General features: G+C 35.6%; 1 protein-coding gene across 2 annotated transcripts; it reads left to right on the top strand.

Annotated features, from left to right (window-relative positions):
* Nucleotides 1-12,353: 12,353 nt before the first annotated feature.
* VSTM2A (V-set and transmembrane domain containing 2A) lies at nt 12,354-35,411 on the top strand. 2 transcript variants are annotated; one of them, XM_062500042.1, is made up of 5 exons: nt 12,354-12,432; nt 14,775-14,941; nt 15,871-15,921; nt 19,296-19,632; nt 35,323-35,411. In XM_062500042.1, exons 1-5 carry the CDS (start codon nt 12,354-12,356, stop codon nt 35,409-35,411), a joined length of 723 nt encoding a protein of 240 aa, XP_062356026.1. The 2 variants fall into 2 exon arrangements, with proteins under 2 accessions (XP_062356026.1, XP_062356035.1); XM_062500051.1 differs by lacking the exon at nt 35,323-35,411 and adding an exon at nt 35,201-35,277.
* The last annotated feature ends 36,678 nt before the right edge of the window (nt 35,412-72,089 follow it).

Raw genomic sequence — 72,089 nt, forward strand, 5'->3', positions numbered from 1 at the left:
AAGATATGGAATTGTACAGGCAATGTAAATTAAGCATTCTTGGCAGATAGCGTCTTCCTAATGTTTATGGGTCAGGTTGTCAGACACGAACAGCAGGGTCAGCCAACTTCTTTCCTACAATAAGTGACACATATTTTTACTTGTAGAAATCTAAGTGATTTTGTGCTCTGATCACCTTATCCCAGTTTTTGTTTACCAAGCAAAATTTTAAATTAATTAAAATTCTATTTTAAATTATCTTCAATCAGATGAGTGCCTAGATGCAAAAAGTACTTTTTTCCTGCCTCAGGTATTGTGCCAATTATTAAGATTTTCTTAGCATTACTTTGTAATAATACAAACCAGCCACTGCCAAACATATTTACTACTTGTTTATATAATTGGAAGCAATTAAAACAATTAAAACAATTGAGTAGATGGGAGTTTCTGAAGAAGCCTGTACAGAGCTGTTAAATAAAAATTCATTTTTTTCTCCAACTTGAAATTGTTTCTTCAGTTTCTTCTGAAATTATAGAATCAGACTATTAGGAGCACAAGACACCCCTTGAATTCATAGTGAAACACGAATGATATGACATTTCTCCTGGCACCAGAAGGCAAAGCTTTTTAAATTTTAAAAAAATTCTTCCAAAACCCTACCAAAATCTTCCTGAGGAAAATAATAATTTTTTTTTTTTTTAATCTAAGAGACACATCAGGGAAAATCACTTGACCTCAGTAACAGAAGAATCATTTTCCCAAAGCTTTCCCCTGTTACCAAAGCTTAATATCATGCATTTGTGGAGAGAACCAACATCATTCTCAGAAAATATAATTTCCAAAAGGATTTTGTTTGATTTTTCATAGATTTCTGTATCTATATTCCATCTTATGTTTTTGACATCCCTATAAGTGATTATATTAGTATAGATAAAAGTTAATGCCTTTCTCTTGGACATTTATTTTATGGAAGAATGGACAGAACCATGGAAATCTCATGAGTTCATTTATTACCTAAGCATATGTGCCTTGTGTCTAAATGGCACTTTAGGATATCCTAACTCATGTTAGCTAGCTGCACTCTCAAACAGATTTAGGATCACCTGCTCTGTCGTGAAACTGCCAACCTTATGCCAACACCTGGAAACCCATTAATACCAGTCCACACCTCTAGGATATGCGGCTGGGTTGCTCTCCTTTTCCAGAGGAGTGTTAAAGACCCCAGTACTGCCAGTAAAACATTACTTAAGAGTTGCTACTTTCATAACCCTTCTACCTAGAGTACAATGGAAGAAACAAGGATGAAGTTCAAAATGCCTTTTGGTTCTCTTTTTAAAATACATCTCACGTAGTCAGAGGAAAGCCCACTGCAACACAAGCTAGGTCCCAGAATTAGAGAATTATCTTGGACAGACATCTTTTCACTCTTCCAAATGCTGTATTAATTAAATTCTCTTGTAATCTTCCGGAGTGGCAGCAAAAAGCTGCTGTTGTGGCAATTCTAGAACTGTCCCTCATAAGCAGGCTCATGCTGAAAAATTCAGTTTACAATAGCTTCTTCTAAATAGCTCAGATACTTGGCTTTAACTGGTATTGCAGTTTTCAGGGTAATTGTGACATTTTATTTGTATAACTACCGAGAAAAATATAAATACTTCAACAGAGGGACAGAGACAGTTTCCATTCAGATAAATTAATATTTTCAGGTTTTTCTTCTGAAATTATATCAAGCCTTTAATAAATAAAATTTTATTTTACCTAAATGGAATATGGAATGATAGTATTCTACACGAGGTAAGAATGGTCTTTTTTTGTTAAAATGCCTGCATCTGCAGTTTTCTTACATTTTCAACAGATGCATTAGGTTCACATTTCTATTTTGTACTTAATGTCATAATATGATATTAAAACCCCAACCCTGGTTTCTCATTATGTTGAGCTTTACTAGCATAATTATTCTTCAGGCTTTGCTTAATTATATGCCCTACCATGTGTTACATTTCAACATCCTAAGTGGTGCCACCTTACAGCTAGGAATATTAAACAAGGAAAGGCAACACTCTTTTGTTTGGTTACACAGCATGCTGTGTCTGAATTCAGTCTCCTCTCATAGATCCCTCCTCCCATTTTCTGAATTATATCCTTTACAAGGTTTCAAAGATGGGCACTTACAGTCACACTTGCTCTAAAATGTTAGGGTTTGTGAGTGTGTGTGTTTTTTTTTTTTTTTAATTTCCCATATCCCAGACATTCCCATTATTCCAAAAGAAATTCAGGAAAGAAAAAAAAATACAAAAAAAGAATAGGAATAAAAGAAAAAAAAAGAGAAAAAATGAAAGAAAACAAAGTACAGATACTCAGAAGTTTTATTTAAGGTCTTTTTTTTTTCTTACCCTGTCAAAATGACAAGCTAGTAATCAAGGTGAAAAATAAAGCACTGGAAAAACTACTTATCTGCAAATGGTATTTCTTAGATACCTAACATTGTGTTTACCTTAAAGAATGGCAACTCTTAAGAATAAATAAAAAAAAAATAGAGAGTGATTAAAAAGATATGAAGTTTTAGATCCAGTTAAATTAAATAATAAAATTACAGAATCAATTAGGTTTGAAAAGAACTCTACAATCTTTGAATCCAATCTAAGACCTAACACCTTCAAGTCAACTAAACCGCAGTAATAAGTGACATGTCCAGTCTTTCCTTAAACACCTCCAGTCCAACCAATGTTGGATGAGAGTTCTAAGGAAGCCTTTTAAACCCCCAAAGTTTTTTCATTATTTTACAAAACCACAGAACCTTCTGACCACACAAGTGTTAAACATTGACAGTTTTACTAACAAAACCAGAAATGGTATTTTTAAAAAGTAGTGCATTTTTTCTGCAAATAATTTTTAAAAGTTTGATTTTAAGAAACATATTGACAATGTCCAAGTAAGTAAGACAAATGGAATTTTTATATAGTCAAGCCTTCTACATCATCCAGAGAAATTGTGAGCACTAGGCCACTGAAGTAAAAAAGATGTTTCCTATTAGTTAAATCAGCTTTTTCATCAAACTGAAAATGAGGAGATATTAGGAATCTTGCATAGAAAGAAAGCTATTTTAATAGATTAGCCCAAATGAAGTTCATTTTGCTTTATTTGGTGGCTTATTTTCTTACACAATATTGCAAGTCATAATTCTAAATCATAACGTCTCAAAAAACAAACAAAAAAAGGAAACCAACCAACCAACCAACCAACTAAAAAACAAAAGCTCAAGTTAATATTACAGATAAATCATCCTGAAAAACAAAGTAACCTGTCAATCATTTCCAATCAACAAATCCTAACATTTAATCACAAGCATATTCACACTTCAACATAGATCCACTTCTGTCTTTAAGCTTCTAATTAATAATTGTGTTGTCAAAATGCAGAATCATGAATAGTCCTTAAGGCTTTTCCTGTACAGAAGATGATGAATACTTGTACTTAGCCAATCAGAAGTTCATTCAGTTGTTAAAGAATATTTGTCTTTAAAGTAGAATCATTTAATTATAAAATTATTACGGTTGGAAAAAGCCTTTAAGACCATCAAGTCCAACCATTAATCCAGTCCTGCTAAATCCACTAAACTATGTCCCCAAATAGGTTTAAACATTCAAACTTACAGGCTTTTTGCCATTTTAAATAGAATTCTGAATGTTAAAGAAAGTGAATATCTAATTAATGATAATTGAAAGAGGCACTTCTCTCTAGGCTGCGGACTACTGTTCCATGGATCCTACTTAGTACAATGGACTTTTTGTACCACGTTGGATACTACGGGGCAAATTATGCCACTCATACTGCTGATACTTCACATCAAGGATGTAATTTTCTTTACAGAGTGTAGATGCATGAAAAAACAGTGGAATGAATTCTTACTGATTCATTGGATAATGAAGACTATGCAAATACATACATATATATATATATATATACACATATATACACGTAAACAGGTAAAAACTAGATTTTTTTTCTAAGGTGAGTATGTCAAATACCGGACAGTTTCTTTCTGTTAAAGCTCAGATGCAAATTAGTCATTGATAAGTTTCTGTTTACCAGCTACCTTTGGAAGAAAAACTTTCCCATTTTGCAATGATCTCTGGAGCTTCCAGTTCCCTCTTGGCTTCTTGGTCCTGCATCACGAAGGACGTCACAGTTATAAAATTTACTTGAAAACTATTGTCTCATAGGCAGGCAAATGCAGAAAAATAATGCCTGGAGACAAATGCTGACACTTTTCCTTTTTGCCTCTCAAGAAAACTCCCTTCAAAGGCTGAAACTGCTACGGTAGATGTTTATTGATTTATATAAAACTTAAACCAAAGGAAATACCTGTACTTGAAATGATAAAAGTGAATTTATTTACTGAAAAAAAGAATAATTTTGTATGCAAACAGCTGAAGCTTTGCCAGTGTGTTTCATCATCTCCTCTCAGAAGTTTTCCAATGTGTTGAAAAGGCATTATAGTAAGCATTTTGCATTGTCATTGGCTTACCTCAAAGGGATATGAAATACCCACTGTCAACACAAACAGACTATTTTGTTTTGAAATTCTTATATTTCCTTTCATCAGCAGCATAATGAAATATTTCAGTTTTATGAAATCAGAGCTCTCTCCCTTTTCAAACTAAAGGTACTTCACTACATTGGTTTATGAAGCATGCTTTTGTTTCTTCGTTGTTTTTTAAATTTTTTAAAAAATGCATAAAGGTATTTGGAAAATAGCTAAAAGGAATTGCATTCTTTTGCTGAAAAGATTTGTACATGCTTCATGTTTTCCTGGATAAATAATCAGGAATAACAATCTTGTCCTAGCTGATCACAGACAGATAATGATCAAATGGTTCTTTTCACAGACTGTCTTGTTTAGGAGTTGCAATGACTGTCTCAGTTTCCAGTTTCCCAGCTTGCTGGGAAAAGTTGCAGTAATCTGTTCCTATCCTCAGCTTTCTTCTTCCTTAAAGAACTGTCCACAAGAGGGCTAGGCGCAGCATAGATTAAAAACACAAAACAAAATTCCTTAAAAATTTAATGAAGACAGCAATGTCATAATTTAGTCTTTATATGGACTGACTGGGATTTTTTTGAAATGCAACAGTTACTGTAGATAGAAATTCATAGGACTGTAATATGGTTAAATTTGTACAACTTGTGGATGTTCATAAAGCTAAAATGACAGCTGAAAACTACAGCATAGCAAAAATTACCACAGAGCAGCATTGTTCATAAAGACTCATTTGACTAAGATTTTGTTCCAAAACCAAACAACCAGATTACAGATACTATGAAACAAGAGAAAAAGTATTTTCAGGTGCTAAATAAGGAACTTGTCTTGCAAGAAAACAGTTTTTTCCCTAAGGATGCTCACTACTTTCATGATTTATTGTAATCCTTCAAAATTGGAATTAAAAAAAAAACAGCAAAAAAAACCACCACCACTACCAAAACAACCCCAAAAAAAGCAAAACAAAAAACAAACAAGCAAACAACCCCCCAAAATAAACCAAATACTAAACAACCAACCCAAAAAAAAAAAAAAACTAACAAACAAAAAAAACCAAACAATGTAACATGTATTCTGCATTCATTGCTGCTTTTTCAGTGTGCACTTATAACCAACATGCCTGTGTCAGTGAAGACAGGAGAAAAAGGAGAAATTAAAAATGTGAAAAACATAAATTTACCAGGATTTATCCTGGTAAATTGTTTCTCCTTTAAGAAAATTAGTTACTGTCATTTGCGACTCCTTTAAGAAAATTAAATATGTTATTTGAGCCTTATGAGAACACTTTTTACTTCGTCAAACTGACAGGTTGTCCTAGAGTGACTTTATGATGGTTGTAAACTTGTATTTTTTTTTACAAATTTAAAAATTTTTAAATTTGTAAATTTCCTCACAAATTTGACCTAAACCAAGACACAGGTCTTAAGGAATCAGGGTAATTTTGGAGCCAACTCTGTACTCAAAAGAATATATAATTCTTTCATGGACATAATGTTTACTTTAGTACTGTTCAAAGAAGGGAATGAAGTTTTCTATCTGGTCAGCCTGATAGTTGTCTCCAGCCCTCCCCAGTTTTTTGGACATGGTGAGCACACCCCTCACCAACCGTGCTCTAAATACTATGGATAAAATAGCTCAGTTACTGTCCTGCTTTCCAATGTGCCTTCCAGCCAAGAAACAGCCCCAATTTCTATTTTGTTTGGGACCAACATCCTCAGGGATACCAAGAGCTTAAAAATGGGAAAATCAAAGTGAAATCTCAGTGAAGATTAAATTGCAGTCAATATGCATAATTCAGGCAGTATAAAATCCTACCATAGCATTTCTGAATGTAAGGATTTTTTTTTTGTTTGGTTTGTTAAAAAGTTCTGATCATATGATTCTAAGCAACTTAGAAACTCCAGGTTTCAAAAACATTTTTAAGTCAAAATTGGTGTATCATACCGCAAACCTACTTCTACATTATTCTGGGTATGAACCAACCAGGCCAAAAAAAAAAAAAACAAAAAAAAACAGTTGAAAAAAAGGAGGTGGTTCATAAGAAGAGCAATACAGTATCAAGATTTTCTACACAACACGGTCAGTTTCACATTATTTCCATAAACCCAGGGTACAGACTATGCTTAAAACAGGTTTTTTTTTCTTTTCTCTTATAAAAGCTAAGAAAAAACAGGAAAAAGCATTTGGATTGATGCCCAAAGTCTCATTTTAAGGTTCTGTGAGCTTTTCTCCCAGCTGCCTAATGGTAGAGAGAGAAAATGGTAGAGAGAGAGCTATAAAATGTTCTACTATACATAAAAAGCTGTACTGAAACACCATTTTTAAAGTTTCAAATCAAGTACTCAAGAGACAGTAAAGCAAGAATTAACTCCCTCCCTTCATATTCGAAATCATGTGGTCTTTAAATGTACCGTGACACAAGGATTTTTTTCTAGATCCTCCCCCATCTCATTATGGCTATATGAAAAATGGAATTAAATTAATCAGCAAGCCTTCACCATTTTACTTATTTTTATTTTTCAGTGTGTGTCCCTAGGCCTAACCCATGCACACCACTCAAACACTGAGCTGAAGAGAGAATTGTTCATTCCCTTCTGGGCTTCCCTATGGTGCTCATCATGCAAAGCTCTGAGAGCTTCCTGAAGGTTAATTTATCTTAACAAAACCTCTCTGAAGTGACAAGGTAATATATTCCACTTTAAAAACAGGCAGCAGAGACACATAGACAACAGTCAGTGCTGAGATACTCGAGAGTCCAGACTGTGGGATTTTGTCACATTTTATAATAATCTGCATCTTCAATCACAGCATCCATTCACTTTAACTACAACTGCCGAGGGCTTCTACATCTGAACCAGCAGTGTCCTGAGGTGGGCATTCAGAAATGAGCAGCACACTGTTATTGACCCTGTGTGAAACATCTGATGTGAGGGACTGTGGAGAGTTCCTCAGGAACTCTGATGGTCTGAGACAGACCCTACTTCTAGGCAGAACTTAGCTGCCCTGAGAGGAAGGCATTCATTCTCTTCCAATGCATGTAAAACATAAGTACCACACATGACAGCATCCTTTACTTTCCAGGCCTAGGCAAGAATCCATCTGCAGACTAGCAGAACTTTGTATAATGAGTGAAATATGAAACCAGGTAAAAAAAACGGGGGGGGGGGGGGGGGGGTCACTTGAAGTAGATCATAATTTCCTGGAATGAAAGGAATGGATTAAGGTAATGGACAAACTTCATTATTATATTCTTTAACTGTCAATCCTTTCATTGATGCCTCATTTTGTTGTAGAATCTTTCTTTTCTCTTATCTTTCTCCTGTTTCTCCAGACACTAATTGCAACTGGTCCCTTTGCATGCCTGTTCACTCTCTGAAAATGACATATATGCACTAAGTCAGCATTCAGGTCTCTGAGGAATTTAGGCACCATGAATGAACACAGACTTCTAAGGGCTGTAAGCAGCTATTGAGCATATGCAATCCATATTTATTCACATTTTTTATAATAGCCAAATGTGCAGGAATTTTCACAAGAGTGAAATGCTCAAACACAAATTATACCTCTGTAAAGTATCGTGTTTCTGATCTGAAGAGGAAGAGTGCAAGAATATTTAAAATAAAAGATCTTAAAAGTAAAGCAGAACTAATTTCTAACATTTTATAATCCTTTCATTTTCCACTGCTGGTTTCACATAGGTGATATACCTTTGATTAAGTGGAGAAGACCCAAAGGTAAAAACCACCACTTGAAACCCTGAAAGGCAGAGACACATTACAATCCAAATGTATATTTTCACAAACATTTGGCAGCTGTTCTTAAAACTGACAATTATCTCAAAAGCTATTAGTTTTGAAGGAATCTACATTTATTCTCTGAGCAACCATGAGTAAGGTTATGATATTGCTTTCACCATGAAGTAGCAGTTAATTGTATTAAAATTTCGGGGACCCCACAGTGACATCATACAAAAATGTAAGAAATTCTTGTCCCCAAGGAACTTAAGACATAAAAAGTTGTTTAGATTTTCTCTCTTTAAAGATCACAAATTCTCTGAGCATAGGCAAGGGTCTCATTGTTTTGGGTACTAATAATTATATGTGTGTGTTATCTCCTTTAAATTAATAAATATGTAATTATGTAAGAAGTCTCTGATACTCTCAGGTTTGATAGTTAACAAGTTCCTTTCCAATTTATTACCAAAATAATTACTACTTAGTTATGGTTTTATTTCTTATATATAATTACATACTGTTGAAAAGAGACAACAGTGACATGCTGGGAAAGGCTCATATGAGCACTTGGGTTAACAAAACCAAAGCACAATCCTCAGTGAGGAGAACTAGCCTCCATTTCAACTTTTAAAAATCACTAATTTAATCAGACAACACAAAACTTGCCTTGAAATTGTAAATAAATCTTTGAAATAATGATGAAAAAAGAAAAGCTGAAACTTAAACAGTCAACATGAAAAAATATATTTTTTTTTTCATTTTTAATTTAGCTTGTTTGATAGCAACAGAGTAATGGTTTCAAACATCAGCTGTTCAATTTCCCACAAGGCAAGTCCATGTCTTATGGGACCAAAGCACTCCAACCTTATTGCTATTAGCCAAGAAATAACTTCCATTTCTAACCTTTACTGAGCTTGGAATCACCACCCCCATAATCACGTCTTTCCTTAAAAGTTAGAACAGATGGATAGACCTGGGATCCGTAAACTGGGCAGAGTGACAAACATGTGGAGCCATCCATGATTTTGAAGGAGCATTTGATCTGGAACATGTATGGAAGTCATAAAATTATACAGAAGAGATCTACATAATTCAACTCCAGGGCATCATAAATGGGTCTTCCATTATTACATATAATTAGCATGTTTGAAAAGTAATTCTGCTGTGCATGAACATTTTTTTTTTTTTCTGATCTGGGTGGATGTCCAGGGATGTCTCATCTTTTAGAATGATTGAGAGGGAGGAAAAAAGGCATCAGGAAGCTCACATGAATCATATCATTCGGGACATAAAGCACAGCCGATACTTCTCACTTAAGTTAGACTGCATTAAAACTCTCTCTACAGCATAAAAGTCAGAGATTTCACACAAGGTGACAACACAAATTCACTGCCCAGATTCATACAGCATGGTTGATTGTGGAGAAGTCACACCCATCAAAGTCACACCCATTGATAACGTGAGGTGGATTATTTCTGCTTTCTGTTTGAAGTATTTCATAGGATCACATGGCTTGTTGAAGGACATGAATAAAATAAAAATAATGAACATGTAACCAAGTGATAGGACTTTTTTCATTAAATCCATTTCCTAATACATCCTCTGTCCTGATATTTTAATAAATATATATATTATTTTGTACTTCTCTGGGATTTAAGATTTCATTAGTTTCATTGACTACAAGATATTTTGGAGAATTATTCTTGCTTCTAAATTACAAATTGATAAAATTAAATTCACCTATCAAATGTCTTGAATTTAAATAGGCAAATAAAAGAGAAAAAAGTGGTCTGGTTTTGTTTTCTGCTTTTCTTTTAAACCAGGTGATACTGCTTACATTCTTTTTCCTCCTGTCTAATTTACATTTAACTCGGCTGCTGATAATATGTCTCTAATTTGTAATTTCATCTGATTACTGATGACGTACATGGGTTTGAAGTGAATCCTATAATCAGCCTTCATTTTCAGGAGTGACTTAGGATTTTGGCTACCCATCTGAAAAGGAACTGATTTCTTTTATAGAAATTATTGAAATATTCACCCTCTAAAACTGTAAAGATCTCTACAGTATTTATTTAATCATTGTATATCTGACAAACCTTGACTATTTCAGGTAATGTAGGTCTACCACCTTTAAAGACTGGTGCTTTTCTTTTGTTTAACAGGCTTTCTTTGGTTTTGACTATATCCATCATGACCTCCTTTAAAGTAATTAAATCTCTGTGCTAATAGGAAATCTTTCAACTAACACAATTGTTTTCCCATTTGGGGGATCATTTTAATAATTTAAATTATATTTGATTTATTGTATTATTTTTTTACTCAAAGTTGTTGCTAGGCTTAAGTTACGACATGAGTGGAATAGGCTATTGCCATGGAGAAATGGCTCCCTTATTTTCATAAATAAAAGTGGGAGATAATGTAATTATAAAAAAAAAAAAAGAAAGAAAAAGCTAAAATTTAGACCAAAAAGATTGTTCGGTCACATATCATTAGTTCTGTGAAAGAGATCTCTGCAGCTGTGTCATATGTCTTGCATGCATGCAATAATTTGGCTAGTGCAGTAAGTAAGGTGAAAGTTGCATTTTGTGCCATTGTGCAATTGCTCCACTCTCATTGCCAGGAATGACAGAACCTGTCCTGTTCCAGAAAAACATACTGCCTATGCAGATAAAATTCTCTTAATTTGGTACCATCTTTTAGCTTTTTTTAGTTTGTGATCAGCAGTCTGAGTGATTATCAGGTGCTCTTTTCAGTTTCTATTTAACCTTTCTCTCAGCCTTCAGAAGGTATTTGGTGATTGCTTAGCGCAACAAGCACTTTCTAGATGGCTTCTTACTGCAAGCAGCAGGGCAGTTTCAGCCAGGGAACTTCTCTCAGTGCAGATGTGTTTCAGGGTGTTTTGAATACCTAACACAGTCAAGGTTAGTCTCTTATCTGAACATTATTAATATACATAGGCAGAAAACAGGGAAGAAGGAAGAAAAGATTCACTTATTCTTTAATATAAACACCTTCTCTTGTCTACATAAGTATATACATTAATGTGAGTAATCGGCAAGATATGAAAACCCATTTTTATCTAGCTAAATATTTTTCTATAGAAATGTGTATAATGCAACCTAAGCACACTCTAAGTATCATGCTCTTTATCTGCCTTTGAAGACAAAATAAAGTAATTTTAATGTAAGATGCTAGAAACATAGTCATTTGGAGCAGGCAATAGAAAGAGCGACAGGATCACTGAGTTACTATTTTCCCCTCAGATCCTGTAAGAGGCAAAGAAGAAGGAGAAAACAGAAACAGCTTAACTCACCAAAAATCAAACCACTGCATTGCCCTCTTAGCCACTGAGTGTTTTGGGATGAAACACCGAAGATTACATCAGTAGAATAAAAGCTCCCTCTGTCATAAGCAGTACATTACTCAGAAAAAAACCCCAAAGCCCCAAAGAAACAAATGAAAAAAAGCCCCACCAAAAAAATGCACAGATTTACCCCAGCATCAGAGGCAGTAGAAGTTAGAACAGGTAGAGGTGTAGAGTATGGGGAGGGGGAGGGAAGAGTTAAAGGCATTATTGCAGCCATTAGAAGGAAAAGTTGTAGCAATACAAGCACTGTAGACTTCTCTCCCCCCCCTCGCACCCCCCCTCCTTCTCTTTCCCCTACTCCTCTCTTCTCAAGCTGGATCAGTGTGTAGGGAGGGCAGTCATCACGCCATCCTGAGCAGCAAGAGCTGACGTTGGACGAAGCTGCCAGGTAGCTGAAAAAAGGCACAGAAGGCAGCTGATACCCACTTTTCAACGGTTTGTGTTTTTTTTTAGTCTGTATCTGGACTTCAAGCAACACAGCGTCTGAGACAGCTCATCTGAACCACACTGTATTGCAATACTAGCTCTTGTCAAAGAAAAAGACTCCACTGAGCAGCAGAATGCTGCCAGTGTCGCAGCTAGGGCTACAATACAGAGCCTTTTTGTAACATTGCACATTTCTTTCTGTTCAGATATTTGAAATACATACATACACTTATATATCAGTTCTTTCTTTTTTGAGGACAACTTTGGCTATTTTTTTTTTATCCTGATGTGACTTCTTCATCTTGGAATGATGGGGATCTTTCTAGCTTATATTGGATTCATTTTCTTTTCAGTTATGTATATTCAACAAGGACTTTCTACCCAAGGTAAGATCACTTATTGTCAACTATGTGTGTGTCTGGTTCGTTATGCTAAAATTGACTGAGAACAGCAGCATTTGGGGGGGGGGGGGGGGGGGGGGGTTGAGAGGAAAGGAAGACAGGGGAAAAGAAGGAAAGCAACAAAAATGTGTAAGAGATAAGAACACCAAGCATCTGTTTTGCATTTAGTTTGGACAGGAAAAATTGTCTGTAAATAGGAAAAGAAGTGAGAAGTTTTCCCAAAGTAGAAATATAAAAGGCTTCCTTTACTTAAATTCAAAGGGGGAAATATCAGACACCTTGCAGAAGTGGAGGTGTGCTGGAGAATGGACATGCAAGTGTTTGGGTTGTGCATGTTGTTACACAGGCATGTTTGCATACCGTAAACACCTATCCATGCATGCATAATTACTGCATTCTTACCAAGTACAGGCTGGCTAAACCTACTGCTTCTCTTAAAATATTGCAGTCTCTTTCTGTGCTGTGCTCCCTATCCTCTCTTATTATCCTGCAATCCTCAGAGTCAGACCTTCATTCCTATTCCGTGGCTATGTGCATTTCTACCACTCTCCCCACACACAAAAAAAAAAAAAAAAAGGAAAAAAACAAAAAAAAAAAAAAAAAACAAACAAAAAAAACCTGATAAAAAGGCAAAATCGACTTCTTTGAATACCTCCCCACCCCCGTCGCCTTCCCCCCTCCCTCTCTGCCGAAAGGCTCGCCTTGCATTTCAAGCAGCCCCGGCGCTGCAGGAGCCGGGTGCTCGGGACCCCGAGGCTGCGGCGCCGCCGTCAGCACCATGGACAGATCGCGCCCGCCGCCCGCTGCCCCCGCCGGGTCCTGCGCTGCTGCCCCCTCCCACCGCCCCCTCCCACCGCCCCCTGCCCCCTGCTCGCCCTCCCCTGCCCGCAGCTCCCCGCGGCTTTGCGCTTGGCCGTGCCACCGGGGGGATGCCGGCAGTATTCCCCTCCGTGTCCCCACGCCGCTCACGCGTACTGACCAGGAGGGGAGAGAAGGAGCAAACTGGGGGGGAAAAAAAAAAAAAAAAAAAAAAAAAAAATCCCAAAACAAACTTACTAGCCCCGAACACACAAAATGCACGGCTCTTCTGACAGTTTAACTCGGTGACTAGAGTGGCTGGCTGGTGGGGGTCAGAGAAAGGGGCACCGTGGAATATAAAGCTAGCAGCTTTGAAAGTATTTGTTGCCAGGCGCAAACGTAAGGAGAAAGAGAAGTAACACTGGTTACCAAATTATCCCACCAATTCCAGGTTGGCTAGGAACACTGTATAAAGAGAGGGGAAGAGGGGAGGAGACAATGAGCAATATTTCTTTTGCATCACATTTCCTTCAGATCATAATATGCTTTAGTCAATCTGTAGCAAATCATAAAAGAAAGCAACACTACAGAGTCTTTCCAAATTTACCTATTCTTGCAACATAGCATTTATTTATTAGATTGTTTGTCTGCAGTCTCCCTCACTAGACTATCATGATGCATTATGTTGCACAATTTTAAAGTGAGTGATAGGAAGGATGAGAAGGAAGTAAAGACTAGGACTTAAAGAATTACTGATGTCATTGGGCAATGTCTATCAGCATTAGCTTTTATACTTCGCAGTGGTAAACTGAAATGGTCAGATCCTATGTGCTGCAGGACTGAGATACAAATATGAAGGTTAGTTCTAGAAAGTGTCTACTGTGACTGAGAAACAGGTGAATTGATTTTTGGTCTGACTATGCAAGCAGAGGTTCTCAGAATCTGAGTAACTAAATCAGGTAAAACCTTTGAATAGGACATTTCACGAGAGATTGCAACACTCACTCAGAAGAGTACCCACAGGTTCCTGTGCCAACAGCTGCTTCAGCTGGCTGTGGAACACTTAACAATTTACAGGTTTACAGCTCAGCCCTACAAAATATAATAAATCAGTCTGATTTTTCCCCCCTCTCCTAAAGCGGTTTTGTACAAAATCCCTCAGTGAGTCTGGTGAAATACTGCATTCTGCCCAAGGGTATTCAGACCTAATTATGTGAAACTTCACCAACTCATGGGAACAAGCAGGGGGATCTATAGCATTTCCCATGAGCAGAATTGCAAGTGTAAAGAGGGTGGATTTGTGCATAAGGGAGGAAAAATTTACTTGGGTGTGAGAAAAAAAAAACAAAACTGGGGAGATAAGGTATGGGGAAAGTCGGGGTGGAAAAAGATTTAAAAAGTGGGAATAAGAAAAGAAAACAGAGAATTTAGAAAGGGAGGTGGGTGGAGGAAACAATAAAAAAACAGACCACAAGAAGCAAACCATAAACTATTAGAAGGTAGCAACATGCTATACATTTGTTTTACAGCAAAATTCACAGAGTTTCCCCGAAATGTCACTGCCACTGAAGGGCAGAATGTGGAGATGTCTTGTGCTTTCCAAAGTGGCTCTACTTCGGTGTACCTTGAAATTCAGTGGTGGTTTCTGCGGGCAGCTGAGGACCAAGAGGCTGGAGCTGAGGTGACAGGCACTCAGGTACTGATCCTCTGCCATGGGTTCCTAAAATCATCTGGAGAATGCTAATGAAAGGATGGGGAGGAAATGGGAAAAGGAAAGAAGGGAAGAGCAGAGGGAAGGATCAGAGAGTGGTTTTGTATCTACATAAAGACTTTATTTTGACTGTGAATAAGAGACCATGAACCTGCAGAGAAAAATGACCACCTCAGGGGTTGGTGCCTTTGGTGCCTGTCCCTTCCACAGTGTAGCTAGGGCTGTTCACAAAGCCACACAGGTTTTCCAAAGTATATTTCCCCACACCACCCCCCCCCCCTTTAAAAATATTATTTATTTATTTATTTTATTGTTGTTTTTCTCTATTTCATTTTCCCTTGGAAAACAGCTGTCAAACTACTCCTTGTGGGAATTTTATATTTCCCATGTGGCAAGATCCTACACGTGCCTTCCAATTTCCAGCAAGCACAGTCTAATTGGCATCCCTAACTCCCTATGCAGCTGCCACAGGAGGGCACACACAGGACGGGGCGGGGAAGGTAGGGGGGGAACCCATGCCCCTAAAGAAGTAAAACCCGAAGATCAGTCAACAGAGTGATTTCATCCTTCTGAGAGGGACAGGAAGAGCCATGTCCACTAGCACTGCCATCCGGGGACGCTCCTCCCTATGGCCGCTGCTGTCTCCTCACCGGGCTCGTCAAAAGACGCCCACGCGAGGCGGGAGGGAGGAGGGTGCGCGGGTCCGCGTCCCTCGGCCGCCTGTGTCGGCTGGCCCCTGTTGTCCTCGGCTGTTCCCCGGCTGTTCCCCTGGCTGTCCCCGGCTGTCCCCGGCGCAGCCCGCAGGTGGCAGGCGCGGCGCGCCGCTCCACGGGATGCGCGGCGGGGCGGGAGCGGGAGCGGGAGCGGGAGCGGGCGCGGGGGCCGGAGACCCACGGCGGCTCCTTTCCCTGCAGGTGGAGCTCCTGCCCGAGCGGGACCTGGACAGCGACGGCACGAAGATCAGCGTAAGTGTCGCCGCAGGGCGCGGGCAGTCCCCGCCGGCCGGGGGTCCCTTCCCCAGACAGGGCTCACCCCACTCCGAGCGCCGAGTCTGTTCCTGCCCCGCATCCCCTCCCCATCCACACCGCTGATTGCGGGTACATGGCAGCCCGCGGCTCTACGGTTGGACTACACGATCTTAGAGGTCTTTTCCGACCTAAATGTTTGTTTCTATAATTCTGTGGCTACTTCCTTGGCGGCCCTGGCAGAGGGTGTCAGGACAGCCTTTCCCCATGCAGCCCCTCACACCCTTGGACATGGAAGCATCGACCAGCATGCTTCCATTGGGAAACCTTGTTCGTACCCTGTGAAGAATTCAGTCTGCACCTATCCTTGCATTTCTTGTTTCCATTTACCCTGGGTAAATGCTGAGTCTGCCTTAGCTCTCCAAAATTGGTTTTAAGGCTGAAATTTGCCCATGAAGCTGCTCTTTTCTTTAGTGGGGTGTGCAACTGTTTAAATGGGTGTTTTCTCAGGTCCATACCTGCTGGCAGAAAGAAAGCTCAGAAGGGCTTTGGACAAAATCTTTCCATTGGGAGTAATCTCAGCTCTTGGCCACTGAGACTCTGTTTTACGAAAGTGAGATTCTGATAGTAGAGTTAGCAATCTGCTGCTTGGAGATTAAACCAGAATCTTATCTCAAAAAAATTATAAAGCTGTGTTGCTCCATTCCCCTTCCAGCTGTTCCCTTCAGAGAGAGGATGGCTTCTACGGCCAACTCATGCCCTGAGTCAGGCACAGCCAGAAGGCTGCTCCTGACCTCAGAATAGGTCAGACCCTCCTCCCTCAGCATCCCAAGAAATATGTGGTGGTGGGATAATGGTGTGGTGCTCACTGCAGTGGAAAGATACAGATACTTAGCAGATACTGCAGCATGAATATTCCTTTTGAGCCCAGAGGGGTTTTCCCTTTCTCTGGCACAATCACTTTGGAAGTGCTTTTTAGCTGCAGACAAGGTTTTATGTACCAGCAAAGCTTAAAACAGCCACAAATAAAGGGGAGCAATTTCTGACAAATCCTTTACTCTGCTGTTTTTGGATGCCTACAAATAACAAGCCAAATAATTGCATCAGGTCAAAGTGCACATAAGTATAGCTGAAGGGAATTTATAAATAAGAACTCAGGTATGCTGTGTTCAATAAAACACATATTCTAGCCATACTTACGTTTCCTGTAATACTTCTCACCATTGACTAGAAACAATTTGTGTCATGGACCATATCTTCAGTTGCATTTGTAGACTGTTTTACAAATGAGGCTTACATGTGGTCCTTGAATGCTATTCCACTAGACATAGGGCTACAGATAATTCATTCCTTATCAATACTGGCTCATTTGAAATCCCTGAAGTAATCCATAAGAACTGAGACACAGTGTAGACTGTAAAGCTTGTCTCATCTTTGAAGTTACAAATCTCTTTCATTATGTGTAATAATTCATGAGATGGTATGTACAATGGTCCTATAAGCTTGCATAAAACACTTATATTTGTAATAAAAAGTCAGCATTAGATGTCTAAATGTACTTTTTACCCACTTTTTACAAGTGTAGCCTGTTTTTGTTTTTTTGAAGGCATACACAGCTCCATTATTACTAATGTAAATTATCATCATGAAGAGAAAAACTAAAGTACATTTTAAAATATTTTTAAATGGTAGATATGTGCTGAAACACACCATTTCTATCTGTTCTAAACAATAAAGCAGCACAAACTGAAAATATGCATATGTGTTGCCTGCAGCAATTTCAAATAAATTTAAATGCAAAAGTCAAAAACAATTCTGTTTTTCACCAGGGCTATGCAGCACTGTTAACTTTGTGGCTCTTGCATAAGAACAAATGAAGGCACAATATGACCTACCAATTCTCTTTCCATTCATATAAATCTTCTTTAATCCTTTTGTTGAACATGAATTGTTCAGTAGAGATGTATTATTACTGAATATGATTTAAATATCTATCCAACACTTTCTGTGCAATTAATATTGCATACATTATCCCTGCAAGTATGTAATCCATACTTTCAGCTCAATTTGCCAAGTATAAATTCAGAGCTGGGTACAACACAATAGGCTATAAAGTCCCATCCAGTACCTTAAAGCAATGACATATTCATGAGTATTGCTCTTCCATTAATCAAGAAGGAAGAATAGGTGCTTTGCCAACACTGGTTACTACAGCAGGCCAAGCTGTCAGAAGCAATATATGGTATAATCCCCAATAACATGTGTCTAGCTTCAATCTTGTGGTTCTCTATTTTTGTGATCTACCATGTATTCATAATCTTGATGTCTCCTTATTGGCTGTCATTGACATGAGACAAAGCAACCTTTGCATCCATGTTTATATTATGGTGGAAGTAAACCAGGTTCAGAAGTTCTTCAAAGTTGAAGATTTGCAACACACTGAGTACCTTTTAACTGGCTTCCTGTGAGGCAACAGATATTAATTCAGGTAGAGAGTAATAGAAAATTAATTAAATATAAATTCTCTAAAGTGATGAACATACAGAAAGGAATCTGTGTTAACTTTTCCTAACGGATCTTAATACCTTTCACATGTTTCTGGATGTAGAATTTTACTCACATGTGTTTTAGTTGTCTGAAATTAAAGTATGTTATGTTGTCCTCAGATATTAGAAATAACTAAAGATAAATCAGGAGTCTTATTTTAGCTGACACATCTTAAAACAATTGTGAATATGTGCTTCTAATAAGTACACAGATAAACAAGATAAAAGAAACAACCTGACACAATATGTCTTGTTATCATTAACAGAAAAAAAAATACCAAAAGTTAAGATGCACTTGAAGGAGACAAACTGAATATAAAATACAGTTTCAATGTAGTGGAGAGTATAATATAATCTAATGAATAGTTATTAATGTAGTTTAAATCTTGGCAAACATTTGCAACAAAATTGTTAAAGCATTAGTTCAGAAACTGAATTATTCAATAATGCCAACTAGCTGGAAAGGTTTAACCAATGAAGTGCAAGGATACTAGGTTTACTTAAGAAACCTCATTAAGAATGTTCACAACCTTAAGCAATTAATTGGAATGACCTTGGTAGTTTGGGATTTTTTTCTGAGCCTAATTTAGATTTCAGAGCAAACCATCTGAGCAGATTTGGAAAAATGATGTCAGGCATCCTCATATATACAATTAGTTATACTCATCCTTAATGTAACGTCCCTGCAGTAAGCACGATCACACCATTGTGTAAAATGGTACTATGCCCATAGAATTTTTCCTAAGAAAGAATAATTCTTGATGATGTGTTTTTCTCTGTTTTTTTTTTCTTTTTTGGTTTTTTTTTTTTCCCCTGGAAAATTCACAGACAGTGAAAGTACAAGGGAATGACATCTCCCACAAGCTGCAGATTTCAAAAGTGAGGAAAAAGGATGAAGGCTTATATGAGTGCAGGGTGACCGATGCCAACTATGGAGACCTTCAGGAATACAAGGCCCAGGCATTTCTCAAAGTCAATGCTAACAGCCACTCTCGGCGAATGCAAGCCTTTGAGGCATCCCCGATGTGGTTGCAAGACATGAAACCTCGTAAAAACGTCTCAGCAGCTGTCCCAAGTAGCATCCACAATTCTGCCAATCAGCGTGTACGTGCCACCTCCAGCCCCGAGGCAGCAGCCAAAATCCCCAAACAAAGTCCACAATCAGGTATGGTAAAGCATTTTGAGCTTTCGTTTGATTGCTTACCATCATGTAAAAGGAAGCTAAACCATAAGGTAACCAGGAATTGTGACTAGGAAGAGTGTGGTGCTCATTTGTTCCTCCTTCTCTTTGGTTCTATTCTTCCTGCTAGCTCTTTACTTCCTAAAATCTGAAGAATAAATTTCCGAGCAGAAGAAGCAAAAAACCTTAAACTTCTATGTGTGGATCTTGTCTCTACCAGTTTTACCCACCTAAGGCTAGCTCTCAATTCAAAGCCTAGTTTTCCCTGTAGTGTATGTAGAGAGACAGGGGCAAGTTAGTGAATGACTCATCTCATTTTAAGATGTCTATGCATGAAAAATTAAATAAAACACTCATCCAGATGTGTTTCTTTCTAAGTTATTTTACACCAGTCACCTAACTTATATCTTCAACATTTCTTAAAATTAATCTTCTTTCACTGTCAATTCTATTTCCATAAGGAATTTTACTTCTAAATCTAAGCTGACCTCAGGGGTGTGCCAGAAAACGTGTGTTTGTCATCTTCAGATGATTGATCACTGGCTTTAAATCAAAGGTTAAAATGGCAGTGCCTCCATTGTCTGTCATGTAGAAATTAACATTTTGTACATTTTGTTGAGGGGATTTTGTTCAGCACTGCATACATAACCTTTAATCAATATCAGTCTTCATTTTCTACATTGATACCATAAAATTTACAATTATGCAAGGGTACATGAATATACAGGAGGTGCAGTTCTATATAATGGCAAAAGAGAAATGGACAAGATAAAGAAACAGATGTTATAAATTATTAAATATCCTCTGGAAACCAAATTGTGCAAGTTTAGGGGTTTCTGAATTACTTCTATTTACACCAAGGGCCAATGTAAGGCACAAAATCACAACCTACCTTAAAATATGTAATGGAAGCTAATTAACTCTGATGCATCATTTTTCTGCTAGTGTGTTGTTAAATCAAAAACCTGAATACAAAAAATTTCATAGCACACCTACTGTGAAATCAGTTACAGGCAGGAAGTTAGACTTTTTTATAAGGAAAATGCAATTCCTTACAGATTGGAACAATACAATTATTCATATAAAAATTCTTATTACTGTTAAAAAAGGTGATGCATATACTATCACTATTTTACCTCTGTATGCACTTTTAAAAATTTATGTAATTTACATTCAGTTTTCTTTCCCTGAAATGGAGCCACTTTCATTTTTAAGCTCTTCCAAAAATATCTAAGTTGTGAGAAGGAAAAAAATATTTCACTTGATTTAAAATTACCATTCTACCATGCTTTCCTTTCAGATAAACTCATGTACTTCTTCTTTTTGATTGGACTCATACAGGGAAAACTCTGCTTTATATTCCATCCTATGTGAAATTAATTAAAATAGTCAGAGGTTTATGAAATATGTAGCAACAGACTATACTGCATTGCGGCCAAAGTGTGCACAAAACAGCTAATCCACTAAATTATTTGGGATATATAATGTGCTCTATAGTATCATTCATGTCCTGTCCAAGCAATGTTTTGGCTGATTACTGGACATTTCTTGTTTGCAATCTTGTAGGTTATTACATGGAGAGGTCCCCATTAAAAAACAAACAAAAAAAATCTTTAATTTTTTTATTTGAGCAAGGATTAATTCGGATCAAGTACAGACTATCCTAATAAAAACTAATTTAAAAACTGAACAGAAAAAATATAATTTAGTTTATTATTTCATTTTTATGACAAAGCACAGACAAATGCTGCATTCATCAGAGATGTGATCTATCTACTGAAGAAATAAAAGTGTACGAGAAATCACTCATATGCTTAACTTCAATATAATGGTCACTTGCTACACAAATGATTTGGGGTATTTTTGTCATCAGAATTTAAATATTAGTTCAACAGTTGAGAAATAAGATTTGCTTTCCTTTTCGTGAGAATATCTTGGCCTTCCAAATGTGGTGAGATTTGGATTTTCATTTTGTTTTATAGTTGTTCTACAGTAATCGAAATATCCACAGGAGCAAAAGGAAGCGGGGAGTTTTAGTTTTATCTCACTTAGAGGAGCGACTTCAGCTGAGGGAAGGGCTGTGTCAGTTGTGAGACATATTTCCTTTCCTCTGCTCAAAGAAAGCAGAAATGAGGTGTCATAGATGTTAACAGTCTATCTTTTTATGATGCAGAATCAACTGAAACTCCTTTCTTTATAAAATGAGAAAGTCTTCCCCTGTTTATCATCATGGGAACCATATTTATGCATGCACAAGACTGCTTTGTGATTGCATTATATGTAAGCAATGTATCCATCCAGCCTAGAACCTAGAAGCATGTTTGAATACAAATGTATCATAACTGAGTACATATTTGTACTTGAAAGAGGTACAGGCTGTGATGTTTGTTCATGTTGAGTAAAACATTGACTTCAGCACTACTGCTTGAAGATAAAAGTACTGTTAACCCTAAGTAATTGTATCAAATACTCTCAGCATGGAGAGCTGGCATGTAGTTATTGACAAACAATAAATTTTACTGCCATGCTCACAAATTATTGTGAAATACATGTACGACAACGAGAAACATGACACTGTGGAATTATAGGGAATTCTGTATTCAGCTACTGCTGAAGAACTCAGCTACTAATATATGAAAAATTGACTCTGATTATATGAATATTTTGTCCCCAAAATTTATTTTTAAAAGGTGGATAACACTCTGCTTCTTCTATTCTGAAGTGCATTGCAGAATTTTGTTTATTTCTTAAAAAGAGATATTTACTATGTAGCTCTATAAAAACATTTTACAGTCACTACCATTTTAAAACATCAGCATTTCCCAACTGAAGTGATATTTCTGCTATTCTCTTACTTTGCTCAAAAGTAAGAATATCTGTGATAACTGTCAGGGAGCTATATAGTCACAGCTGACAAACTAAAGTGCTATGAAGCCCATTCAGTATTTTACACTACTCTGAAAAATATTACTTGTGTATAAAAAAAAAATATTTATTACTGTAAGCATAATGGAGATTCAATACAGGAAGAAATAGCTAATGAGAACATCTCCCACAGAGAGTCTTCACATAATATACTAAGAAGCACTAACTAACTATCTCAAAGTCAAAAAAATCAGGAAAACAAAAGTCAAAGCCAACATGGCCTGACCCTTTCATTTCGTAGTTATGGGCTGCAGCAAATGAGGAAACCCATCACAGCTTAATAGGAATCTTAGTACTTGGCCAGAGTAATCTGCATACATCCAAAAAATGCCTTATTCTGGTGAAGTGACAGACATTATTTTTTACTGAATAATTCATAACAACCTATCTTAGTCCAAAGTTAACAGTACAGTTATGACAAAGCTTTTAAATTCTAAAGAATTAAAGGGGTCCAAGAGCTAAAATGAATGCAGGTGAAAGGAACTAAATAATCCCCAAGCTGCAGCAAATTTCATTGTTTCATGGATACAAATCTAAGATAACTCTGCTGCCTGAATTCAAATCACTCAACATTTATAGCAACAAAACCAGCTGAGGAATTTGTTGTGCTGAGAATATCCCCCAAGCTCTTCCTGTTCTGCCAAAGCTCTGTTAAAGCACTCAAAGCCATTAGTTGCTTTTCAGAGTCAAGATCAGTCTCAGAGAATTACAAATGAAAGAGTGACAATTAGGTCAATTTTCTGCCTGCTTATATACAGACTGTGCACATTTCTAGCAACTTTTTGTTCTTTCATGAAGTAACAGATTCATCTATTAAGCTATCTACATGCCAAAACTTTCTGTGATGATGGCAGAGTTCCAATGTGTGACTTGAAAATGAACTCAAAGGAGAAGGTGGTACTTACCTAGGCAGAATGACCTGGATTCTTGGCATCATAAATCACACAGAGAAGCTTATCATCAAAGAAATGCAAAGAAAACCCAAGATAATTTTTTTTCTTCAGTCTTTTCATACTGATAAATTGAGGACATTACTTCCTGTCTCCATTTTTATCTAGAGAATCTAGGTAACTTTTGTCATCAACCTATTTTAAGCAATAATTTTATGTCCAGCTTGGAATCTTTTAGGATATAAACCAGTTCCCATGTTGTGTTATTTTTATTCTTTTTAATTTATGTTCCATCTCTTTCTCAATGTAAGGGAACAAAATGTCTGCACTAGTCTCCACCACGGTGACAGCCACCATTAATGCTTTCTGTCCTAAAAGAATCTTTGGCTTTCATAGTTACTGTTTGAGAAACTAAATACCCATAAGGTTGGGAGGCACCAACCATTACTGTGATCGTGGCAGAGCAAAGTCACGTTTCCTTCAGACTTCATGAAAGCAAAAGCCCAAGAATGGTTTTGTTCTTCTTGGTCTGAACCTTATTCAGCTGTTCTCAGAAATACTTGCAAAAACACTATTTCAATTTACACCTGTATACATTGCAACCTCTGTTTTTACTTCAAATATACACTCAGAATCCCTCTTCATGAGAAGATGCTGCTATACTTTTAGCTTCTCAAAATAATGGTATCAATTCAAACCATGTTAGTTGATGCAGCCCTAATAACTAGTTAGCTCTTGACCTTGAAACTGTAAAAACTTCTTAGAAGTGCTAATATGCTCCGAATAAATTCATTGACAAAACAACGCCTTTACACCAGCTCAACCTCCCCTCTTTGTTTTTTTAAGGCCAGGATTTCCAACACAAAATCAACTCAATAATGCCTTATGTTTCTTCTAAAAACCCACTTCTTAATTTCTTACATGTGCATACTTATTGATAGAACAAAATGCATACAAGTACTTAAAATCCTATTCCTAGTGCTTAGTTTACCTGGATCCAGAAACAAACTCTTCTTGTTGTATCTGCAGTTCTAACTCCTGTCACAAGCATGACATTATCTACTTTTGCAACCATCCCTCATTGCTGTGCCAATCACTGATGGTATACCATTGCCAATTTCTATTCATTTCTATCCCTCTTATAAAAGCACAGGTTGAAGAATTAAGAAGAGAAAACAATCACCAGCCAGTACTTGCTCCTTTTTCTTGTTCTACAAGTTTGAGCAGTTGTGCAATCCCACATGCCCATACCAGACTGATTACTTGGGTATGCTTTGTTACAAACACATTCTTTCTGAAATCAGAGATATTATTTCCAACCTTATTTATGCCCATGGTTAAACACTAATAGTAAATCACAAGAAAAAATAATTGTCTTCTGAAATTTCTTGAGACAATAATGCAATCTGTTGCTAAATATGTGATAGCATCACTGTAAATCATATTTCTGTAAAAATGATGGTATTTGGATGCTGAATTAGTTATTTTTCTCTTATGAAGCCTGTCATGAAACAGTGAGAACAGACGCAGTTGAAACTAAATGTACAAAGAAAATAATTCTGCCCTTTATCAATCTGCACTGCAGTTTATATAATGCACATGTACTGAGATCTTTCCTGTTCTTCTAGTAACATTGCCAGTGTGTTTCACTGTCTATCATTGCTACGTATACACTTAATCATATGCCTTCCTTTCTTTTATCTGCTTAAAAATAAACCTTTTAGACTAACCTGACATTTAGAACAAAATTCACATATAAGGGTCTGTTAGGAAACTGCTCAAGAGCTCCCACAGTAGCAGAATCACAGTAGTTCTGTTCTACATACCTGTTACAACTTCCTTTGGTAAATACCACTAGAAAGATTGCAGGTGGACATACAATCAGTAAACAAAGAGAAGAAAATGAAGAAGAGAAAAAAAATGGTGGGGGGAAGCTGTGTATGATTTGTTTGTCAGCTCACTCAAATTGCTTTTCATTGCTTCACAATCAGACAGATTGCACTGGGTCATCAGAGATTGCAGCATATGTGACAGGGCCTGCTCTTGAAATAACTGATGGGATTTCCTTGCTTCAGAACACAACCCATTTGTTACTTGACAGATATACAGCAAAGCAGAGGATATTTTCACTTTTTTTGGATGAGAAGCAGGAAGTTTTCCATCTATGGTGCCTTACTTAATTATGAAAATCCTTTGCATTATATGAAATGAAAAAAATGGGTGCAATTATCTGCTGGTTGGAATGGATACAACTCTGCTGAAGTCTAAAGGATGCCATTCATCTAAAATAGAAAAATTGGCTAAAGGATGAGGATGAAGATGAATTCTCTTCTACTCGTAATTTGAAAATGAATTATAAGAAGAACTGAAGCTTTGCCCTGCTTGTGCCACCTGAAAAAGTTCCGGACAGTGAAGGTTTCTGGGAACTGAATGAAGAGAAGGAAAAGAGCAGAAAACTGCTCTTTTCAGCTGACAGATTCAGCAGAAGAGGACATACTTGATCATGGGTTTTGTTGCTTCATTTTTTTTTCTGTATGCTTTTTCGTCACCTTTGATCAACTTTTTTCTAGTGTTTCTCTTTGAAACTTTAGCCTAGACTAGCTAGAAAGCTCAACAATTTTGGTATCTTCTTATTCCCTAGAGAGGGATTTTATATTTGATTAAATCATTTAAAAGCCTCAAAGATATTCCAGAGACTGTTACTATATTTACGCTACAGTAATGATCAATTAATTCTTCTTTGTTCATGATAAAGCTGGATGGTATTTGATGAGCAGCTAATGATCTTGCTGCCTACCTTGAGAAGAGAAGACTCTACTCCAAATTCAATTTTACCCTATCATAAGGAAGTTGCCACTGTACATTTTGGCAGTGCAAATTGTTATCCTGTCTGTGTGTGGGTGTTCTAGTCAGATCCATCTCACTGAAGTTTGCTCCCCCACCTACTCACGAATGCTACTATCTTGGAAAAAAACTGCCTAATTTTCTGTGAATAAAAGTGTGAAAGTTAGTTGCACAGCCTGATTTACAGTGCTTCAAACATTCAATCTGTGTGTTCATCAACCAACAAAAATACAAAGAAAAAATCTGGGTGCTACTTCTGCTGCCATTCCTATTTCTACTGCTGTGATTACCTCAGCTGCTGTTGTTTCCTGTGACACTGACCGAGGATTTTGACCATCAAATCACAACCACAGGGCTATAAGGATTATAAAAATGACTTCAACAAGACTACAGAAAATGGTGTATCCATCTCTCCAGTTCATTGTGTTAAAGAAAGAGTTGAAAAAAACAAGGTATTTTGTGAAGGAGTAAAAATAAATCAATTATGAAGCCAAGAACTAGCACTAAGTCTCACAGGGCACATTTAGAGGGTGCAAGGCCCATTAGTAGAATTATATCTTTAGATAATATGACTACATTGGTTTGTGCCTGTCTGAAATACTGACAAAATAACAGGTCAATTACCTATTTTGTACTTTTCTGAATTATTACCGCACATCCAATATCTACTATGCAGTGACCATCTTTTACCTAAAGTGTCTTTGAATACTATTTAATGATATTTCATGGTTATGATTGATTCCACATTTCAGATGTATTTGGCACAAACACTTAGAGCTTTGTTCTCACAATCCACCATTTTCAAACTAGAGTGCTGTGGTTGTAGGGGTGATTTTTTAAATTTTTATTTGCTTTTTTATTTTTTTTTTAATTGAGAAACAGAAATAACAAGGGTGAAGACTTTGGATTATGAACACTGATTTATCTCTAGCAGTTTAAAATGTTGTCACACAAAGTATTCATCTTGCTCCAATCGGAAGTTACTGCCCCAAATCTGGATGGAGTAAATAGGTGTCTGCTGCTCAGCTTTCCTAGTCACAGTATCAAGCCTCTATACTGGCATAAAGGCATCTATGACAATGGATAAACTAAAACAGAGATAGGTGAGATAGGTGAAGAGATAGCATGGGGTTTGCTTATATTACTTCTACTATTGGGGATTAATTTCCATAAGAGGGGGAGGCAGAGAGGTGGAGGCACTATCATCTTAAACTGCTCCAGTTAAACCCATTAAAAACTTGTGAGTCATAGCTCTTAGACAGAGGCACCTTCTGTTAGTCAGAGACATTGTTCTGATCTCTATAACAACTGCATTATTCACCAGGAAAATAAAGGATAAGTGGAATGGTCCCTGCTTCAAAACACTTACCATCTAGGAATCAGGCAGAAGAAAACACACATCCAGAGGAAATCTAGCTGAATTCCATGAAAATAGCTCTTACATAAATGATATAAAGAGAAGGAGACTGGCTTGACTGTATGTCAAACATATGCCTAAGTGTCAAGTGTGAAAATTGAGAAAAGGTGGACTACATGTCACATATTGAAATATTTTTAAAAATAAAAAAATTTAGTCTGTATTACAATCCTATTTTTATATGTTTTTAATGACAGTGCTGTTGAATATGATAGTGTAATATGAAGTATCACCCACTTAAATTTTCTTTCCAATAGATGAAAGAATTAATGAGCTACAAAAAGCAAAGGGGCATAAAGACAAGTGCAATTTTCTTTTTCTTCAAATAAAAGTCCTGTTGTAACTTTATGGTATCTTTCAAAAATGACTCCATTTACTATTTAATTAAATGTGGAGTATATCAAATATACACACATTTATATACACATTACAAAAATGCTGAGCAGTTTGTGTTGGAGTCATGATTAGTTACAACAGCACAAGCTGGCTACTAAAAAAGGAGTCAGTTCAAGCATTTTTTTAACAGCTTAAATTCCACCTTCATTCGGTATAGAGCATATGAACGTATAGGAAGAAGATGAGTTACCACGGAAGAGTCAGAAAAAAAAAAAACCCTGCATTTGCTTTAGAATCAGCCATTTCATACAGATAGATACACATGCACCAGTTTATTTTTCTGTCACACTTTAAAAAGGCCTAAGATATTTTTTATCCATCATTTTGAGAGATAGGTTGAAAGAGAAGAATGAGAGGGAAAAGTGGCCAGTGCTGATAAGAGCAGTCAAAAAAACTACTGCCAGTTGTTCTGAAACAATACCAATTATCAGTTGTACTTGGTTAAGCTTGCACCCCTCACCCTCAGCTTTGAACTACTGCAATAGGCATTGTTTCATGGACTGCATCTCACACAAGTTTTATTTAGATAGCTAACACTGGTATTTCAGGGACTATAAGCAAACACCTCTTTTAGCAAACATTTCCCCAAAAAGTACTCTCTCTTTGAAATAGAAACAGCTGAAGTCAATGCATTACTTACACATGTGAAAAGATTTTAAAACTTTTCAAGTCCAAACACTAGCTAAAAAAAGGAAGAGAAACAGGATATCTGCTACAAGTGGCTGGTGTCTGGACATTTATGACTGTAGGCAGAATGTCGTTTTCCTGAGAAAGTCAGGGAAGGTGGAGAAATTGGCTAAGTACAAGTCAAGTACACTATCCAGTTAATCTTTCTGAAAAGGCTGTGTTCAGACTCCACAGTCGCTTTTGGCTGTTTTAATCAGAAAATACAAACATCTATAAACGTTGATGAGCTGCCCATTTTAATTATAAGTTTAAGGATCTCACACCTGCCTCCTGTGTGTTCAAGGCAAAAGGATGGCAGAGTTGAATCATTTTGGTGATCTCGTTTTCATCTTTGAGAATGACATTAGAGATTCTCTTAGCTTCTTCACAGTGCAAGATAGCCGAATTAGGAAGCCTGACTCTACTCATGAGGTTTAAGAATGAGATATGAACAAGAGCACTTTTTAAAGAATTAAACAGGGAATGATGACTCTCAGATATGTTCTAGTAGAAAAACAAAAATGACAAGGATTGAATGTTTCTCTAGGTAGGAGTTAATGTCAGGAATTATGTAGAAAGCAATCTGAATGTAAAATCCCAGGTTATTCCACACCAGTATACCCTTAATTCTACTTCTGTCCATCTTGGCATTGTGAAAATGAAGAAGTTATTCAAAGTCCCACTCCTTTTTCTTTCTCCTTTCCTTTACTGCTGTCTGTTGTCCTTTTATAGTTTTACTATAGCTTGTTCTGGACCACTGCCTGAAACCAAGTATCATTTTTCCTACATGCCACCAGTATTTGAAGTCTCCTCTATTTTTTTCTCTTCCAAGTATTTCTATCTCAAGTTTGCATTAGAACATGACCTGAGGTGTACCTGGCATCAAGGTAAAGGCTGTGACCTGCCTTAGCCCACAAGGGCTCCAGAAGTTATTGTGGCTCAGATTTCTGGAAGAGCTCTCTCCTCTGTTTAGGGTTGGAAAGTTGTAACTTTTTTTGCCCCATTGCAAGACTGAACACCTCTGTGTGCCTTATCTAGCAAAAGCTAAGGATTAAGCATCCATCTAGAATCCCAACTCTTTCTCATCTCCTCTTCTGGGTATCACTAACAGAAAAGGAAAAGACATCAGATGAACAGAGCTACATGCTAAATGCAAAGTCTAAGCAGAGTTCAGGGAAATTAAATATATAACCTGTTCTAAATTTCTGCTGGTGTGTGAGACAAATTCATTTGCCCTCTGCAGTTTGTGATGAGCAAATCACACTATTTTAAGCTGAATACTGTGCAACCAATGGAGAAAGATGCAATAAAAGCCTAAGCAGAAGGGTCTTCATTGAATATGAATGACACTGCTCATCTTCATTCAGTCATTCAGTTCCCCAAAATCACAGATGACTGAGCTCTAAAACACAGTTGAGAAGTCATTCCTCCAAAGAGTGAAAGGGGGACTTTGCACATGTGGAAAAGAAAATTTCTTCCTGTGTGTGGGTATATTTATCCCATCACTACAGAAGATATAAACACAATTGATATTTATGCAATTCAGAGAAATAAGAATGATAACAATTGGTAGACCAGAGGGGAAGAATCAATTTATTGAAAACTTGTGTGAGACATATTAAAATAAAACTTGAAATAAAATCACCCATAATTGGTTTTACCTAAATTTATGGAAATAAAACTGAGAATATCCTCCAAGTAATCGTATGGTTAATTTATGTCCCCAGTAAAATAAAGGCAGGTATCACATGAACTTTTACTTACTTTACATGGAAATAATGCAAAATTATGATTTTGTGTGGTTTCCACTGAGGCTGACAAGAAGAGTATTTAAAATCTGACAGTATAAAGAAAAGCTAAATGTTGCAAAACCAGGCCTTTAAAGATGGAACCATCATAGCAAGCACAGCCCAAATATATGTGTCTGAAATATATATATATCGATATTTTGGCCTATTGAAATAAGTACAGAGAATCTGGGATGAACTTTTGTGTGACTGGCTGTGTTTCTCCTGTATTGGTCAGCACAAAGGCAGGACTCTACTGAGGCATTACTCTTTCCTGTGATCAGTGGGTTACTACTTAAAGGAAACTCAAGGATACCCTAACTAGATCTATATGTTTAGTAAAGTACTAAAGAAATGCTGTTGAATTTTCAAATTCCTTCTGTTATTTGCATGAGAATGCACTGTGCATTGTACAAAAAACTGTACAATTTTCAGAGGTTCTGACAGGTATTGAGGTTCTGAATGCTGGATGCTATACATCCCAGAGAAATCCTAAACCTTAGCACGAGGAATGCCAGACTTGCTAAACTTCAGTTCTAGCAGATGTAAACTATTTTAGAGCCAGGGTTGTTTACCATGTAAGCTACTCGTAAAAACAGAGGATGCTAAAATTTTAGCTCCTGAGGCAGCTGTTTTGTTCACAATTCAGTGTTTCATCCAGTTGGGGAAAAAAATGGGCAAAATGAATCAACCATCCCCTGCTTGTGTCCCCAAATCCCATGTATCAGACACAAATTTTGTCTGATCAATATCTTAGTGAAGGCAAGGGATCATGCCTGATTGCATTGAGGCATGGAATGAGTAACTACCTTTTTTGACCAACTGCATTTTACTAAGAATTTATAACTTGTGGTGGCTTTATTTTATACTTAGATGCTCTAAAATTAATTTCATTAACAGAGCAAAAATTTATGTTTAGCTGTGGGATTCATGCACCATGAGCCTTGAAATACAAGCATTTGTGACAGAGACTTCTTTTTTTACTTTAAACACTAGGGTCACAATTACTTATCACTATTCCTTTTCTTTGTGCTCCTAACATATAAGTAAATCATAAATTTGAAGAAAACACAGTTTCAAGTACTTTAGTGGCATGAACTAATTGTTCTTGCTGTTGCACAAAAACTTGTCGCATGCCTCTGGCAATATAGCATTTGTTTACAGGAGAAAGCTAAATATGTCAGGGACATTTGCCTTTTTGGATATATGTTAGGAGGAGGAAATAAAAGACAACTAATGGGGATTTACATATTCACAAGAAGAATTTAACTGGATCCCCGTGGCTGTCAGGCAAAACTGTGAGAGTGGTGAGAATGTCAGACCCACACATCAAGTGGAGTTGAACTAATAATGTAGAAATAATACACACATACATTACATGACAGCTCTTCTGCGTGACTGTCTTTGAGGATTACATAATTGCAGTCCAGCTTTACCCAGTACTGTTGACCTGCAATGAAATTTCTTTTAGGTTTCATTATGTTAATTAGAAAATAATGCTTGAAATGGTGGGATAATGCGTAATCAGTTTAACAAATCCACAGCCAGATAGACAACTTACATTAACATGGTCACAGTTCAGATGATACTATTCAAGTCCTAGTGAGAATGGTAGCATGAAAATACACCTGCATGGAAGTCTGAATTTGGATACAGTGGAATCGAGTCTCTGATTTAAGCACCCTTTCACTTCCAGGTTCTAAGTCAAAATAGAAATTTATGTATACATTTTGTCATTTTTTTAAGATGAAATATAAAATAATAAAATATGAGCAAAAAAATGACAGAACAAAAAAAAAAAGAAAAATATGAAAAAGCTGCCTTCTACTTTACTATGTTCTTGCTCTACCTTTGCAGCTTTCATTCTTGCAAAATCTAAAGAAATAATTAGGCTTATGAAAGAAAAAATAAAATTCTTTATTCTCTGGAAAATAAAAATGAAACCTGAGTATACAAAAACTGTATTTAATAAAGTATAATGGAAGAGATGAGAGCACCTAATATCCATATACGTCACTGTATATTGCAAGTCAATTTTATGTGAGTGGATATATGACTGAAAATTTCTCTGTTTGGATTGATCAGCATTTTGGAAGCTATTAAATCAGATTAAGGTCTAATAACCCATTCCCAAAACCTTGCAGAGGACTCTGTCTATTACAGTTTCGTCCAACAATCCAAATAGCCCCTTTCTTCACATAGAAACTGGAATTGTTTTAGTTGCTATTTCCCCTAATTTTTTTTCCAATATGTTTAGAATTGCTTTATCTTGCATTTACTGCATGTACTCTAATCTAAACCTCCTGCAATATAAACAAACTTGCTGTTTAGAGAAGAACATGGCTGTAGAACATGTGAAATTAATTGGAGGGAAGTAATGATTTAGGCAGAAACTGAACATTATAAATTAAAATGTTATGTATGTGCATTATATATTGCCCACTAATTTAGGGATCTCCAGATTGCTTTATTGAAAAAAACAAAATGAAAACAAAAATCAGCGAATATTTGGTCTGCAAAGATGGTGCTGCTTTTCCCACTGTGGCTTATTTTGAATTAAACTTTTTTTATATCATGCTTTTTCTCTTCTGCACATTCCAGCTTTAAAATTCTCAATTGTACAATAATTAATTGTTATAGAAACTCTTTTGAAGTACATTCATGAGATTCTTTGAAGTTCCATTATATGTATTTTGTGCAGGTGAAGTGTATCTGCAAAGACCTCTTTAGAGTTGTATTGAGACATATTTCCTTGGTTCACTCGAAAAGGAAAAATATTGAATGGAATAAGACAAGTAAAAAAAAACAATACATCAGGAAATTATCTGACACTAACAAAGATTCTAAGTAAGTTTTGCTAACCTTGTTAGGGAAAGAAAAGCCTTAATAAAAATCTGTCAAGTGACAGGTTTTGCAGAGAGAGAAAACAAAGTTATGCTGCAGTAAAACCAAAACCAGAAACTGAACTCTTAGGTTCAAGATCATTAATACTATCTGTATTTGTGTATTTTTCTGTGTACAACACACAGGAAAAAAGTTGCAGCAAATTTGCTTGTGCATTTGTTTGTTTGTAGTACAGAACAAGGGTCCTGAGGAGCACCACAAACTCTGGCAGTGTAGCACAAGTAATGCCACCAGATGGGCAAGAGAACAGTAGGCTTCCCACTCGTGTCTTCTTCGGGTAGAAATTAAGCTCAGCGTTCCCTTGGATTTCTCTTGGAAAGATTTTAGTAATGTCTTTGAGACAAGTTTTCCTTTAAAAGTTAATATTTATTTAGCAATTCAGTTCACACATGTGTGATTGAAATATCACTATTGCTTAGAAGGTCTTGTGTATGTGGCAGAGGACTAAGAGTGTTTTATGGCAACCAATACATACGTAACATCTCACAATGTGTATTTACCAAAGAAAGCAGTGTTTATCTGAAATTTGTGGTTTAGTTTAAACCCTGTTTCAAGAAGGAAAAAAATACTAAAGACAGGGACAGAAATACCTCTTGCTTCACTTATAGTTAGATACAGAGAATGATGTTGTTCCTGAAAACTTTAAAAAAACAAGCACTTGCCTGGATTTCTTTTTGCTTTCATTGTATATATTCCTTATGATAAGATAGATGTGCTTTCAGGGGCTGCAATGAAATCCATAATTTAGTTTAATATTAAGTTCTTTACTAAAGTATCTAATACATGATTAATAGATTAAAAAACAAGCAAACAACCATTTATTACGAGACTATCATTATAATGGATTGATTATGACACCATTGTTACCCTAAGACTGATGCCTCTAACCATCAATAATATTTATCCTTTTAAAATATACAACACAGATATAAAATCTATTAATCATGGATTAACCTGCTATAATCTGAACTTTTACTTACAGTGCTACCAAATTACATTTATAGTTTTGACCTCAAGCAATTAGTTTAAAATTCTGAATGTAATTCTAGATGATACCGTGAGTTATCAAGCATTGAGACTTGCCATGTAAGACAACTACATACCCATGCCCCTGGTGTGTGAGCATTTCAATTTAATCAGTCTAGCCCTGAATGCTTTTATTCTGCTAGCATACTAAATATAAAGTCATGGTTTTAGAAATAATTATGTGGACCATTGTTTTCATAGCTTTTCAAAAAAGAAAATAGAGTCTGGGATAATATGATTTCTCAAAAATTAGTAGTCCATACCTTTTGGCAGTCTATTTCCCTCCTGTAAATAGCACAGCCATTTGCCTGTATCTCCTTTGGTTTACAAGAAAACACTCTTTAGCCACTAGATGACTTTTTGTTAGCAGTTAATGATGTGATGCTGGAAATGCTTTTGTAAAGAACACTGAGGTGGAAGGTGTTTGGCTTTGTTCCTCACGGTTTATGGTTTCATTGGGTAATGTTGTTTAAAAAGGCAGACAAGGGAAAAAAAAAAGCAAATCAAAACAAAAAACCCTCCCTGGGACTGAAATACTTTGTATGTGTTGTTATTTGCAGTGCATGCCAAGACATTCATGGGCACCAGAGCCAACCTGGCGAGCTAATTAAATAAATAAATGTATATGTTTAAAACAGCCTTATAAGGAGCATTGGAAATCTGCAAGATGAGCGAATATCTTATAACTTCTTCCGCAGGTGCGAGGATAGCTACAAGCCATGGACTTTCTGTCCTGCTTCTTGTTTGTGGCTTTGTGAAGGGTGCTTTGCTTTAATCTAAAAGTGCTGACTTTTTCCAATATCACTTTCTCTTCTTAAAGCAAAGAGCAAATCGCCTGTAAAATCCACGGAGCGGACAGCAAAGTTGACCCTAACCTCCAACCACCACTCTGCACCCAATGTACTCTAAATCTCTACACAAGGAGCACCTTCTTCAGGAAGTACAAACAAAATTACTAAATAAATAAAATAAATAAAATAAATATAAAAAGAAGAGGATACCACATGTTTTCTTGATATACCTTATTTTCTTTGGCGTATCACTGATATTTTATTTTAAGAGAACTGTTGTGTTGTAATCAAACGTTTTGTAACAGCAAGACCTAGTTTCCTTTTCTTTCGGCAAGGAGAAGCCTCATACTTGACTTCTCAGGGGTTGGCCTGCAAGTCCTCAGTATTGCAGAATTAACTATGGATGACATTTGGTTTCCTACGCTGAAAGAACCATTCCAGCCTGGAAGCAAAAAGAGGCCAAATAATGAAACAAACCATAGAGATTTAACATAAATAGAATACACACAGATTTTATCAAAAAAGCCTTTTTTTATTTTTTTTTAATTTTTTTTAATGAAGAATAGAGAGAAGAAAATATATTCTGCAAAGGAGTTCAGCAGACTAGGGAACATTGTTTCTGAAAAACATATGAGGATATTTTTCTTTTGAGTTTTTTATTTTTACTTTTGAATACATTATTCTTTTCCCCCTTTGGGGTTTTTTCCCTGTCTTTCTGTTTGTTTCTTGTTCAATGGTGGCAAGTACCAACTTAGGCCAACCCCTGATGACTATGTGGAGGTTTATATATATACATCCTTTTTTTTGTGTGTGCGTTCTATATTTCAGTGTGTTTTCTCTAATTTTGCAACTCCTGTATATGCAAAACTAACTTAAATTCTGTAAATTGCTTACAGTCTGTGTGATATAACTTCAGAGTAGACATACTTTGGTCCTCATGCAAGTCGGTTTTTAATATTATCTATATGTCGTGCCACCAAGAAACATCTTTATTTCCTTTTTTGACAAAACACCACTTTTTAGTTTGTAATTCAGTAATGTGTGGATTTTGTAATGCATATCTTCACTTTTGACTGGTTTGACCCCATTCAGCCCTCTGTTTACTCTGTAAATGCACATTAAAATTTGTTATGGTCTCTAGACAATGAATTATTTTAGTTTGTATGTTGTGTTGGAATTCAGATGCTGAAAGTTCTTTGAACTTGTGATGTTTATAGAAGATGAAGTGATTCAATCACTAGAGACTGTAAAATGCAGGTTTGCAGTCAAATACTGCATGTAAAAGAAGGTTAGAAACAGAAACCAGACAAATAAACCAGAACAAATCTTTCAGGATATTCTTTTGGTAAAGAGTTTTAGGGAGGTGAATTTATTACACTGATAAAATATATTTGCATCACAGCTCCTACTACATGGCCAAAGAAGTGTCTTTCTTTGCTTTTTCTGAAAGTGGATTGTCATTATTCATTGATATTCTTAATTAAAATACTTTTTGTCTGTGAACTGAATGTGAGAATTTTGCTGTTGAATGATGTAATGTGTTACATGAATTACATTCATTAATGCAGGAAACAAAAATTGTTACAATTTGCAGCTGCAATCAGGAAGGTTTTTTCCTTTAAATTCACACCCTTTCATTTGTCATCACAGACAATCACACACACCACATGCTTATTTTGATCTATTTATAGCAGTATTAAGTAGCTGCAGTGTGGTCAGCTGTGTGATTTCTCCTCACTTTGTAACTACTGCACAAGAAATTTTAAAAGTATGTTTATTATCTCGCCAATCTGTGGGCTACAGGCCTAACATTTTATTTCAAAATGCTCATAAGTCTGATGTCTTCCCCCATTACTTTCAAAGGATGAAGAACAAATAAAGGCATAGAATAAACATTTTGTTAACTTAATGCTTCAGAGGAGGATAACATATTTGTGCATATCTAATTTCCCACAAATTCTGTAGTATAAGCTTGACTGGGAATAGTCAGTCTTTTTTCAGTTTTGGACAAGTCTTAGCAATAATAAAGAGAGCAGAAGTTTTGCATAATACAAATAAATCAGGAGTAACCTTCAGGAGAAAAAAGTCAAAGTTTCTTTAATTTCAACATAAAATTTTAAACCCGCTTGGAATGTTGTATATTGAGAAAGTTTGTCTCCATAATGATAACAATTTATCAGCCTACTGAAAAGAAACTTAAAAACTGTCCCCATTAAAATGTTCTGAATCAAAGCCTGTATTGTGGATCAGAGATGACACAAAGATGAAAAAAAAGTCAAGGGTCAGAGCTTTTTTTAAGTTTTGCTTTCTGAACATACATGTGGAACCAGACTTTGAGGGTTCTGGAGAAAAATTTCTGTTTTCTCTGAAATGGATATCTATAACTGGATGATGTGAGAATCTCCTGCTTTGAGCTTGGAAACTTCAGTTTCCGTTGGTCTTAACTGGAACTAAATGCTTAATGTCACATGTGTTTCATTTGTTTACTGTATCCATATGTCTTGTATGAGTATTCCACATGTGCACATAGAGACTACCCATCATGACATACAGCATTTGACAGCACAGTTTAGCCTCACGTTGCTGAAGTTGTTACTATGTTGAACTGATATTGTGTTTTGCTTTATGCTGTTAGCTGCTTGGATATACATCACCATGTGCTAGGAATTCAGATTAAATAAGGAGCTGAAGTTAAAAGCAGAATTCTAGACCACTTGGATTAGTGTGATGCAAGCCAGAAGACATTCCCATATTGTGATCTGCTATTGTTACAACGGTGTCAGAAAAAACAAAAACAAAACAAACAAACAAACAAAAAAAAGCACGGAATCGGTGGGGTTTTTGAAAAGCCTTTAAATTTTCTGTGAGATGCTAAGAAGACACAGAAATTTTCCTCCTTCTCCTCTCAAAATAGCACACCCAAATCCTTCAGATGAGGCTGATCCAGCCCTTCTGGTTGCAGATCTACAGCTTGGCTTTAGTTTCTCCCAGTCTGTGTGGATGCAGCAGCAACATCTCCTAACAGAAGCAGGTATTACGTTTCTAAATTTTAAGCTGTGTCTTAACAGCTATTCTTCAAATTGAGAATCCACTCAGGGCTCTGAGAATTTCTCAAAATGGAAGTTAAGATACAGCAGACACCCTTGTTTCTAAGAATTCTGTTATGAGTGATATTTGGCATAGGTGTGAAACTACAACCATTTTCTGCCAGGTGTAGTTCTAGTTTGGATTTAACACAAATAGATAAAAAAAAGTGGCTCAATTAAGTCCTGAAAAGCTCCCTGTTGAGTAGGGTATCTAGAAGGGCATTTTGTATCTAGCAGTCGTAACATCTCTCGACTCAATGTCCTTAACCTTTTAACAAAAAAGAGTCCAGTTTGAGGTGGTCTTTTACATGACTCATGCTTCTCAATTTGTGTCCCCAAAGCCTTATTGCATATGGTGACTTTCTTCAGGTCATTCCAACAAGTTTTATTTTTATTAGAAGAATAAGCATTGGTGAGTATGAAACACTTTTGTATTTCAAGGTATAACACCACCTTCACTAGCACGTTTTGAGATCTGATGTATCGTCAGGCTAAAACAAACATGTTCCAGCCCATAAGGTGTCAATGTATTATATGGAAAAAAGATCCACGGCATTTTGGCACTACTACCAGGGATTAGTACTGCAACAGAGCCTGCCTCAAAAGTTCTCCTTTTAAATGGTTTACCAATATTCTTTTAAGCTCTTCATGCATAGAAGTTGCTGCATAATATGTTTGAATGTCTCTTTGTTACTTGTATTAGGTAGACTTTGCAAAGGAATATATGAAGCATGAAGAGGGCTTAGACCATGGATTTAAGTAAGCTTGGCAGAACTAATTTAAGATTGACAGTTCCTCAGAGCTCCTATTAAGAAAGGTACTAGAAAATTTGAATGGTAAACACTGAATCTATCAGAAGGAATTGCTATTTCTTTTTCATTCTTAATATTGAATATTTACATTACAGCACTACCTGAAGGCAAAGATCTGAAGTACATATAAACCTGAGACACAAGGGCAAAAACTATAGGACTGTTTGGAAGTTCATGTTTTATCATGTAGTTCAGTGCTACCGTGATTCAAGACCAGAACATACCCAAGAATCAAGGGTTTTTTTCATTCATTCTTTAAAGCACTTTTGCTTCATTCAAATAAAATGAGCAGTTACAAGCGCAAAAAAATGCATGCTTGCCTGATATTTTTCAGTGTTAAACACTTAACTTCTAATGATCTTGAATTTCTAATGATCTTAACTTCTAATGATCTTAAGTGATGTCATCATTTGAGTCGTCATTAAAAAAAAGTAGCCCCTTCTCCTCCCCTCAAAAAAAAAAAAAGAACGAACAATAAAAAAACCCCCAAAAAAACCAGCACTGCTGTCACTCTGAAATGCCTTCCTTTAAAAAAAAAAAAAAAAAAAGAAGAGAGAAAATAATTAAAATCTTTGCAGGGCATAGGAACATTTGTCCATGACATTACTGTTGGTAAATGTCAAATGCTGTTTATAGAACTAAAAGCATTAGGAACCAAGAATGGGATCATCATACTTTGTAATATAAATTTTTAAAGGTTAATTTTCCATTATTAGCTCAGCTAAACAATGCTAAGCACACAGTAGACTGATTAATGCAACTGACTATAAATGCCTTCATTTTGTTCTGAGCTTCCTAGATATTGATTAATTTGATTTCACAGTCAAAACGTTTGCACATACATTGACACATTTGAAAGATTATACATAGTTTTCCTAGTGTTATTCATAAAGAAAAGTAAGAAGAAAGTTAAATTTGCCTGTAACAATGAATTACAATCAATTGGTGAAGATAGTTGCAAAGAAACAAAAGTGTACTTTCTTGAGAGTCAAGTTTAATTGCAAGTCATTATTTAAATTCTCCTTTTTGTGCTATTATTTTTTTGCCAACATTTCGATCAACTTCTAAAATAATACTGTATATCTTATTAGTCCTTACAAGGTGACAGGACAAAATAATGTCACCTTTGTCATGAAAAATCTGTCATGAAAAATACCAACTTTTTATTTAAAAACAATCTAAACTCTCACTGTTTACAGCGTCCTATCACCTCAAAATATATTGAGATACATTAACAATAGATATAGATACAGATATAGACAGATGATAGATATAGATGATATAGATAAAGATATAGATAGATATAGATAATATAATTTGATTTCCAACTCTATCATGCTGATAATAGAGATGTCCCTCAGATGGGAGCAAATGAATTTTTCAATTATTGAAATGCTCCCTTACATTGATATTACAGCACAGAAAGAGGTCTTATGTGTATGTGAGACTATTTACTGAGTGACAGCTCATAAGGAACCAAAACATACATAATAGACTATTAATTCCTTTCTTGTTTTTATATGCCATGAACTTGAAAAACAAGAGATAAGATGGTATTTGACACATTGCTGCTTAAAATAAACCATTTCATTCAAATCTTTGAAGAAGCAAATTCCTTATTAAAATTAGTTGTATAACTATAACCTTTTAAACTATATGAGGTTTAGATTTTTAAGAAAAGTTATATGTATTATATATAATATCCTTATATATAATTTTGGGAAGGAAGGAGATAATAACTTCTTTTTCAACTTCTTATAGAAGATTATGTTCGTTGCTGCTGATTGTCTTCAATACCAAATGATTTAAAAGACCCTTTAAATCACTGGTAACTGTACTTTAAAAAAGAATATATTCAATTTTTTCTGATCATTTACAATGCACTTTAGTTTCTAGCTATTAACCAGCAATGGTTCAGGTTTAAAAAATGCTGTCTTTTCATAATACAAAATGAGTCATCCACACTTTATTAAAAAAAATGTCAACATGTTTATTAAATCACCTTAATGTCTTTTATTTTTGGTGATTCGGGCACAAGATACATTCTTTTTGTTTATATATTTAATCTGCTCAATGGGGCTAAGCACTGAAAAAAAAGACAGGGGAAAGTGGTTCCTGGTTGTTCCACCTACTAATTGAAATCCTGTGTAAGAGAGAAAACAGAGTTGTGACTCTGTTTTGCTACAACAGCCAACAACAAAGAACCTTAACAGGGTCTAACAAAGCAAATCACTGCTATAAAAAATTACAGTGCTTATTCAACTTTGCAACAAGGTGAAAAATAATGAAATTGAATGCAATTCCTTTAGTAAAATGCAAAGCTTTTTCTTCCAAAACTATTATTTTGCGCACAGGTATGAAAGAAGGTCTTGCAATTAGGGCCTTGAACAAGGAAAGTATTTGTCGACCTCTTGCAACTGCACAATGGCAACCCCAAAGAGACTCAGCTCTCTCCTTCTCACCATCTCTGTCCTACATATGATTATTAATGAGGGCACTCAAAGATGAATATATATCAAAAGATAATAATTTTCTATGCTTACACTTTTTTTTTACTTTTTTTAACAGAAAAATCTTTTTGTCTTGGTTAACTTTATTTTAAAATGTAAGGCAGTGTTTGCATAATTCATAAGCATTGTAGATAGTTTGTCGGAGTTTTATTTTTAAATAGTTTGCAGCATTCAAGATAACAGAATAGGCTTAATAGGTCTCCTAGTAGTATTCTAAAGCTGTTTATGTGCCAGAACCACTTGCATTAATGGGAAAAAAAAAAACAACAGCAGCAACAACAACAACAACAAAACAAAAACAAACAAACAAATCAAAATAAAATACACTAACAAAACTCCTCATCATCTGGAGTTTCTTCTAATCAGGAATTAAAATGCCAAGGAAAGGAGGTGAGCAGAAGAAAGCTCTTGGAGAGATTTCAGTGCTAGGGATCTGAACTTTGCCTTTAGCATTTCCAATATATCTCCTGGACTTAACAAGGGAGTAAATTTTGAAAGAACTGATGCTCGTGCAACAGCAGAAATAATGATCAACAATAACCTCCACAGATGGACTTGGAGAATACTATTTGGCCTGAAGTTAACATCCCAACTGTATTTCTTTCAGTTTTGAAAGGTAGGTCAACATTGAAATAGAATACAGGCAAACAGAAAGAAGCCAAATGCCACCTTGTGCCAAAATCCTCAGTCAAAAAATTATTAAATGTCAATTATCAAATATATCTAATATTAATCCAAAGTCTTTTATTAGACACTTTAAAGAATCACTGATTTATCATCAGCAAATTTAAGGAGAAATCTGGGAATTGCACTCTATTATGCATTTTGTTTCAAAAAATAGCAAACATAGAGTTGTTTGCGAAATTAAATGCTATTTAGTACTGTTATCTATAGAGGCAAACAGTATAGATGTTTAAGACACCTGTCATGAAAATGTCCATAGAACACACAAATCATAGAGAGAGACCTGCTAATGGTAACACAGTTCCGTTTCTCAGCAGATGGATGAAGCAGATGGAAGACCTGTGTTTTCTTCACACTTTTCCTACTGATCAGTAGTTGTCAGCAATTATGACAATTCTATTCTGGAAATATGTATGCAGTGGTTTTTTGTGTTGTTTTTGGGTTTTTTTTTGTTTTGTTTTTTGGGGTTTTTTTTGTTTTTGTTTTTTTGGGTTTTTTTTGTTGTTTTTTTTTTTTTTTTGTTCTTACTAGCCTCATTTTCTTCAGCAGACTAGGCTTTTTGTAGTCTTTGGAAATATGCAACACAGAAAAAAAACTGTGGCAGTTGCAGGGAGGTATGTGGGCCTTCAAGTATATTCACTGGACAAATACAGTCAAGTTTTCCTTAGGAAAAGAAAGACATAATATTATATTGTAAGATTAAATCTTTGTGTATGAGTCATATTTGAGACACTGTTCAGAAATACTTGCCCTTATATATGCCAAAAAAAGAGAAGAGGATATACTTAAAATATTTCTGTTGCAACATTCTAAAATTTTCTATTTGTCGTCATTTTCTTGTAGATAGCTTTATTGTAGTCAGTATTCTGTTCCAACAATTTAAGATTTTAAGCTGTACAGCCTTGCTGAAGTGTATGAGAAGTACTTGTACAATCTGTTTCACCAAGACATCTTTGAAGGCTCTGACTGCCCAGCTGTAAAATGGTAACAAACAAGTGGAGCAGCAAAAATGTTTAAAAACAATCATAGCTATCAGGGGGAATTTCAAAAGAAAACCATTCAGGAAGGTGACACAAGATCTGCTAATGAACCAGCATACAAAGCTCTGAACACTGGAATAATTTGTTTCTGTACTAACTGTAGATATTCCAGCAAAAGATGAATGTGCTCAATGTGTCAGAATCAATGAAAACACCATTGTAGTGGTTAATGGGCAAACAAGTAGAAAATATATTATGACATATATGAAAAAAGCTACATAATAAACTCTGAAAGTAATAAAATGACATGACATATGTTTGTGTTGTATGCTGCTGAAGAAAACTACCTGCAGGTTTAAACTCATTATTTGTGACAACACTGATAGCAGTGAATATGGCAGTAAAATAAAGATACAACCACTGTATCCCAAGAAGTAACTATATGAGTACTAAAGATAAATAGTAAAATTCTAAGTGAAACTGGACACTTAATAATAAAACCTAAAGATGCAATAGAAGAGTTTTTTTTAAAGGCTTCATGTGGTTTTGTAGCAAGCTGGACTGAGGAACACTTCATCCCCTTGTACTTGGCACTAGTGAGGCCGCACCTCAAATCTCTGAGTTCAGTTTTGGACCCCTCTCTGTAAGAAGGATAATGAGGTGCTGGAACATGAACAATGAAGCTGGTGAAGCATCTGGAGCACAAGTCTGATGAGGAGTGACTGAAGGAATGGGGGTTGTTCAGTCTGGAGAAAAGGAGGCTTAGGAAGGACCTGATTGCTCTCTATAAGCAGCTGAAAGGAGGCTGCAGCAAGGTGGGGGTCGGTATTTTCTACTCAGTAACAAGCAAGATGATAGGAAATTGCCTCAATTTGTGCTGGAGGTTTAGTTTAGATATTAGGAAAATTATCTCACCAAAACAGTTATGAAAAACTGGAACAGGCTGCACAGAGCAGTGGTTGAGTCACCACCCCTAGAGGTATTTAAAAGACGTTTAGATTTATCTTCTAAGGATATGATTTAGAAGGGGATTTGATTTATTAGGTTAATGGTTGGAATCAGTGGTCTTAGATCCTTTCCAAATGAAATTATTTTATGACTGTGAATATAAATCTTCATGTTTAAAAAGTAAAGATAACAAACAACTACTGCTGGTGAGGAATGAAATAACCCTTAGACATATAATTCCAGAGATTTCAGAGATTTTTCTGACTGGGAACACAGGAGGGACCATGGCAATTGCTAAGACTGAAATGCTGTACTATGCCTTTTTAAACTACTCTTCCAACAAAGTCTTGGTTCAAAATTTTCAATTCTTTTGCACTATAGTTCCCAATACCTTTTGAATAGAATGGTGAAAAATAATATTCTTTTTCGCAGCCTTCTGTCTACAAGATTTTAATCTTCAAAAGGAAAACACTGATAGTTTATTATCAATTTGCTGCCAGCAATTCTTAGTGGGAAGAAAGGTAGATGTGCTAGTTACTCAGTATATCACAAGTAGAGCATTAGTACTATCTCTTTAAGAGAGAGTAACTGAGACTTATTTTAAAATTCATAAGATGTTGTAATGAAGTTGATCGACAATATTATTTTGCTCTGGTTGGAAGTACAATCAGATAATTGTCACATGCCAAGAAAAAGTGCCAACTTAACCTAAGATATTGGGCCATTCTGCTAACTATATAGAATCCTATTTAAGAGAAATATATCTTGTACTGATTTTTAAACTGACTTCTAGCCCCATTAAACAGCATGTATTTTGGGGGAGTCTAGCCTTTATCCTGATGCAGTTAACACAACAGTTCATCTGAGCAAGAGTGAATGGGACATGTATGAAAATGAAGTGTAGAAAGTAATGCATAAAAGTTAAACACAAGTAGATTGGCACAAAATTTGCCATCACTACTGGCTCATGTCTTTCTGGCAGGATCTGCCATAGAAGCATATTTTTGCCTTTTCCTCTCCTGCTCTGTTAATTTTCTGGTTTCTTCTTATGCATCTATTGTAAAGGAATGCATAAATATGATGTGCTCAATTATTAATCATGTATCATTCAAGCCTGGCAAGCAGCTTCAAAAATAAAAATGCAGAGAAGATTTAAAATGATATCCCACTTCAGGAATTTTACCTAAAAATAGCTGGTTCCTATATGAGCCACATCCTGTTGATTTTTATTGCAGAAGTACCAGGCTGGAATTCTAAGTATTCACAAACTGTAAGACATACCCTCTTCAAAGGAAACAAAAAGAAAAAAAAAATGAATCAGTCAAGCTAACTCAATCCAAACTCAGGTGTTTTTCTCTGTTGCAGTGGTACAAAGAACCTACACAAAAGGAGAGAAAATGAAATGAAAAGTAAGGAGTGACCAGAGGAAACCACTGTGTACTGACTGTAACTCTCATCTCTCATACACACACACACACACACACACACTGTCCCCCAACCTTGCATGTTGCACTGCCTCGCTGTCAGGACTGAGTGTAACCTATGGCAATAACAAGGAGGAAATAGGAATTAGGAGTGAAACTTAGTGTGGAAAAAAAGGGAGGAAGGGTGTTTTCTCTAAGTATGTAAATATTTGGTTTACTGTCCTTGTCCTTCCAATACCCAAATAAGTAATTGCATATTTATTTTCATTGAAAATAAATGTATTCATCTCAAATAAAGGCTGTTTTGCTGACAATGATAATTAGCCAATGATCTTCCTGACTCCATATTGATCCAAAATGTTTCTCATTCCTGTTTTTTCTTGTCTTCCCCTGTCCTACTGTGGTGGGGGAGTGAGAGAGTACCTGAGTGTGAGATTGCCTACCAGCTTGGACCAGCATATCATACCTTTCTTTTTTTTTTTTTTTTTCTGGAAGAGTGAAAAAAGAAAATAAAAAAAATTAAAATCTTCTCATATATTCTTAGTTGCAGAATGTGTAGGATGATGTGTCTGACTTTTCTTTAATTTCAACAAATCCTTTGTGGTTGTTTCTAATGTTCAGGAGTGGATTGTTGAGTCTCAAGAGGCAAGTGTCTCAATGGCATATATAAGACACTTCATAAACTATGTCTCCCTGCCTGGTTCATTCCAGGAAAGTATTTGAATTGTTTAAGCAGTTCTGGAATTTCCATTCAAATGCAATATCAGATTGAGCTAATTTTCATTCTGTCAGCAGCAAAACAGGCAACCTCCCTGTTTGTCAGTGTCAGAGGTTTAGAGCACTCAGCTTTAGACCACACAGAGATGGTGTCTCAGGTTCTGGATTCTTGTTTCCTTACATTCAGATACAACAGCTTGAGCGGGAAAAGATAGTCCTTCTCATCTTGCTACAACATCTCTATAATTTCTCCAGAGGGTTACTGGTGTTAAAATACACAAGGTTAAATATCAGAAGGTGCAGAATGAAGGTTATTAATAAACTGGTCATCTGTGAAACTCAGCCTTCATAAGGAATCATTACAGAAGTAAACTAACAATGTCTATCCAGATGTCCTTGCCATGTGCTTGTCATGGGCAACTACCTCAAACAAGTTTTTTTTTAGCCCTGATCACTACCTGCTGATAAACATGATGGTTCTTTTCAGCTTCTTTCCCTGCATTGCTTTCCTCTGGGTGATTTGTTGCTGGATCCTCTGAATGTTTATTTATTAATGCATTTATTTTTCATTGTAGTTCTTTCTGTCTTGTAGGAAGGAAGACAAGGAAAAGGGAAGAAGATTTGATGTGTCTCTTGGCTAGAAATATTTGTCCCCAAATGAAATGAGTAAGGTTCTTTGCATGGTCAGAAAGGAAAATTAAGACTATTAAAATTAAAAATTAACACCATCTTTTAAAAATGAGAGAGTAGTATCCAAAAATCTTCTCAAGGACTAAGATTTGATGAGCAGGGAGCTCCAAAGCCAGGTAGAGGCTGGAGCATTTTATCAAGGAGGGCAGCTTGTCAAAACAGAAAAATACCTTATTAGATTTCATGAGAAAAGGAAAGATAAGAGAAAGAAGTCTTTAAAATAATGGTTACTAAACCCCAAAAATATCACTAGTCAAGAAAAATCATTAGGAAGAAATAGGAAACTGAATACATTTAGAATTTGGTCTTGAAACACAAATTCTCATGTCTTTGAATAACTACTTGTGGTATAGTTTTCCCTGAGCTAGCTAAGGGACTTCAGTAGTCATAAAAGTTTTTAGCTGGTTGGAGATTTTTCAGGGTCAAATTCTACTCTAAGAATTTGTTCTAAAGCTGATTTTGTAGTTATAAATGACAGGTATTTTAAAATGCCTCCTGTATGGTTGTAATAGGAGGTTCAACTTTGCTTCAGAGGCATTCTGACCAGTGATAACAATAGTCTTAAATAGCATAGAGGGAAATCACTAAAACAACCTCAGACCAACAAGGCTGAAAACATATGAAAAGAAGGAGTTGAGAATTTGTAAACAAGGGAAAAAAAACGACTAGTCTGCAGTGAAGAGACAAAAAACAGAAAATAGGGAAAGTTCTCATAACAAAAACCCTATTACAAATGGTTTAGAAGAAAAGGAATATAAAACACAAAAAATATTCCAGTTTATCTGATAAGAAATTTGATTAATTCAATAATTAACTGCTTCTGTAATGAACCCTGTTCCATGGCAGGAACTATGTAACTATGAAAACTATGTAAACACCAAAGGAAAAGAGAGATAAAGACAAAGCACTCTTCATCACTTGCTCAAAACAAGAATTATCACATAAAACCCTACATACAACCAATGGAACCAACAGAAGTATATTGATCCAGCTAAATCTCTGTGAATATGTCACATCTCTCTCCAATTATTCTATTTGGTGAGTGCTAAATTGATAATCACAGTATAATTAATTAATTATAGTTTAAGTTTTCTCACACATTAGAAAGCTTTAGCATTTTATATATATGTTTCTATTTCATTAGAAAATGTCTCAGGGATTTCTGTATACTGACTTGTCACTTTTCCTTGTGGAAAAGAAAAAAATGGAAGAAGAAAAGATAGAGGAAAATAGACTACAAGTATAGAGGAAAATAAACTACAAGTGGCATAAAGTAAGATGGACAGAAATTGTTCATTTTCCTTTCCAGTGCAGTAAAAGGTGTCAAATTGAGCCGGTAGGGATACATTTCAAGACAGAAAAAAAGTAGGTGCAAAAGACCTTGTAAAAGCTAATGGGGATTCAAGAAGTTCATGTAGGTTGGTTGACTGGGAGAATGAAAAGGTTTATGGAAGAGAAATTCGTGGTGGCATGCAAATTAATAGGACCACATAGACTCAGGAGACTTTCAATGTGAAAATAGCTGGAGCGTGAAATTAGCATTACACAGAAGTGTCATTTTATAACCTTGTCCTGCTCTTCCTTTTTTAAGCCATTCACTTGTGGATCTTGAGGATACAGAATACAACTCGGCCTTTGGCTTGAGCCACTGCTGTTAAAAGTGTATTAGGCTCTATAGCTGCTGTCACTCATTGATGTCTCTAACTGAAACAGTAAATCTGTTTTCAAATCTACTTGACTCCGTGAACAAAATGTAATCTAAAAAACTAGTCTGTGAATTCTTAAAACCTTTTAAATAACCTACAAGCTTTTCTTATGTTCCTACTGGTTTCTTAAGGGATATTTATTCATTTATCTATCACATTTTGGGTGTGTTATCTACAACCTCTGTTGTGACCATATTTCCTCCCCTTGTTTCTTCCGTTTTCAAAATTTTTCCCTTCTATTTTTCCTACCATTCGCAGTTTCTAAGAGTTCCTGATCTATATGCATCAGGTTTTACAATTGAACTGAAATAACACTCTGTTCTGCTGTTTTTTATTTTTCTTTTCCCTTTTACCTGTAAGCTGAGAAGTGGCAGCACTTTTCCCATCAGGTATTAGCTTTAATTTGTGAAGTTTTTCTTGGATTCGAATTATTTTTAATCCTGTCCCCTGCATTATTTAGAATAAATTTTAGATAAGTAACTAAGGAGAATCTTGTCAGTCTCTGAAAACCACAAAGTACAGAAATATTTTAAAGATTTGATGGCCCCTGGAAAATTCTGTCAGTAAATTTTTAAAAATGAAGTTTAATCTCAATATTAAAACAAAATTTTTATTTCCATAGTTTTATCTCCCAACAGGAAACAGTCTGCTGTACCTGACTTGTTTAGACAATATATCTTTGGTCAATATTTTATCTCTTGCTGGGTATACACATCAAGCAATTTGTCTTGCAAGTTCTTTCTCTTATGCAGTCCTAATGTACTTTATAAATTCTACATCAGAATCACTTTATCCTACACTGAATTTTATTCACATCTCAACTGAAACATAACTGTCTAGAAACATTCTGCAACACCTTCACACTAGAAGAGATCAACACATTATGGTGAAAATGCAAGGAAAAGTTTTCAAATGTACATAAACTAAGTAGCTAAATTATGATCAGTATACTATCTTTACACTTAAGGGGACCACCAAGAAAAAAAAAACATTAATCTATAATAGGCAGAAGTCTTAATATTAATTTGATATTTTACTTTTATCACTTAACATTTAGTAAGCAAGTCATTGTTTAAGATCAAATATTTACCACTCATTTATAAGATATCATACTTATTTCCTTCTTCCATGTTAGAGATTTATTATGGTATTAAGATACTGCCTTATGGTAACTCTGAAAACACTTACTAGTCTGGTAACAGTGCTACTGCACCAGTTTCAAAACTAACCCAGCTCTCAACATTAAACATTGGAGTGGCAGGCAAGACTTGTTTCCACCAGTGTCTCTCGAATTCTAAGCTCAAAATGAGACGATATTTGTCTAATATTAAATTAGTAAATAACCTATAACCTTGCTTTTAACAGTAGGAAATATCATCCTCTTCACTGACAGCAACTAACTATATATATATATTAAGGAAACTCAAGAGTTGCCTACTTTCTTGCTTACTGCTAAATGCTGAAGAATCCAAATCAAGTTGTTATACCAGCATATGGTTAATAAAAATCAATTAATTTTACCACATGGAAAACCAGCTATAAGAATTTGCTCTTCCATCTTAAAAAACAGACAACCTTTTACATAAAATAAATCTAAAACATTGGAGTATTTATTAAAATTATTCAGTATGTCAGTAAAAAAAAAACTACTTCAAAAATCAATCAGAAATATTACAATCCAGAAATAATACAATCAGCACGATTTATTTCTAATTCCTAGTTTGTGCAATACTATAGCATATGTCCATTGACTGCTCTCAATGTTTATTTTTCTTTACTGTATCTATGTACATATTTAGCAAGATTAGAAATTGTTCAATGAAAACAGTGTGCACTGTACAATGAAGGCTTCTCTAAGTAATTGTTTACCTGCAGAACTTGGATAGTTAAAAGCCCATTTTACATAGTGTCCTGTTTTATTATCACTGAATGTGAGCAGTAGAGGCTTTCATTAGGGGCTTTAAGACACAGATTAGACAAACAGTTATCTGATACTGTCTTGTACAATTCATCCTGTATGGGAGCAGCAAAATGAACTTGGTGGCTTTCACGGTCCCCACATCCTACTTGCTAGGCTTTTAAAAGATTTAGCAACAAACTTAAAAGTGAGAAAAGACATTGACATTTTTGAGCATGAGCAAATGCCTTGTCATATCAACAACAGCTTTTTCAGTAAATTCCAAATTACAAAGGATTAAGCAACACAATATTGATCATTCTAATCCATGTTTTAACAGTTGATAATATATTTTATTATTAGAGCATAAGTTGACAAAAATATGATTTAATAGATATTGGAAATACATTTGAAAGTGTATTTGGACATACACATCCAGCAAAAGTATCAGAAAGGAATGCGTATTCTAAGCTGTGAAATATGTTTTGAACATTATGCTTATAGCCCGGAGATCAACTCAGTGATTTGTAGAAGGGTAGACATCTGGATCATTATAGTATCTGTATGAACAAAAAATAGAGAGATGATTTCACAGCCATTTTTGACCTCTCAGAATAATTTCAATCTGACTATGCAAAAACTCTTCCCCAAGCAGACAACAGCATTGTACCCATGCCAATTATTGTAGGCAGTCAATGTATGGCTGCTGAATAAGTGATTCAGTCCTTACAGAATTGGTATTTAGATCTGGCATCTGTTCTTCTTGGCTTTTTTCACTGCTGATTCTGCCAGCTTCTTAATCTGAGTCCCTTGCTTTCTGTTTTATGCACAGACATTTTTCCATTGCCTCTAAATTTTGTGCAGCAGGCAACAAGTTGACCTGTCTTCTTTTTCTATGATCCTGTTTTGTTCAGACACAGTGTGCAACACATTCTATAATCTTATCAAGGATATTGCAACCTTTAGCACACTGTTTGAATTTGGTTCCCCTCCCCATTGCTCCATACATAAAGGACTGCAAGACAAAATGAAGAAAGAACTGAATCCACCACAAAAGGTAGAATACTTGAGCTAACAATAGGAATTTTCCCCTCTCAAGTACATATTCCTTAAACATAACAGGAAAAAATAGTGCTAGGACACCACAAAAGACATTAAAAACCTGAAGTTTCAAAACAAGAAAGGCTGCAGAGGAATCAAAAGTCTTGGTGCTAACAGATTTCTAACAGGGTTTTCACAACCATTTCATCAATTCCTTCTCTTTAATTTTGAGGCAGTAAAGGCCATTTCATCTCTATATATCATGAGAACCTTAACAGCTATCAAGCTTAGACCCACCAGCTGCCTAAACATTTACAGGCAATGTCAAATCTAAACATGGTACAGAACTACATGAGAAAAACAGTGTATAGTGTAATACTATATTACATAGTGTACATATTATATAGGGTAACTCAATAGAGTGCAACACTGCTTAAAACTGCCCCGGACCCTCTGTTAACCCACCTGTATTCAGGTATGGCAGTTTAAAATGCAGACACATTGATAGTGGCCGTGGTCAGAGACAAAATGCAGTACTAAAAATCCCTCAGCTACCACCCTGAAGGGCATTTCTGATGTTAATCCAGAAATCTAATTAGGCAGCCTGACTAAAAAAAAAAATCCCACTTGAAGGTCATTAAATTGAATAGATTCCAACTACCATGTGGAGCAACACTAATCATATGGAACTGTATTCACTGTGCACTTTAGCATTACCAAGCAAAATATTTGCATGCAATGTAAACAGAAAGACAAGATACTGCAGTATTAGGTCCTTGGAAATGGAAAACAGAAGAACAGTTGGTAATGATGGCCAATATGACCAGCATTTCCTCTACAGGTGTACATACAGGTTACTCACAGACACAAGTAGATGAGCTCAGATCATGTTTTTGGTAGGAGTTTCGAAGACTGTTGAAAGATTTCTTTCCATGATAATGAGAGGGTGAAAAAGAATTTCTAGAGGCATCTGTTTTGCAAGGATCTTATGCAACATTTATTCCAATGCTATGGATCTCTTGCTGTCACCAGTAGTGGCAACAAAAAGGCACTTGGAGAAAAACAGAATCTTAAAATAGTAAGGGAGGTAGTTCTGCAGAAATATTTTATTACTACTTATTTGGAATTGTTTCGAGAAAGTCAAGAAGCCCTTGAAAATATGCTTAAGTTTCTGTGAATCTTTCAACAATGTCAGGGCAAAAGTTAAAGAAAACCATGATCTTTCTGATTCTTACAGAGACTTCAGAAAATTACCTCCTCGTTTCAGTGTATGCTTACCTCCTGGGCTTTTATTAAAAGCAACAACAACAACAACAAAAACCCAAACAAACAAATACACCAAAAAAGCCCAAAAAACCCCACAAAAAATCCCAACACACTCATAATCACCAGAGATATATAGAATATATTTTCTTATATTCCCTGTAGTATTGATAAAGTTCCAACTAATCAGTCACCCATTAGTCACTTTCAAAATCCCTTCTAATTGACTGCATGTTATTGAATGCTGAAGTACAAAGGCCTGTTGAGCCAACCGTAATTTCTTCTTCTGGGCTGCTCAGTTAAACACCACTACTTTTCCATGTGAAAATAAAGGGATTGTTTGTTTTTTTTTTGATGGCATTTGAAGTCCCACATCATTCACTTGATGATATGAAAGTAAAGTAGCAAGGCTGACTATGGGAATTCCATCCATATCCAACAATTGAACTCATAAAGTGTGTGAGAGGTCTGCTACTCGACACACAATTGAGAACTTCTATAGGTGTCTGCTTCACACAACTTCTTGTAGTAAAGGTGTGGTTTTCCCCTCCTTCTTCCCCAGGCAAAATGAACTTTCATTATTTGCCCAGGAAAATGTCTCTGTTTGTGACAGGTGTCCCTTGCTCCTTATCCCTGGTAACATCCTGCCAAGGAGCCCCAGAAAAACCTGTCTGTCCACACAGTGTGTCTGCACGCTGCATCTCACCTTTGAATACTGTTGGCCATAAATTCCAACACTTAATAGAACAATTTATAATACTTAGGGCATGCTTTTAGAGAAAAGTGGAACAGCTTCAGAGAGGTTGGTATGAGAGAAGCATCAAATAGGCACATATGTCATTTGGCTCAACAGACTTAAAAATTTTCTTCCATCTGCCAAGTTAAATAAAATAAAGTTAATTCCTGAAAGCATATGTCAGCAAAATTTTCAAGGGCTTTTACATTCCTTGTAATAGAAATATTTATTAGAGGCATGCCATTATTTCCTACCCTGTAAATGAGTTATTTACAGGCTTTTACTGACTATAAGCAATCCTAGTAACATTTCAAATACTAGTAGAATATTTATTAGCCAGCATGATCTTTTCCCATTTTTCTACTGTATATCACCTTGCAGGAAATGAAACAGGTGAAAACAATATGCAGAGAATTCTTTTTGAGAGATCGTGTCATATTCAGATGACTGTACTCAGGAGAAATAGCTTTGAATTTAGGGGAGAATCACTGTTCTCTTCAAATCTTTGTTTTCTGTCTTATGAATACTCCCAAAACTCTTGTGATTCTGTACTGAATAATGCTGATAAATTCTATACTGGAATTATATTAGCCTTTCATAGGCAGTATACTGATGAGAAAGAGAAAAGGATAGGAGGATCATCATTCACTTGCTGCTTCCATGTTGATTTCTTTGGGATGAACTCTAACTCCACCACTAGTGCTATTCATTAAATAGCAGGATTAATTAATGAGAAGACCTGTCTGTTTCACACTGGCTAACATTCATAGACCAGTATAGTTCTTCTGATATTTATGAAAGTTTCATATTAAAAATATAATTCCATTTAAAGAACTTCCACCATTCAGACTTCCACCAATATGTAAAATTTGTTCTTCCAAGTCTCTATTTGTAATTAAAGGCACTTAAACAGAGCTCATTCAAAGAAAAGAGATTTTCTTATATCTGATTTTTAGCTTCTGTATGTGACAGCAATGGGTGGAATTATTTTTTTCCCCTAAAGATATTCTACATCTTATTATATAACATGTCTGTATTATTTGTGTTATTTTTTTTTTCCTGTGGTTTACACAAAAACAAGTTGTTAACTTGACATTGTAGTCAGTGAGTCACAAGCCTAATTCTCAGCTATAAGCAGGAGCAACTCCGAATCCATTTGAACAATATCAAATTAAGACTTATCAAAACTTTCTTAATCACTTAGAGTTTAGAGTGAGACTGCCCCGTGAAAGGCCCAGGTTGATTTCAAGCTCTAATTTGCTTCTATAATCTCTGTCTTTTTGTGGACTTGCAAGATTACAGCACCTAGATGCTCAGTTGACAACATCACTGTAAGCAAAGCCTCTTCCTCAAATTTGATTTCATAGTTTGAATTTTGCAGGCACTCCAGATTTTGAAAACATTGATTGCTTATACTGGCATTAGCTGAGGCAGTTTGTGAGCCTACTTATGACTGCACATAATGAAGCAGCTACCATGGGCAAGGTCTGCTGAGTTGCAGGTATTTACAACCTTCCACATAACCTACCAAATACTATTTTTTTAAACAATGAAATATATGTCTCTTCTGTCACAGTACAAATACAGCTATTTGATTTTTTATGTTAATGAAGTTATATTATTATTTTTAGGTTACACATCCAAACTCTTAGAGCATTCTATATCTTGCATGTTCTGCCACTACATCTGTAATATAGCTTCTCTAATAATTTCTTTATGCATCTAATTTTTATTTGTCATTTACATAGTGCTCAAGGTTTTGGTGGTTTTTTGCTCCCTTGGATTGCATAATTTAACTTGATTAATTTAACTGGTATTTTGCTGCTAAATCTGAACAATTACAATCAAGCACAGAAGGAACAATATTCATTTTTTCCCTGGTGAACTTCAACAAGTCCTATGGCAACAATGCTTCTTTTGCTTTTTAATAATGTGTTAGCATTCCAGGAGTTTTAATCAACAAACAGGCTCCTATGAAAAAAAAAATCCACCACATTCTCACAAAAGCTTTCTGCCTTTCTTCTGAAACTGTGACCTCTTCTATGCTGCTTTACGAAAAAGGAAGCACCAGGAACCACAGGTAAAATAGAATAATTATTTATTTTAAGCATCTGCCTATAGATACTATAGTAGAAGTATATCACCACTCTTTCTTCTTATTTTATTGCCTTGTAATTTCTACAGAAATTGAATGCAAGTAGGTTCTAAAAGTGAGTGTGTTATTTTCTGAACAGAAGCATACATGTAAAAAGCAAGAGATTTTCTTAGCTGTTAGCTGAACTCTAACATTATTATTTTAACTAGTTATAAAGATTTTGGGATCTATAGATGCATATAACTTAAAAGAGTTTGTGTTCTATTGCAATAGAGGAAGCAAAATATTCACTTGATTTCTATACTTTGATACGGTGATCACCCTCCACAGAAATGCTTGATCAGATCATACATCAAAAAAAAAGGCACTTCCCATAAGCTGTGGCACCTGCCATTGTCATTTTGGAGGAGGGCTTGCAGGAGAAAACCAGGCTATTTGAGCTACCACCACAGAAACCTGGAAGTGAACTTAGGTAAAGAAAATCAACATAGTTGAAATTATTGACTATTGTACATGAGTCTGTGTAAAAGATTTTCACTTATAAATAGCAGATAGTGAACAATATGATTAAATTTCTTGACAGAGATAATTTGGTTATTTGATATTGGCATGGGATTTGCATATTAAAGTATTCAAATTTGCATATGGAAAAATACATCAGTTTGCACCCAATCTGTAAAAATTCAGAACTGTTTTACAATTTTAATATATTTATTCTACTCATTCTAGCAGAACTATGAAAAATATGAAAGACAGAAAATTATATTGAACTTTTCTTGGTCAACTGATGTATGGTGATTTTTCTGTTGACATCGCATGTAAATCCATTGCAGTCACTCTTGAATATTGGTTATAGGAACTCCAAGACTGAGCAGATAGCCTTAAAAAAATAAAAAAAGACTACATGAGTGGATATAAAACAGTTTATCCCACTATTTGAGCAGTAGGCCAGTACCCAGCATGTTATGCCACTAAGGAGTAGTGTTATGTCCAGTACAGTCACAGTGAATATCCAATGTATAACCAGTTTGATGTAAAACATAGGCTATATAGCAATTCACTAGACTGCTTTTTTCTTTCCTCAAGTTCTTCATGATCTCAAGCATTTAAAGACATTTAGACACTTCAACAAAGAAAAAGTTTAGAGACAGAAGCACAAAGTGTTTTCATAACTATTTTTCTAAAAGCTTTGCATGTAATTTATATATTTGCTTAAAACTGCTCTTCTGCTAATCAGTTGCATCCATAGACAACATTTCCTCTTTCTTTGTTGTAAATGATTTGACTATGAATTACAGCTCTGACACATTCTATTCAATGTGACAACATTCTTAATTCTAGAGACAAGAAGCTCTGGCAGTCTTCTGATGATCTATTCATACAAGGTTCTTTTGCATACTTTTACATTTTTACTGTGAAGAAATTTAACTCTTTGGAGTATGAACTCTCAAACAATCTCCCCAGATTAGGTTTCCCAAAGTGTGATGCTTATTCTGGTAATTACGTCCTTTTGGAAGAATTTCTACTCTTTTACAGAAGACACCCCCAGTCTGATTGGATATACTAGTGTGCAGGAAGCACCATCGGACCCAGAGTTCACTAAATGAATTCATGGTTGTCATCAGCATGGGTAAGTAACTAGATTAATATCTGCTTCTTAGGTCTCCTACTTCCCTTGTGATCATCAACATATTCAACTGAAGATTAGAACAGAAGAACAGTAGAACAGAAAGAAAAATTTCTTTGGTGATTGGCAGTTTTGCCTGTTTTTCTAGAGAGAAAACTCTATATTGATGTTCCATTAGCAGCTGTGGTATGAGATGGAATAGTTTACTAAAACATATTAATTTTTTAACATTTTTATTACCACTCTTACAGACTTCCTTTTTAGAATACCAACATAATTTGCTGGTAACAGCTGCTTCAATATGAACCACAAACACTAACCAAATGGAAAAGACTGTGTAATGTTTAGCAGAACCAGCTTTTAGATGAAGATTAGTGAACTGTTTCTGCACAGATATGGGATCAATCATACAGCAACTGCAATGTCTCAGGACCCTTCATGATGGTATTTTCCCATTCAGAAATTCTGTAAAAAACAAAGTCATTACATATATGCAAGGTGGAAAAAGCCCACAGATTTATAACAGTTGTGTAATTCCAGAAGCTGATGTTCAAGCTGGTAAAAGTAACAGCTTCTTCACATACCATGTCAAACCAAATTTTAATTAATATACTGCATTTGTCTTGAGACTTCAACACACACAGGGTAGAAAGATTTAAAATGTTCTCTAAGCTTCTCTGACTGTCCCATTATTGTCCCACAACTATCTGATAGCTCCACGGTCTAATTAATATAAATATGATCTGATGATATTACGAAAACCTGAACCAGTTTTCAGGTTTTCAAGATGATTGTGTATATAAGATATACATTACATATTTCTTATGTATGACAAAATAACTTCAGCTTTAAGGATTGTGAAGGGAAGATTGGATGTCTTGCATTTCACCTACAAAAAAAATTGGTTTTGTATACTGCACAGCACAGAAAAACCTGTCACTCCTCTGTAGCTGGCAGATCCTCATCACGTCAGTTAGCATGGGGGGACTTGTGTGCAAATGACAGTACTTATCTCTGAATGTATCTGAAGGAGACAACACAGAGGAGTCCACATGTAAAACATGAAAGTGAACTCATACTTATGAACTGACCCATTAGTCAACAAGCAAATATAGCCTGTAGTGCCAAGATACTCCTAATGATACTGAGAAGGAGCACAACTCTCACAGCTGTTTCTTCAAAGACAGCAGAACAAGTTGTGGATCAAAACAGGATGCAATACAATCATGGGGAGCTAATAAGTTATAGGGAAAAAAAAGGATTTTTGCTCAGAAATTAAGATTTTAGAGTATTATGCAATTTTTATTTAAATATACTATCACACCCAAGCAAGTATCCTGAATTTTTTTTAAAAAAAATTCCCACATGTGTTTTCAGTGTCATCATTCAAAATAATCCTCACTTAAAACAAATCAGAAGATAAGTACAATACTGTCATGATCAGCAATCACAGCTATTAGAGTGCCGAGGAATGGAAGGTCATTGGGCAAGTTCCCCAGTGTGCAGCATATGCTGTGTTCATGAAAGCTTTAGCCCCATGACCTGCTATGAACACAAGCTGCACCCAACTAGTGGCCAATAATTTTCTCTACCATTTACAATAAATTTTAAAAAACACCAACACAGTATGAAATTGTATCCACCTGCTTTCTAAGACATATCTGCATATTTTCTAATAGAATAGGAATTAGCAAACAATCTCTCTGTAACAGATTTTATAGAGAAATTCTAGAATCATTTAAGATTCAGAATTAAATTAGGACTTAAAGCTTAAGAAATATGGGTCTTTGGAATTGCTAGTCAGCTTTTTCTATAGAAAATTTTACTTCAAATATAAATCATGGGAGTTTTGTCATTATCTCTACAAGAAGTAAAGTCACACCCTACTTTTACAACCTCTTAGTTATTAGACCATAGGGAATTCAAAACTGCTTTGCTCCTCATGCATAAAATCTTCAACAATCTATGAAACACTTTTTCCCTGTATACTGTAGCTTTTTGACATGAATAGCTGTTTCAGAAAAACTAATTCTACCAGTTTGTATTGAGCTATATGCTTTGTTTTGGTGCTTCTAGATCTTAACAAATTATGTCTCTAGTGATTCAGACTGGAAAACCATTGTACATAAAATAGTCAGCGATTTATATAATTGTTTGAATGACTGAAAAGAGGATTTACATCCACAGATGAGATAGGCACAGTGCATAATGCAAAAAAAAAATTGGGGTCAATCCAATGCAGCATGGATGCAGGGATCCCAGCTTCTGCAGGGGTACAAGATTTACTTGCTATCTGCATTCCTCTTTTTACTCTATCATATTAAAACAGCTATTTTATTCAGTCATTGGTTGTCAGATCTTTCTTACTGAGGTCCAGAAAGAACCCCGTACCATCACATACTCTTTGCCTTGATACAAAACTATTTCTTGGGGTTGCTCTTGGCTCATCTGACTTGTATATTTTTCTGTTCTTCAAACAAGGATGGATCTGCAGAATGCTATGAGGCCGATTAACCTTTTCCCCCAAGAAAACAGCCAAAACTGCTGTAGTTGCAGAGTTTTAGTTATAAGGTAATTTGTTCTCAGAGACAACAGGTTGAAGGCTCTTTTAAATTTTTGTGAAAATAAGGTTTATTACTACACTATTGCTGAGGTCTACTACATATCCTAACCTAACCTGATTCACCAAGAATCTTTAAAGACAACCTAGCTAAGAAAATATTCAGTTAACTAGAGAAAGTCTTGACAGCCTGGAAGGTAACAATCTTCTGATAGTCAATGGTAAGATGACAAAAAGATCAGACAGTATTACAGAATTTGGCTTTCAAAACTAACTATTAACTGGTTGTTTTCTTCCCCAAAGGCTCACTTTGAGCAGAGGGAAGACAGCTTAAGTGTTCAGCTTCTGTAATACCATTGCAAAATGCACAGCTGACAAAGTTCAGGAAGGCCAGAGAATGAAGACTGCTAAGCAAAATCTATCAGCAGGCTCCTTCAGATTAACCTAGAACTCCATTAAGAGGGTCCCTTGGTTAGCAAAAAAAAAAAAAAAAAAAAAAAAAAAAAAAAAAAATAAAAAAAATTCAAAATCATTAATTTTTGGGGAATTTCACAATCAATTATTCTGAGAGATGGTTTCATTTGTCTGGGAGAGGACAGTTTCAGTGCTATGACAGGGCAAAAAGGAACAGCAAATTTGGCTGTGAGCCACTTGGCACAGTGTTTCAGCATATGCTGCTCTGCATCACAGTTTTGGAAGGACAGAAAGCTCTTGGAAAAGTAAGTGGACAGAATCAGTCTCTCATGAGGCAGCCAAAGGGATAAGTGCCATTTTCCTTTGAAAATTTCTTCTGTAAAAAAACCTGATTCTCCCCATTAGGCAGCAGCCTTTGCTGATAAATGTAAGTTGTTTTATTCAAGTATTCATGGAGTAACACTGAAGTTGCAGATTTCCATACTGAGAATGGCCTGACCAAGTAAGTTCTAAATTAACTACACTTACAGACACATAGAACACACACATGAAATCTTACATACAGAAGGATTCAGAATTAAGCTATGACTGAACTACACAGTTTTCACTCAGTGCAAATGATTATTGGCTTTGGAGAGCAGATATTCCTCATCTGACAATCTGCTCCATGGCCACTGTAGTGCTAGTTTCACTGGTCTTTAATGAAGCCACTGCCACAACAGGATTTGTCTGGAGTGATGAAGGTCAGCTACATCACTCTCAACATGCCTCTTACCAGCACAGGACCTGAAGGGGGAAAAGTAATGGCTCATCAGTGGCATAGATGTGCCTGAGGGAAAATGTTCCTCTGGTTATTTATGGCTGGATAAAGTCATTTACAGAGTCTCAGTGGAGCCAAAGGGCCATAACCAGACTTGAGAATCTATTTTCTTTTTTAATCTCCACAGGAATTTCCATATACTGTAACTACATTGCATTCATGGAATGTTCCCCTCAAAGAAAAAGCTTTCATCCAAACCCATTATTTGAAAGAGGTTTCTGCAGGGGGTTTTCTATAGAATATTTCCCACTATAAAATCAGGGTGAAATGAAAAAATTTGCATATGTTCAGTGTAATCTACCCATTTAGTTGGGGCAAAAGAAAGCAGGAAATGCAAAGTAGAATGAAATAAAAGAGACAATTGCACAGGGCCTTCAACAGTCATCAGAAATACCTGATGAACATACAGTTTTATATTAATGTTACTCAAGCAAAATATTCTAATGCATATAAAGATATTTTTGAAAAAAAAAATCCGTTAGAAGAAAGAAGGTCGTGTGTTTTCACTTTTAAAGAGATTGAGGACAAAAGTGTCATATCAACACTTCCCATGTGACAATATTCCCTTTACAGAAAATTTCTACCAATGATTGGCAAGAATTTCTCTTTGATGATTATAAAGAGAAGTTAATCACAAGGAAAAACTAGGTGAAGCTTGAGATGGACAAAATTGAGGTATTCAGAAGATGCAAAGCAAAGACAGAGAGAGAACATAGAAAGCATAAAAATGAAGTGCAGGGCTGGGAAGCAACTGAAAAAAGCTGGTTAAAGTTTAAGTCTTCGTGCTAGTGGTCTTGAGTATTTTTTCTGTCTTAAACTTCCAAACATGATTTATTAAGTATTCTCATTACAGCTACATGCTAGCCCTAATACATGATTTAATAATATTCTTCAAAAAATTCATTGTTTAACTTTCATAAGACTTCCCCTCCACACACTTTAACAGTGGAAAATGTTCATTCCTAAGGTAGCTTCATATATTTAGGAAACTTTCCACACACAGATGCATCAACATTGAATTACTCCATTTATCTTCATATTATTTGTCATACACACAACAGAGTATCACTTTTAAATTAAAAAATATGAATGTCTGCCTCAAAAGCATTTTACACAAATTTTATCACCCCTGTTATAAAGTGAATAACCATTTCCCTCAGCCACCACATCATAAGGTTTATACTAAGAAAAAAAATATGTTCCTGATTTCGGTATCCATTCTACATTAGCCTTCTCTAAAAAAGTCAAGATAGATCCTGACACTTGTGCCATACTATATAAGGAAAGGATTTTCATATTATTTCTCAAATTCTGTAATTTAAAACACTGTCCAGATCCTGTGGTTTTTTGTCTTAGTTAACAGAAAAATGTAAACTCATTAAAAAAAAAAATGGTTTTCTACTGTATAGTCTGTATGGTCAATCTACTATATGGTCATTCTACTTGGTCAAAAAGTACTGAGCAGATCTATAGTCACAATACTCCCCAAGACAAAGCGAAAGTCAAATACAACAAACAAAACCAAGCAAAAAAAACAAAAAAGAAACAAAAATCTTCATAAGCAGGATATATGTGTGCATAAAACAGAGGAAACAATATTTAGTATTTTACATGTAGTACATATGTTCATGACAAACACTTTCATTCTCTACATAACTTCAGTAAATCCTGCAGACTATTGTGATTTTTTGAAATAGTGATTAGATTACTCTATTGAAAAAAAACCACAAGTACTTTAAAAATATTTTTGAACATTTGTGTGCAGTTTTGAAATTTATGTTTGCATTTTAACTGAATTATTTACTTATGCATTCAAAAATAAAATAAAATATAGAAGCTTTTTAGCTGTTAATGATAACGAGAAAAAGTTTAAAAAGTCAATTTTGGATCTCCTCCATCAATGAAAAGAATAAAGAAACTTCTACATGATCAAGACACTAGACTTAAATGATGATGTTTTTCAGAAAAATGCATATTCATATCAGCAAATAAATTCTTCATTTTATATCATATATAGTTTTTTTAACCTAATTTCCTGGTGGAAGCTACTGTGGCAAATGACAGAATTTACAGAGCCATGAAACAGGCAGAAGAAACATGTTGAGCGTGTTAAAGAATAAGAGAGATTTTTGTAACTATTCTTTTGTGCAACTTGTATGATATCATATGGTCTGCTATTTCAATAAAATGAAGGTTCACTACATTTAAATACTGATTTGAAAATCATAATGCAAAGCATAAAATATTAATATATTTATTTGGGGCTACTTTTTAGAAGCTTGCACAAAGTTACAATTTTTCAGCACATGGCATTTTGACATAAAGGCAGGATAGGCTCCTCAAATGAATAAAACACAAATGCACTTGCTTAAAGTAGGATACATATTTATTCAGGAAGATGAAGAGTCAAAAACTGTGCCTGTTCACCTGTACTTATTTTAGCTCTGCCCCAAAATACATTAAGAAGTGAAACAACCAAACTGCTGATTAACAGCAGTGAGTTTCACAAAGCATCTCTGGACTTATTAAACTGGACATAAAATATTGCACACACTGCTTCTAAACAAAAATGTAGGGGAGTGCAATTTTACTTTAACAAGATGGCTTTTCTGTAAGCACACTAAAAGCATACTCTAGTAACAGAATAACCTTCAATTAAATCAATAAGCATTAAGAATTTAAATAGCTTCCATGACTGGGGACACAGAATTTACTACAAGATACCAAGAGTCTCAATTTGGCAGGGCCAGAGTGCTTCACTGAATAAGGAGTTTAAGATATGCATGAAGTTTAGATGTAAAAATATTTTACCAAGTATAGCCCACAATAATGAATTAAGTGAAAATCAAGAATTTTTCTAATCTTTCAAAAGTACTTTTAGTTTAAAATTAATTAAACTTCTTTCACAACATTTCTAATGGCACAGACTTTTAAATTTTATTTCTTGCCTTGCAACTTGTTCAGCCATTCAATCTACTAGAGTTTTAATATTTGGGGTCCTGTCTTGTAATTTGATTTATGAAAAAATCAAGTGTTCAAGAGATCAGTTGTTGCCTAAACAAAAATAAAATCTTAGGTCCTGAAGAGCATTAGCTGTGGTTTTCTACAATAAAACTTATAACCTGCAGTATTGAATTCCTTGTAAGAAATATAACGATAAAATACTTGCACTTTTCAACTTTCCCTGGACAGTTTTCATGAAATCTAGTGCCTAGTCCTCAAAGTCCTTCATCCTTGCTTAAAATGAATATGGATTTTGACACATGTTCGCAGATGGTTACCTAGGAAATTTGAGCATGCTTTGGACATAAATGAAAAAGTTATTCTCAGAAGCATTTGCAATTTTAGGTGGATGCTACTTGAGAAGCACACAGGTAAAAAAGGTGAAAAGACTAGTGTCCCTCACCACAGATGTGTCAGTGTCTCCATTACCCAGATCAAATTTTGCTATAATTTGCATAAAGCGGAAGAGTTATTCACCTTGGGTAAAAAAATTCAGTGCTCAGAAAAAGGGTAAAATTTTCAGCGACCTTATCTATTGCTGTCACTTGTCACTGTAGGGATCAATTTAACTTTATAGCGTCCAAATCACCTTTTATTCCTTTTTGCTGCCACAGCACAACTCAACAGGATTCTTTTCATTGAGTGCTCTTAGATCCCCAGTGGGCACTTAAGACTCTCAAGGTAATTGTGTGATAGAATACAGCCTGACTGGCTGCAACCTACTGGCTTTCTGGCACTCTGGAACAAAAACAAATCAAAACAAGACAAATCCCCAGCTTCCATTCCTTTATTCTTTTATTCTCCAAAGCATGATCATAGGAGACTTAATGACTTTTTCTGAAAAAAAAAAAAAAAATAGAAAAGGGAGAGGGATGATAAACATGCGTAATGTGAATATCTAAGGAATGCTAACAAAATTCAGGAGAAGAAATGTTGATCACAAGCATTTGCTACAAAATTTAATTCACTGCATGCAGAGTAAAGACTGATTTAAACTCACGTATAAAAGCAGCATTAAGGAGAAATCCAAGCCTTCAGACAAGAAGCTGTAATGTAAGATTTAATGCTATACAAAGTTATAATGTCCAAAGTCGCCATTTTTAATATATGTTTTTCTTTAGCTCACCTGGTAAATCTGGCAAACAAAATTAGCTATGCAAACCATCTAGTCAACATCTCCACAAAGTCAAACAATAAGTAGTTACAGCACTTCTTCATCATATGCTCTTTATTTCCTATTTATTATTTTTATTGCATACAGGTGGTTACTGGTATACAACAGCAAATTGAATGTGTTTTATAAAATCAGTGATAGATCTCAAATATTGTTTAGTACTTAATAACATTTTCATCCACCTTGTTTGCAACCTAGAAAGTCAGATTTCCAGGGGAAGCTGAAGGAGTGATGAAGGACCCTTGAGCTCTAAAAAACCCATACATAGGAGTCCGTGCTATTCCTTTGAAACTAGTTAGGGGAGGGGGCTTGACACTAACAAATTATTCAGTAAAATGTGCACAGTTAAGTGCCATTTACAGTACTTTTTAAACATTGATTTACAAGCTTTCTTTTAAGAAGGATAGGTTACAGAAAAATAGGGTTAGCAAGCTATTTCATCATATGAACTTTTAATACTTTAAAATTATTACCTGCAAAGGGAGGAAGTAGCTCTAAATAAGACAATATGATGTTTTATCTGATTTGATTTCACACCTCAAGGTCTGTATGTTCTCATGCTGCACCCAGAAATTTTGCAAACATTAAATTATTTCCCACATTCAGTGAGGCTGCTCAAGCATTTAACTACATATTTCTATGGTTTTTGAGGAAAACATGCAAATCTTCCATCTACTGATAGATGAAAGGAAAATTAAAGGAAATACTAGCTGGTTTAGCAAATTCATGTGTGCGCATGTGTGTGTGCATGTATGTATAAATTTGTTTACTTTTTTCACCTTAGCCTCCAGTTCAGAGACTTAAACCAATTCAAGGACCTAGGTGGGTATGGAAGGTGTGTAACAGAGACAACTGATCTCTGAATCAGCAGGTTACACATCACTATACTGCAATCTAGATGAGCTTTCAAGATTAAGGCATTTCTCTCTTACTAGTAAGAATAACTCATGTACCGCTGTGGTGTTTTAAAGTACACAGTCTTTTCTCTAAGTATCTAATTACAGCATACGTTTTGAGATAAACCTGAAAGTATAAATAATGAGCTATTTCCATCTAAATGTCCAGCTCTTCTATTTGGGGCTGAGAACAATCCCTCCTTACAGCAATTATTCTGGCTAAACCCTCTTAAAGAGATAGATGACCAAGACCACTAAAACTGTTCTTAATCTTATGGGTGGAATTACAAGCAAAATAATGAATTTTCAATACCCATTATAGAGTATGTATTTCAATACTGATTATTGAGACAGTCAGAAAATTATAATGCATCTTTTCAAATTCAAATCATTACAGCTCTGTATGAATCTTTGCCTAATACACACATTTTTCTCATATATATGTTTCTTGAAGAATACTGAAAATATTATGGTTTGGCACGTACACCGTAAATACACAGGCTTGTAAATACAGATTGGTCAATTCCATCCTTTAAAAGAAAAACTTCATGGTTTTTGCCCTGTTTATTCTCTAAGATGTTTTAAATAAGGAAATATTTATAAAATAAATCATTGCTGTGGCTTTTATGGTGGATCAAATATTCCACAGAAGACTTTTTTTACATGCAACATATATAAAAAACCAGCAGTTTAATAAATTCAAGAAGCACCTGGAGCAGAAGGCAAGTAAGGAATATGAATGCCGCTGCTAAGGAAACAAAACCTACTTGATACTAAATTTATTTCATCCTAACAGAAGAAATTCAGGAAAACTTCAGAAAGACAAACAAACAGAAATAACCCACAGACTTTAAAAGTATGTAAAAGAGTTCTGTCTTTTCAGTATATAAAAATACCTGCCTCTGAACCCTTTACTGGAATTCAGAAATTGCATTCTCCCCCTCCAACTGCACTACACAGTGAGAGCAATATTACTCTATAGCCTACTAAATATAGTATTGTTAAGAACAGGCCATAGGTTTTGTACCAATGTTGCAAGGACTCAGAAATGAGCTTTGTCAGGATTACCTTGTACTTTTCTTGACCTACCCGGTAACAAATTTCAAAGCTGAAGGCATCTGGACAGCTACTAATTTTCACTTTTTTACACACATATTATAGCTTCTTCAAGCAGATCTGGAAATCTGAATGACTATGAGGTTTGATTGAAACAAGTGCTATTCCTTACTAACTGTGCTAATTCAGCAAAATGGTAAAGCTGAGCTGAATCACCATGCAAATCTGTGAGAAGCTTTAAAATACTAGCTGCAAAATGAATACACATTTTATATTTATTCATAAAGCCAAGAGACAAAAAATCTGAATCTTCCTTATGTCTGCTGAATTTTACAATACACTACATAGCAAGAATTCTAATACTAAAAATTTTAAAAGAAACCCCAAACCTTTTATGAGGTACAGTCATAGCCATTTGGAATAGAATTGGCTATCATTTATATCACATCATTATAATGTGTAGAGACCTCACATTTCCTAATAGAGAATTCATGTTCTATATTTGCATTCCCATACAAGACACATGCACAGCATGCTTCATTAAAAAGTATCATGTAAGAGAAACAGGCATACTTTTTGCATCAGAATTCTAGCTGCAGATGACCTTATATATAAATATCAACAATTGCACTTCCAGCTTTATGTTTAGTTTTCAATCTCGTATAAACCAAAACACCTGAATGTTAACATGAAGTTGGCCACCATTCTGAAACCCACTGACCACCTTTTTTTTATAAGGGAATAAATGTGGTAGGAGCTGCACAAACACATTCAACTGTTGTCCCAAAACAAATTACTAGATGCAACTAGCAAACTCCAAGTAAGTTCTGCATCTTTCAAAACATGCAAAAAAACTGATAAACACCATCAGCATTCTAAATGTCAGAGAACATCCAGGCACAATTCCAGAGACAAGATATCCTTGTTGAAGATACTGCTCCAAAAAACAATTCAGAAGACAATACAAAGAGTTAAACCTTCTTTGACTTTTTTTTTTGGTTGGTTTTTTTTTTGTTTTTTTTGTTCCTGGAAACTATATTTTGTCTGAATAGGCTGTGCTTCAGCAGGAAAATATGCCTAAAATATTCAAGATAACCATCCTCCATTGCTGCAATTGGTTGCCCAAATGTAATGACTGACCAGAAGACACTATGGTTACATGCCAGTATTTCAAGTGTTGTCCTTTCATACTCGGGTGCTGAGCAGGTTAGAAACAATGAGGATGCATACATCTGGTCTCAATTGACCCTGAACTCCTTAGTCTACTATTTCCTGTCTGCTATATCTCTTACTGAATACTCAAAATCAAAACAGAGGGGGAAGAAAGAAAAAGTACCCAGAAATTTTTAAAGGTAAGAAGGGAATTAATGTAAGAACAGTTAAGGGGCCAGTTAACAATTTTTTTCTGATCAAAATTATGGCAAAATTCTTATTTTGCTTCCAGGAAATTTAGTTAAAATGTCATGAGATTTGATGAAGGTTAGTTGTCATCTACAGGAGGATTCAGTACTTCATTAAGCCTAAAGACAAGAAGCCTAAGGACATCTATGGACTATATTTCCTGGTAAGTTTATTATATCCATTGGGGGGGGGGGGGGGAAGAAAAAAGAAAAATAAAATGGCTGAGAAAAGTGTAGTTCTCCAAAACGTATGGAGAACCTATTCTTTCTAACAAGTGACTTATTTTCTATGTCTGAAATGTCTTCAGTTCATAATTTATTTTAGGGATTAGAATTTTTTAAAAGTTCAAATGAGTCCCAGTTGTCATGTTATGCCAATGTAATGACATTGTTATGTGTAATATATCATCAGAGTGACAATTTTGTAATACAAAGGGGAATGAAAGATAATGTATTGCAATGAAGGACCTTGAAAAGGTAGGTTTCAGAGTTTAATGATTTCAGTTTAAAAAAAAAAAAACTTTCTCAGGTTTGTTCATCTTGTTATTCTATTTTCTCCTTCATTTAGGCTTAAAATGTTGGTAACAATCTAATCACTACCAAATGTTTCCAACAACTGTATTTTTAATAGTGGCCTTACTTCAAAGCATTCTATATTGCTGCCAATAGCCTGTCAATGTCTCTGAAAATTATAGACATTGAAAAAATGGTCATTCTCTATATGTAATGTTGTCTATTGTCCATTTTTTAAATACTAAATGAACAAAATCCAATAAATGATTTTTCCTCAGGCTCAAGACATTCTTTCTCCTTGGAATTTATGTGAAACAAGTATGCATGACATAGAAGAAAGTAAAATACATTTTACCAATTGTGGCATGTACCCAAAATCATAATAGAGTGCTGTAAATATATTCATTGTCTAAATACCTTGTGATAATATCTCTCCTTTTATTTGATTATACACATACACAGGCATGTATCTTTAATAAAAGTAAAACTGCTACAAAAGGAAGGAAAGACATAGACTGAAAAATAGCCCATAGTATTTTAGCAGCTTCCAGCTGCAATTAGAGCTGGAGCTTGTACCAGACTTTCTCACATATCAGGTGCATATTCTAGCAATTTTGAGTTAGTTGCTCAATTTTTCAATCTGAAAATGCTCAGTCTGAAATGCTCATAAAGGAGAAGTAGATTCTTATTCTTAAATTTGTCTTCATAATTTTGTGTACTGGGGGCAAACTGGGCCATCTCTGAAAGCACTGCACCGTATATAGAATAGTTTTATTGGTAGACCTTCACTCAGTTTAAGAAAACTGCACTCATTCAGTGTGGCTAAGGACACAAGACTGAGAATACCTCCGAAGTTCTTTCCTTTGCCATAATTCCGTGTGATTTGAAGTAATTGTTCCTCAGGGATCAGGATTGGGACCAATGCTGTTTAAAATCTTTTTCAGCAGCACAGAGGGTGGGATTGAGTGCAAGTTTGCTGATGACACCAAGGGGTGTGTTCTGGTTGACATGTTAGAGGGAAAGGATTCTGTCCAGATGGACCTTGCCAGGCTTCAGAGGTGGGCCCATGTGAACTTCATGAAGTTGAACAAGGCAAAGTGCAAGGTACTGCATCTGGGTTAAAGCAATTCCAAGGTCAAATACAGTCTGGGCAGAGAATGGATTGAGAGAAGCTCAAAGAAGATGGACTTGTGGGTTTTGGTTGATGAGAGGCTCAGTATGAGCTGGCAATGTCTTTTCTGGTCAGAAAGCCAGTCATGTCCTGGGCTGCATCAAAAGTAGCATGGCCAGCAGGATGAGAGAGGTGTTTTTCTCCCTGTCCTCTTCTCTCCTGGGACCCCACTGGAGTGTTGCATCCAGCTCTGGGTTCCCCAGCATAAGAAGGTTGTGAACCTGCTGAAGCAAGATCAGAGGAGGGCCACAAAAAGATAATCAGAGGGCTGAACACTTCATCTACAAATACAGATTGAGGGAATTGGGGTTGTTCAGTCTGGAGAAGAGCCAGGCTCCAAGAAGACCTTATAGCAACTTCCACTGCCTTAAGGGAACCTACAAGAAGGCTGGAGGGATTTGTCACAAGGGCATATAGCAATAAGACAAGGGGTGATACTTTTAAACTACAAGAGAGTAGGTTTAGATATTAGGAAGAAATACTTTACTGTGAGGGTACTGGAATAGATTTCTTAGGAAAGCTGTGATGCCCCATTCTTGAAAGTGTTCAAGACCAGGCTGGAGGGAGATTTGAGACACCTTATCTAGTGAAAGCTCTCCCTGCCCATGGCAGAAAGATTAGAATGATCTTTAAGGTGCCTTCCAAAGCCAAGGCGTTCTATGATTCTATGATCAAAGACTTTGCGAGTCCAAATTCTAATGACTGCAATAGGTCCGAAAAACTAAATACATCTCTGAAATGCCACTTGTATTGTGTGCAGGCAGCAAGATTTTGAGCATCATGACGGCTACAGGGATGGCTGCTCTGGCAGGAGATCAGAAGGAGTCTTGACCCAGACTCAGCTGAATTTCAGCCTTCTCCACAATGGACCCAAAAAGGACAAAGTGGAGGTTATTGACCATTTGTACATTTCCTCTGGCATAGCACATTTAAAGAGACAGGAGAAAGGAGAAAATGTGAGAAACAATTCTGCAAGCAACAAGTTGTGACAAAGAGGGTGAAGATGTGCTCCAAGTGACATACCAGACATTCCCTTGCAACCCTTGCTGGAGAAATTTATTTCCCTGGAGCCCATGTACTTGACTACATTGAAATAAATACCTATCTTGCAGCCCTCGAAGGACTCTGCTCTGGAATGTTGTTAATTTCCTTTTAAGATTAGGATATAAAAGAATGTATATTTTGTGTGTATATCTTCAGATTCCCAGACATACTGTTTATTAATCATAATGCATCACAGTGGTCAGATTACTTTCTAATTCAAGGTTCATGATGGTTTTGAGTTAAATTTTTGTACTTCCTGGAGTTCTGAATGTCATAGATATATAGCACAAATTTTATAGGAATATTTACTTGCTACGAAATACCATGCTCAGATTCAAAAAATTATATATTAGGTGATTAGAAGATTGGACTCAAATCAAAAGGAAGAGATAGAACTACTGTGACAAGTCTCTTATGAAGAATTACCCTTAGATTTGTCATGCTCTTTTTGTTTTGTAAAATAACAAATAATTTTTTGTACATAGATGTACAAATGTGAACAGGTATAGATACATAAGATAAATGCTTA

This window comes from Cinclus cinclus, chromosome 1, assembly GCF_963662255.1.
Source record: "Cinclus cinclus chromosome 1, bCinCin1.1, whole genome shotgun sequence".
Classification (NCBI taxonomy): Eukaryota; Metazoa; Chordata; class Aves; order Passeriformes; family Cinclidae; genus Cinclus; species Cinclus cinclus.

Bases quoted from the DNA above. Each gene is read 5' to 3' on its own strand.
- VSTM2A (XM_062500042.1), top strand. From the start codon at position 12,354: ATGATGGGGATCTTTCTAGCTTATATTGGATTCATTTTCTTTTCAGTT. The intron at 12,433-14,774 runs GTAAGATCACTT...TTTGTTTTACAG, and splicing joins ACAAGGACTTTCTACCCAAG to CAAAATTCACAGAGTTTCCC. The intron at 15,922-19,295 runs GTAAGTGTCGCC...GAAAATTCACAG, and splicing joins GCGACGGCACGAAGATCAGC to ACAGTGAAAGTACAAGGGAA.